Source organism: Pholis gunnellus (genome assembly GCF_910591455.1).
Source record: "Pholis gunnellus genome assembly, chromosome: 12".
Classification (NCBI taxonomy): domain Eukaryota; kingdom Metazoa; phylum Chordata; class Actinopteri; order Perciformes; family Pholidae; genus Pholis; species Pholis gunnellus.
The window spans coordinates 25106361-25178449 of NC_136539.1; the positions used below are offsets into that span (position 1 = coordinate 25106361).

General features: G+C 42.0%; 4 protein-coding genes across 6 annotated transcripts in view; 3 read left to right on the forward strand and 1 right to left on the reverse strand.

The window, feature by feature from the left end:
- Positions 1 to 19620: 19620 nt before the first annotated feature.
- On the forward strand, positions 19621 to 32206 carry acvr2aa (activin A receptor type 2Aa). The gene is made up of 11 exons (XM_079169944.1): positions 19621 to 20398; positions 22312 to 22546; positions 22784 to 22896; positions 23262 to 23413; positions 25052 to 25195; positions 25375 to 25518; positions 26530 to 26675; positions 26752 to 26866; positions 28326 to 28464; positions 28556 to 28686; positions 30824 to 32206. The coding sequence occupies exons 1-11, from the start codon at positions 20344 to 20346 to the stop codon at positions 31028 to 31030; spliced, it is 1581 nt and encodes a 526-aa protein (XP_079026070.1). The 5' UTR covers positions 19621 to 20343; the 3' UTR covers positions 31031 to 32206.
- Positions 32207 to 33856: 1650 nt separating this feature from the next.
- On the forward strand, positions 33857 to 43477 carry epc2 (enhancer of polycomb homolog 2; the record flags this gene model as incomplete). 2 transcript variants are annotated; one of them, XM_079170782.1, is made up of 14 exons in its annotated part: positions 33857 to 34006; positions 34316 to 34475; positions 34976 to 35121; positions 36198 to 36404; positions 36655 to 36803; positions 37203 to 37326; positions 37420 to 37608; positions 37724 to 37807; positions 38876 to 39009; positions 39095 to 39393; positions 39634 to 39764; positions 40629 to 40785; positions 41007 to 41226; positions 42792 to 43477. In XM_079170782.1, the coding sequence occupies 14 exons, from the start codon at positions 33857 to 33859 to the stop codon at positions 42859 to 42861; spliced, it is 2220 nt and encodes a 739-aa protein (XP_079026908.1). In that variant the 3' UTR covers positions 42862 to 43477. The 2 variants fall into 2 exon arrangements, with proteins under 2 accessions (XP_079026908.1, XP_079026909.1); XM_079170783.1 differs by having other exon boundaries at positions 39637 to 39764.
- Positions 43478 to 44426: 949 nt separating this feature from the next.
- On the forward strand, positions 44427 to 57750 carry LOC306704323 (kinesin heavy chain-like; the record flags this gene model as incomplete). The annotated part of the gene is made up of 25 exons (XM_079170617.1): positions 44427 to 44561; positions 47005 to 47092; positions 47224 to 47297; positions 47584 to 47688; positions 48353 to 48401; positions 48498 to 48553; positions 48690 to 48777; positions 49210 to 49334; positions 49531 to 49635; positions 49735 to 49883; positions 50561 to 50709; positions 50805 to 50974; positions 51092 to 51160; positions 51236 to 51442; positions 51838 to 51984; positions 52314 to 52502; positions 53314 to 53431; positions 53605 to 53681; positions 53893 to 54002; positions 54378 to 54479; positions 54773 to 54833; positions 54930 to 55001; positions 56586 to 56690; positions 57092 to 57308; positions 57581 to 57750. 25 exons carry the CDS (start codon positions 44427 to 44429, stop codon positions 57748 to 57750), a joined length of 2937 nt encoding a protein of 978 aa, XP_079026743.1.
- A 7883-nt stretch (positions 57751 to 65633) lies between these two features.
- Positions 65634 to 72089, reverse strand: part of arhgap15 (Rho GTPase activating protein 15) — a 20234-nt gene continuing 13778 nt past the window's right edge. For both annotated transcript variants that reach the window (XM_079170775.1, XM_079170776.1), the window contains exons 8-13: positions 69972 to 70106; positions 68750 to 68848; positions 67764 to 67841; positions 66936 to 67070; positions 66541 to 66646; positions 65634 to 66107 (exon numbers count right to left, since the gene is read on the reverse strand). In XM_079170775.1, coding sequence (XP_079026901.1) covers positions 65924 to 66107; positions 66541 to 66646; positions 66936 to 67070; positions 67764 to 67841; positions 68750 to 68848; positions 69972 to 70106 — 737 coding nt within the window. In that variant the 3' untranslated portion in view covers positions 65634 to 65923. The remainder of the gene's footprint in view (positions 66108 to 66540; positions 66647 to 66935; positions 67071 to 67763; positions 67842 to 68749; positions 68849 to 69971; positions 70107 to 72089) is intronic.

The following is a 72089-nucleotide window of genomic DNA, read 5'->3' on the forward strand; positions in this document are numbered from 1 at the left end:
ATATAACCACATTTGATCACATATACAACATGTTTAATGGGATATAACCACATTTGATCACATATACAACATGTTTAATGAGATATAACCACATTTTATCACATATACAACATGTTTAATGGGATATAACCACATTTTATCACATATACAACATGTTTAATGGGATATAACCACATTTTATCACATATACAACATGTTTAATGGGATATAACCACATTTTATCACATATACAACATGTTTAATGGGATATAACCACATTTTATCACATATACAACAGGTACAACAATCAGACGATGTGTTTTCTGCTGATACCTGCGTGTTCAAGTGATTTAATGGAAACGTATCTTCTGTCATCAAATCCATAAAAACAGGCAGAAGATTGAGCTGTTTATGTTTCTATGATGCTTGGGGGGGGGGGGGGGGTATCAGACACTAAGAATCAGTGTCGTGCTGCATCAGAAGTGAGAGAGGAGGCCGACAATCTGTGTTAATCTGATAAAAGGGTCAGATTACTGAAAACATGGATTAGGACATTGTCAGCACTGAGAAACTGCAGATGATGGGGGGGGGGGCAAGTCTGGTGACAAAAACAGGCAACCAATCAGAGCTCTGTAGGCGGGATTACACTCCTTCATCTACCATCTGAAGGGGACCTATAGAAACCCAGGTAGAGATCATAGTCCGGGGGGGGGGGGGGGGCAAGTCTGGTGACAAAAACAGGCAACCAATCACAGCTCTGTAGGCGGGATTGCACTCCTTCATTTTTGGATCTGATCACAACGTTTGTAACATAATGAAGAGCATCTTTTTCCTTCATGTGTTTTCATAATAAAATATAAAACAGATGAACATTAAAACCTGTTTGTGAACAACAAGATGACTAAAGGACAGAGATCAGTATAGTTATTATTATTATAAATAGCATCATTATTAATAATAAAGGACAGATTATTATGATTATTATTGTTAAAGACATGAGGATCAGGGTCTCTTTACAGTCTGAGTGTGTCTCCATGTAGTCAAAGTGTCTCCTGACTGTGACCCATGTGGTCACGAGACCCATGTGGTCACGTGACTGAATCTCTACTTTAGTCTTAAATGTAAATGTTTGTTTGTCTCGTCTTCCTTTAAGAGATCGTCTGTAAACAAACAAAGGCTTTCTTCTTTCAGAGGAACATTTTGTTAAAGATATGATTAAGTAATCAAAGACAATCTGAACTGGTTCTAAAGAAAACCACTAAGACATAGACCAGTTCCAAAAGGGATCTGAGGACAAAACCAGTTCAGAATGGACTCAGAGTCTCACGTAGACCAGGAACTGAGCAGACCGTGAAGATCATTTATCAATACGATCTGTTGAAGACTGACAGCCAATCAGAGAGCGGCATCGTGTCACAAAGTGTTCTAGTTTCCCAGTAAACAGAAAGAAGAACGTCAGCGGGTCCATTAAAGCCAGAATCCCTTTCAGTGGTCTGAAGGTGTAATGAGCGTCTGTCAGCGCATCCTGCAGGCATCCCGCTGGGTAAAATCACCCACATCACGCTCTCAGTGGCAGTCTGTAATCATTCTACTTCAGCTTCTACAGAGACCACAACAGTCCACTACAGACCTGGTTCAAAACCACAACACTGATATCAGCTGACTGTTAGTGAGAATGTAGAGATCATAGTCCACCATCTGAAGGGGACCTATAGAAACCCAGGTAGAGATCATAGTCCACCATCTGAAGGGGACCTACAGAAACCCAGGTAGAGATCATAGTCCACCATCTGAAGGGGACCTACAGAAACCCAGGTAGAGATCATAGTCCACCATCTGAAGGGGACCTACAGAAACCCAGGTAGAGATCATAGTCCACCATCTGAAGGGGACCTACAGAAACCCAGGTAGAGATCATAGTCCACCATCTGAAGGGGACCTACAGAAACCCAGGTAGAGATCATAGTCCACCATCTGAAGGGGACCGACAGAAACCCAGGTAGAGATCATAGTCCACCATCTGAAGGGGACCTACAGAAACCCAGGTAGAGATCATAGTCCATCATCTGAAGGGGACCGACAGAAACCCAGGTAGAGATCATAGTCCACCATCTGAAGGGGACCGACAGAAACCCAGGTAGAGATCATAGTCCACCATCTGAAGGGGACCGACAGAAACCCAGGTAGAGATCATAGTCCATCATCTGAAGGGGACAGACAGAAACCCAGGTAGAGATCATAGTCCACCATCTGAAGGGGACCGACAGAAACCCAGGTAGAGATCATAGTCCACCATCTGAAGGGGACCGACAGAAACCCAGGTAGAGATCATAGTCCATCATCTGAAGGGGACAGACACAAACCCAGGTAGAGATCATAGTCCACCATCTGAAGGGGACCTACAGAAACCCAGGTAGAGATCATAGTCCACCATCTGAAGGGGACCTACAGAAACCCAGGTAGAGATCATAGTCCACCATCTGAAGGGGACCGACAGAAACCCAGGTAGAGATCATAGTCCACCATCTGAAGGGGACCGACAGAAACCCAGGTAGAGATCATAGTCCACCATCTGAAGGGGACCGACAGAAACCCAGGTAGAGATCATAGTCCACCATCTGAAGGGGACCGACAGAAACCCAGGTAGAGATCATAGTCCACCATCTGAAGGGGACCGACAGAAACCCAGGTAGAGATCATAGTCCACCATCTGAAGGGGACCTATAGAAACCCAGATAGAGATCATAGTCCACCATCTGAAGGGGACCTATAGAAACCCAGGTAGAGATCATAGTCCACCATCTGAAGGGGACCTACAGAAACCCAGGTAGAGATCATAGTCCACCATCTGAAGGGGACCTATAGAAACCCAGATAGAGATCATAGTCCACCATCTGAAGGGGACCGACAGCTCTCTATCACCGCCCTGTGGAGCTCTTTGTCTTAAATGTCCACGTTGGCTACAGACCATAATATCCCGTCTCTTCATTGGTTAGAATAGTGAAATGAAAGAAGATCTCACTGAAGGTTTGATTCTCGTCCTTGATTTCAATCTCATCTGAATCGTTCAAATCAAACGTAATGAGATTTTTAGACTCTTTTCCTCAAACACAGTTTGATTGAAGAAAACATTATTTGAGCTTTGAAAGTTGTTTGTGGTTTGTTTTGTTCGACTGAGAACAATAGGGAGTCAAGATGTTTGATCACTGAGAACAATAGAGAGTCAAGATGTTTGATCACTGAGAACAATAGAGAGTCAAGATGTTTGATCACTGAGAACAATAGAGAGTCAAGATGTTTGATCACTGAGAACAATAGAGAGTCAAGATGTTTGATCACTGAGAACAATAGAGAGTCAAGATGTTTGATCACTTTAGTCACAAAGTAGAAACAGAAATAGAAGAGTAGAGTCTGAAGGTGCAGATCACGTGATCCCTCACATCACTGGACTCGGCTCAGCTCTGGATCAATAAACTAGATCAGAGACACTTTTCATGTTTAGTGTCTGAGTAAACGTTCAGGATCCAGGATCAGGATTAAGTACCGAACCAGGATCCAGGTACAGATCCAGGATCAGGATGTGTCTTTGCTGCACATTTGTAAATAATTAGAGAAAGTTGAAAGTGTCTTCATTGCTGTTATTCTGCTGCTCTCTCGTCCACAGAGACTCTCTCACCTCTGAAGTTAATGATATGTGAGGAGGAGAGAGATAATCCTCCTTTCATGGGAGCAAATGGAAGAAAACTTTCTAATCATAGAGTCCATAGAGGAGGGTTCATACGGCATCTCCTCCGCTTTGATTTTCCTCAGCAAAGCCTCATAACCTGATCTGCCTTTATGTGAGAACACATTATGTCATTACATTGAAATTAAAAGAAATAAACTTACACTAATGATCGTGGATCTGTGAGTTAAATGTGAGCTGAAGAAGAAGAAGAATAACTTAAAGAATCACATCATACTGTAGTCCATATAAAATCTGTTAATCATTCCTTCATTCATACAGTGTAGTTTAATAAAGTTAACTTGTGTAGTTTAATAAAGTTAACTTGTGTAGTTTAATAAAGTTAACTTGTGTAGTTTAATAAAGTTAACTTGTGTAGTTTAATAAAGTTAACCTCTATAATTTAATAAAGTTAACCTCTATAATTTAATAAAGTTAATTTGTATAATTTAATAAAGTTAATTTGTATAATTTAATAAAGTTAATTTGTATAATTTAATAAAGTTAATTTGTATAATTTAATAAAGTTAACTTGTATAATTTAATAAAGTTAATTTGTATAATTTAATAAAGTTAATTTGTATAATTTAATAAAGTTAACTTGTATAATTTAATAAAGTTAATTTGTATAATTTAATGAAGTTAATTTGTATAGTTTAATAAAGTTAATTTGTATAATTTAATAAAGTTAATTTGTATAATTTAATAAAGTTAATTTGTATAATTTAATAAAGTTAACTTGTATAATTTAATAAAGTTAATTTGTATAATTTAATAAAGTTAATTTGTATAATTTAATAAAGTTAATTTGTATAATTTAATAAAGTTAACTTGTATAATTTAATAAAGTTAATTTGTATAATTTAATAAAGTTAATTTGTATAATTTAATAAAGTTAATTTGTATAATTTAATGAAGTTAATTTGTATAGTTTAATAAAGTTAATTTGTATAGTTTAATAAAGTGAACTTGTATAGTTTAATAAAGTGAACTTGTATAATTTATTAAAGTTAACCTGTATAGTTATTACAGTTTAATAAAGTTGTCTTGGTTTTAGTCCGGACACAACGTAATCTGGGTCCAGACTTTTTTCACACATTGAACACTGTTCTATATACCACATGAATAAAGAATTAGAAACATTTAAATTATATCTTATTTGTTTTATGTATACCTTATTTGAAGGCATAACTAAAGGATATCTTTCATATGATCTAAAAATAAATCGTAATATATTAGTAAAGCTAAAACCACATTATGACTGTTTCATGATGTAGAGACCAGATTCAGCCTGACCTTGTTACCATGGTAACATAACCTTGTATCAAGTGACTCGTTTTATAAAGATTAGATTCTCTGATGTGAGTCCACAGTGACCTTTCTGAGGTTATGATGAGGTTCAGGTACGGAGGCCCCCTGAGGACAAAAGACTCAATTTAACTGTTTAACAAATATAAAAATATATATTCATATTAAGAGAAAAGCAGTCAGAATCTTATGAAATGTAACAAATATTTAAATGTATAAAGTGTAAACATTAACAAGAGAAATGCCTGAACATTAAATGAGAGAATAAAAGACATTAAAACAAAAAGACGCGACAAATGATCACCAAACGTTAGCAAAGTGAATCAAATAAATTCAACAAATACTGAGATATAAGATAAAACACGTACAACTAAAATAATATCACAAAATATTAGATTATATTAGATCTGATGAATGTTATGATTACAACAGAGTGGAAAACAACACGATGTTATCATCACGAAATAAATCAAAATCATGATTCAATTACAATCTTCAGACTTTCTTAATGTTTAATGTAAACTCAACAATGTTCAACAGTAACGACTAATAATGTGATCAACACTCACACAAACACACAGTCTCATCAAGGTTTCAGAGGTCCTGGTCTTCAGAGGTCCTGGTCTTCAGAGGTCCTGGTCTTTCAGAGATCCTGGTCCTTCTGTTCCTTGTGGTCTTCGTTGCGTCCTGTAGACTGGGGATGGTTTCCTGCTGATGAATCGCTGCTATGATGAGTCTTATTTTGAAGGATCGACTCCACTTCAGCTGTTTGTGTGATTTAAATGTCAAACAAAAGGCGTGTTTCTGTGTTTCTGAGTGTTTGTGTGTTTCTGAGTGTTTCTGTGTTTCTGTGTTTCTGTGTGTTTGTGTGTTTGTGTGTTTCTGAGTGTTTGTGTGTTTCTGTGTTTCTGAGTGTTTCAGTGTTTGAGTGTTTCTGTGTTTCTGAGTGTTTCAGTGTTTCTGTGTTTCTGAGTGTTTCTGTGTTTCTGAGTGTTTGTGTGTTTCTGTGTTTCTGAGTGTTTCTGTGTTTCTGAGTGTTTGTGTGTTTCTGTGTTTCTGAGTGTGTCTGTGTTTCTGAGGCTGTGGGCAGGATTTAATATGATTCCAGCTCGTCTTTGATGCGTTCCAGGCCTACAGGGAGATCACATACTGGCCTTTATCACTGAAGCTCAGATGTCGGACGCCTCGCAGCTCTGCAGCTCTGCAGCTCTGCAGCTCTGCAGCTCAGAGACAACAGACGAGTCAGAGCTGCATGTAGAGGCCCATCAGGTGGAAACAGAGAAAAAGGATTCAGAAGACCTTTCACTTTAATGACGTGTTAATCAAGCTCTGGTCTGTGTTATCTACCACATGTCATCAGCTACATGAGAGAATCATTAGCGGCTCGTTGTTACACATTTACACTTCTCTCACGTCTTTGATGTTGAGAGAAACTCAAACCGTCTGTTGTTTCACATTTAAAAAAAGAAACTGAAATCATCTTTTTCAGCTGTAATCTTTAGTCATTATCCACCAAACACTGACTGGATGAACCCACAATGACAACATAATGAGTGTGGAGAGCAGAAGAAAAGGCTCTAATCTGAAGGAGGCGACACAGAGGTCAGAGGTCAACGATAAGGTCTGACTGTGATTAGCCCGAGAGGTTATCAACACGTCTGACCGCAGACAAAAGATCGACCTCTCCGACCGCTGAGGCTGAAACTTCTTCCTCTTCTTTATTCTACATGAACGTTCTACAGAGTACACTACATCATGGGACAGTGTAGTAGTATAGTACACAGTACATTAAAGTACAGTATATTACAGTATAGTATAGCATAGTATGGTACAGTATAGTATACAGTACAATATAGTATAGTATACAGTACATTAAAGTACAGTATTGTACAGTATAGTATAAACTATACTGTATATTACAGTACAGTATAGTATTGCACAGTATAGTATAGTATTGTACAGTATAGTATAGTATAGTATATAACAGTATAGTATACAGTACAGTACAGTATAATAAAGTAGAGCATACCATAGTATTGTACAGTAGAGTACAGTATTGTACAGTATTGTACAGTAGAGTACAGTATTGTACAGTAGATTACAGTAGAGTACAGTATTGTACAGTAGAGTAAAGTAGAGTACAGTATTGTGCAGTAGAGTACAGTAGCGTAAAGCAGAGTACAGTATTGTACAGTAGAGTACAGTAGATTACAGTAGATTACAGTAGAGTGCAGTATTGTACAGTATTGTACAGTAGAGTACAGTAGAGTACAGTATTGTACAGTAGAGTACAGTATATTACAGTAGAGTACAGTAGAGTACAGTATTGTACAGTAGAGTACAGTAGCGTAAAGTAGAGTACAGTAGAGTACAGTAGATTACAGTAGAGTACAGTAGAGTACCGTATTGTACAGTAGAGTACAGTAGAGTACAGTATTGTACAGTAAAGTACAGTATTGTACAGTATTGTACAGTAGAGTACAGTATTGTACAGTAGAGTACAGTATTGTACAGTATAGTATTGCACAGTATAGTATAGTATATAACAGTATAGTATACAGTACAGTACAGTATAATAAAGTAGAGCATACCATAGTATTGTACAGTAGAGTACAGTAGAGTACAGTATAGTACAGTATTGTACAGTAGAGTACAGTATTGTACAGTAGAGTACAGTAGAGTACAGTAGAGTAAAGTAGAGTACAGTATTGTACAGTAGAGTACAGTAGAGTACAGTACTGTACAGTAGAGTAAAGTAGAGTACAGTAGAGTACAGTATTGTCCAGTAGAGTACAGTAGCGTAAAGTAGAGTACAGTATTGTACAGTAGAGTACAGTAGAGTACAGTAGAGTGCAGTATTGTACAGTATTGTACAGTAGATTACAGTAGAGTACAGTATTGTACAGTAGAGTACAGTATTGTACAGTAGAGTACAGTAGAGTACAGTATTGTACAGTAGAGTACAGTAGCGTAAAGTAGAGTACAGTAGAGTACAGTAGATTACAGTAGAGTACAGTAGAGTACAGTAGATTACAGTATTGTACAGTAGATTACAGTAGAGTACAGTAGATTACAGTAGAGTACAGTATTGTACAGTAGAGTACAGTATTGTACAGTCGAGTACAGTAGAGTACAGTAGAGTACAGTAGAGTACAGTATGGTTTTTATTTTCGAAATGAGTTGTGCTTTTCAACAAATGTAAAGAAACGATGAGTTGCTGCTACTTTTTTGCCGGTGTTGGACTGTGGCGATCTTCTTTATATGCATGCCTCCACAAACTGCCTTGGTGTGCTGGACATAGCTCACCATGCTTCACTGCGGTTCATTACTAACTGTAAAGCTCTGACTCAGCACTGTGAGTTATACTCTCGGGTAGGATGGCCTGCTTTGGCCACCTGGAGGCTCAGTCATTGGCACACCTTCATCTATACGTCTATCCTTGTTCTGCTCCCGAACTACCTGGGTGTCCTCATCATGCAGAGAAGTGTCGGACAACACTCTTTGCGTTCCCAGGACTTCCTCATGCTCACCGTCCCAAAAGCCAGAACGGAATTGGGAAAAAGGGCTTTTGTGTACTCCGCACCCTCATCATGGAATATGTTGCAAAATGACTTAAAACTTAAAGAACTGAGACCATTTACTGCTTTTATATCTAAATTGAAAGCAATAGAGGCAGGTTCCCAAAAATGTAAATGTTTTTTAAATGAACTCGGTTTCGTTACTCTCTTAACTTTTAGTTTCTTTTAACTTGTCTTGTTCTGTGTTTTCTGTAACTATGTGTCTCTGATGCTGCTGCCTGTCTTGGCCAGCTCTCCCTTGAAAAAGAGATTTTTAATCTCAATGGGACTCTCCTGGTTAAATAAAGGTTAAATAAAAAAATAAAATTGTACAGTAGAGTACAGTAGAGTACAGATGGAAGACTTTAGGGCCGAGGATGGTAATCCTCATTATCATTATATTATTATTTTAAACCATGTGTTGGGCCTCAGAGTCTCATGTTTTATTCATGTGGTGATGTTCTACGACCAGAATGCTTCGTGGACTTTCAGACGATTCTTTGCTCCTAAATACTGCATCAGAATCCTGCAGACATCGTACAAAGATCACCATCTGTTCAGAGGAAGAAAACAGCATCACAAAGATTGATCATTTCTCCTGCAGGCTCTGGTTCCATCAGTAGTTCTCTCTCTGCAGGCTGCTGGTTAACAGTCCTGACTTTATATTCCAACAAAAGAAAAACCAACAGAAAGGACTATAAAAGCATAAAGTCACAGTGTGTCATGTCGAGACAAAGAGGACGTTTCAAGAGGCTGTTTGTGTCTCTCAGTGTGGACGCTTCACGCTCGTCCTCTGTGGATAAAAACCCCACATGGTGTCCTCTCATTGCCAGCAATGTAAAACAGACACCAGGTCAGATTTCTTCCTCCTGACTCAGTGAACAAAGCAGACACTCTGTCAGAGCAGGTCGACACGAGGAGGACAGTGTTCTCGGCTAAAAGCTGACTAAAGGTCCCCCTCGGTGTCTGGACACAGGAGCAGGAAGCGCCGCTCAAAGTGAAGAATCCCAGTGTTTGGAGAGCCCTCGGGTGCGTTTGGTTTTAATGTCGGCTGTGGAGAAGGAAGGCCCGGCGGGGAGGAGACACTTCCAGAGCTGCACCAGCGTCACTTAGCAACAGCACCTTTTAGCTGGATGAAAGCTCAGGAAGTCCCCGACGGCAGGACGGACGGGTCACCAGCAGAGACCAGATTCTGGTCCAACAGGACGGACATTAATATTATTAACTCATTCATGAGGCAAGGGCATGAAGCTCTATGTGGGGTTACCTTCTACTCCTGATGAGACCACCACTAAAGGGCCAGTAGTGATGTTTGTCTGAGGTTCTGATCAGAGATGAATCAAATCAATATTCTGTTGTGGATCAATAAAGAATCAATATCAGTTATAGTTACAATATGTTCACCTCTTTACCTTGATGACAGAACTGAAGCTGTTATCTCTGGCTCATGGGGTAGAGAGGGTTGGTGGTTTGATCCTTGATCACAACGTGTGCTGTGCCCAAGTGTCCCTGAGCAAGACACTAAACCCCGACCTGCTCCCCCGGTGCTTCTCAGGGGCGTCACTGCTCCCTGGACGAGTCAAATGCAGAGAACACATTTCCCCACTGCGGGACTAATAAGGGATTGTCTTTAATCGTTAACCCTTTAGGGGCTATAAGTGCTAATAAAATAGCTTCATGGCTAATAAACGGTTCACTACCGGTTGGTGTTTATTCGGATTTGAGGAGCAGAAAGTAGAAACACGTCACTTTATTTCTAAAATGATGAACCTTCTTTGTTTCTTTCTGCTCTATGAAAACGTATCGCTGGTCTTTAGTTTGATTATAAAGTCAACGAGTGTCTTCGTGATATTTCGTGAAACGTGTGTGACGTGTGAACAGGAAGTGTGTTTCTTGCTCCGGCTGTGAGCTTCACACTGATCTGAGGTCAGATGAATAAAACCGTCTGAATGAGTCGGCTCATGCTGCCAATATTAAGACAAAGTGCATTATGGGACCCAATGGGAGGCTGTTTTCTCTCTTTGACATCATGTTGAGGCTTTTATTTTGATATCCATTCATTTGATTTATTACATATATATTTATTTAATGCACCAACATGTATTCTAATTTTTACAAAATAGAACTGTGAATTATCAGCATTTTAGAAAACAATATTCAATTATTCAATAATTTAATAATCTAATTCGAAACAGCAAAATGTACATACAGAAACAATCTGACACAAAAAATACATATACAATCTGAATGTTGTTGTGCGAAATATGCTAACATGCTAACAGCAAAATGTCTGTTTGTGATGATAAAAAAACATTAAATAAAGCTGATCAGATAATCTGTTGCAATGTTAACTACAAGGAGGTGCTGCTGTTAGGGGCTGGTCCAAGGCAAACCTGGACCAGTCCTAACTATAAACCTGAACCAGTCCTAACTATAAACCTGAACCAGCCCTAACTATAAACCTGATCCAGTCCTAACTATAAACCTGAACCAGTCCTAACTATAAACCTGATCCAGTCCTAACTATAAACCTGAACCAGTCCTAACTATAAACCTGAACCAGCCCTAACTATAAACCTGATCCAGTCCTAACTATAAACCTGAACCAGTCCTAACTATAAACCTGAACCAGTCCTAACTATAAACCTGAACCAGTCCTAACTATAAACCTGAACCAGTCCTAACTATAAACCTGAACCAGCCCTAACTATAAACCTGATCCAGTCCTAACTATAAACCTGGACCAGTCCTAACTATAAACCTGAACCAGCCCTAACTATAAACCTGATCCAGTCCTAACTATAAACCTGAACCAGTCCTAACTATAAACCTGAACCAGTCCTAACTATAAACCTGAACCAGTCCTAACTATAAACCTGAACTAGCCCTAACTATAAACCTGAACCAGTCCTAACTATAAACCTGAACCAGCCCTAACTATAAACCTGATCCAGTCCTAACTATAAACCTGAACCAGTCCTAACTATAAACCTGAACCAGTCCTAACTATAAACCTGGACCAGTCCTAACTACAAACCTGAACTAGCCCTAACTATAAACCTGAACCAGTCCTAACTATAAACCTGAACCAGCCCTAACTATAAACCTGATCCAGCCCTAACTATAAACCTGAACCAGCCCTAACTATAAACCTGAACCAGTCCTAACTATAAACCTGAACCAGTCCTAACTATAAACCTGATCCAGTCCTAACTATAAACCTGAACCAGTCCTAACTATAAACCTGAACCAGTCCTAACTATAAACCTGAACCAGCCCTAACTATAAACCTGATCCAGTCCTAACTATAAACCTGAGCCAGTCCTAACTATAAACCTGATCCAGTCCTAACTATAAACCTGATCCAGTCCTAACTATAAACCTGAACCAGTCCTAACTATAAACCTGATCCAGTCCTAACTATAAACCTGATCCAGTCCTAACTATAAACCTGAACCAGTCCTAACTATAAACCTGATCCAGTCCTAACTATAAACCTGATCCAGTCCTAACTATAAACCTGATCCAGTCCTAACTATAAACCTGATCCAGTCCTAACTATAAACCTGAACTAGCCCTAACTATAAACCTGAGCCAGCCCTAACTATAAACCTGAACCAGCCCTAACTATAAACCTGATCCAGTCCTAACTATAAACCTGAACCAGCCCTAACTATAAACCTGAACCAGCCCTAACTATAAACCTGAACCAGCACTAACTATAAACCTGAACCAGCACTAACTATAAACCTGAACCAGTCCTAACTATAAACCTGATCCAGTCCTAACTATAAACCTGAACCAGCCCTAACTATAAACCTGAACCAGCCCTAACTATAAACCTGAACCAGCCCTAACTATAAACCTGATCCAGCCCTAACTATAAACCTGATCCAGTCCTAACTATAAACCTGAACCAGTCCTAACTATAAACCTGAACCAGTCCTAACTATAAACCTGAACCAGCCCTAACTATAAACCTGAACCAGTCCTAACTATAAACCTGATCCAGCCCTAACTATAAACCTGATCCAGCCCTAACTATAAACCTGATCCAGATTTATGGATCTGCGTTGGAAAGCCAGCAGAGCTACGTAGTTACTGACGTCTACGTTGTTACCACAGCAACCCATGTAGATACGTCTGGACACACAAATGCAATTTCATCGCTTGCAAATAAGAAAGGACCGGAAGTCAAATTGCTTTTCAACCACGGGTTTGCATAGACAAACAGTCCTGAAATGATTTGTTCATATTGTGGGCTGTGTCCTATGTTTTACTCCTCCACTACAGGAAAAGATCTCAGACCTATAGAACTTCTGGATTTGCATGATGTAAACAATAAACATGGCCACTAGTGGTGTAACGGATCACGGCTCACGGCTCGATCCGTGATCCGTTCGGAATTGAGTATTATTTCTTCTTTTTTTACAGTTTAATCATCATAGTGTGTAATAAAGTTGTACTGCTGCTGTTCCTTTCCAAGTAACAAGTCCCCGCATATCAAAGCAGAGCGTCAGTGAGCAGACATGAAGCAGGAGTGAGCTCAGTGAACGGAGCAGGTTAGAAGCATTTAACGGTGACGTCATGGCGAGTGGAGGAGCTGCAGAAATGCGTCATTTAAGTCGCAAGTTTGGGAGCATCTTGTGTTCCCTGTAACTTATAATGATGAGGGTGGTGGACAAAACCGTTACGGTCTGTCGCCGTTGTTTATAGAGAAAGACATACGACGACGGCAGAACATCGGACATGTCCACACATATGAAGAGATGTGTATTCATCCTCTACACAGAGATGTGTCAGAGCAGGTATGAAAACAGGACCGTCTGAAAGTGTGCAGATGAGTCTGTTATTGTTAGTCGGGTCCAGGACAATGAGACCACGACCCGGTCAGACCACTTGGTGAAGTGTGTGAGGAGTCCCATCTTCAATTAAACATCTCTAGAACCAAAGACATGGTAATCGATTGTAGAAGACGAGCCCACACACATGAACTCATATCCATTAAGGGCAGACAGTGGAATGTGTGCAGTCTTACTAATATCTCGGGACAATTATGGACTCAAAACTGAACTTTGAAGCAAACTGTGTAGCCGAGTGCAAACAGGCTCCAGCGTTTGTTTTGCTTGAGGAAACTCCTCTTTCACATTGACCAACCATGATGGCCTTATTCTATGCTTTTGAATCGATTTGATCTTTTTCTTTGGTGTCATGGTTTGGAAACCTCTCTTTAGAGCAGAAACTCTCTGTGTGAGATAGTGAACTGGTCCAGCAGGCTGATTGGTGAGTCACAGCTTAACTTGGAGTCCTTGAACACCAGACGGTTCCAACGGATCACCGGCTCCGTGTTAAAGGACGAGTCCCACCCTTTGCACAGGGAGGGTCAGCTTCTGTGGGTACAAATAAAAGGAACCTGAACCTGAACCTGAATTCACGAGCACAACACTTCAAACTGTTACCAGTCTGTCATAATCCAAAATAAATCATAATTTCTGCTAATTTGACTCAGAAATGAGTAGTTTCATATAAATGTGTTTTATTGAAGCTCAGAGTCAAACCTCTCAGATGTGTGATGTCATGGTGATGTCATGGTGACCTCTAGTGGACATTTAACATCATCATATCTCTGTTCACAGGGATTTCGGTTATTTTCATTTCCTCGTCGTTGAAAACTGCTGTAAATGAATAATAGTAATTAATAAACGAGGACTGTTTGATAATGAATATTAATTTGATGTGAACAGTTAGATTATGATGAAGTAAACAGTATTTACCAAGACTTCAGGATCAGGACCAGAACCGTTTATTGACGAGGACGTTTGCACCAACAAGGGTTTAATATTTAACAATAAACAGAAACATTAAACAACAACAGTCAACGCAGTGCAATTTTTGGAAATTTACAATAAAATATAAAATAAAGTTGCGCAACAAACCAGATCCAGGACTGAAGGACCAGTGACAGTAAGTGAAGTGTTCAACGTGTCGAGTGTTTAAATAGAGAAACAGGGACGTGAGCGGAGTGACTGATGTTTTCTCTGGTCAAATTATTATTATTATTATTTATTATTATTAATATTACGGTTGTGAAGGAGTCAGATATGAAACACAAACTTAACATCATTAGAAACAAAAGAAACAAAAAACACTTGTTAAAGTCATTCTCAACATTTTTTATGAATTACAAATACAAAAGTTCAAAAGAATCATTATATCTTTGTATGTCTGTGTGAGACTGTGCTGTGTGTACCCAATGCATCACAATAAATAAATAAAATGAATGTACTGTATATATCAAAAATAGCTGCTTTACTCTGACTCACATCATGTGTCTCAGTTATTCTCCGTGCATCACTGCAGACTGAAGGCTTCGGTGCTTCAGCTGCTGCTGAACCTGCAGAACCTCCTGTGATATTAAAACGATGTAAATACATCACGATTCACAAAGCGCTGATAGACACACAGTGACAGTGAAACGATCAGCGTCTTCAGAGAAATGTGTTCAAACACATGATAGATAAAAACATAATAGACACAACAAAATGTGCCGACAGTGACCAGGTTGGTAGTTAGTGGACCGTGTGAGTCGACAGTGACCAGGTTGGTAGTTAGTGGACCGTGTGAGCCGACAGTGACCAGGTTGGTAGTTAGTGGACCGTGTGAGTCGACAGTGACCAGGCTGGTAGTTAGTGGACCGTGTGAGTCGACAGTGACCAGGTTGGTAGTTAGTGGACCGTGTGAGTCGACAGTGACCAGGCTGGTAGTTAGTGGACCGTGTGAGTCGACAGTGACCAGGTTGGTAGTTAGTGGACCGTGTGAGTCGACAGTGACCAGGTTGGTAGTTAGTGGACCGTGTGAGTCGACAGTGACCAGGCTGGTAGTTAGTGGACCGTGTGAGTCGACAGTGACCAGGTTGGTAGTTAGTGGACCGTGTGAGCCGACAGTGACCAGGCTGGTAGTTAGTGGACCGTGTGAGTCGACAGTGACCAGGTTGGTAGTTAGTGGACCGTGTGAGCCGACAGTGACCAGGTTGGTAGTTAGTGGACCGTGTGAGTCGACAGTGACCAGGTTGGTAGTTAGTGGACCGTGTGAGCCGACAGTGACCAGGCTGGTAGTTAGTGGACCGTGTGAGTCGACAGTGACCAGGTTGGTAGTTAGTGGACCGTGTGAGCCGACAGTGACCAGGTTGGTAGTTAGTGGACCGTGTGAGTCGACAGTGACCAGGTTGGTAGTTAGTGGACCGTGTGAGCCGACAGTGACCAGGCTGGTAGTTAGTGGACCGTGTGAGTCGACAGTGACCAGGCTGGTAGTTAGTGGACCGTGTGAGTCGACAGTGACCAGGCTGGTAGTTAGTGGACCGTGTGAGTCGACAGTGACCAGGCTGGTAGTTAGTGGACCGTGTGAGTCGACAGTGACCAGGCTGGTAGTTAGTGGACCGTGTGAGTCGACAGTGACCAGGCTGGTAGTTAGTGGACCGTGTGAGTCGACAGTGACCAGGTTGGTAGTTAGTGGACCGTGTGAGTCGACAGTGACCAGGCTGGTAGGAGGCGACTGTGGCTAAGTGGAGAGCAGGGCCGTCCTACAATCAGAGGACCGGCGGTTTGATCTCCGGCTCCACTAGTCGCATGTCGATGTGTCCTTGAGCAAGACACTTAACCCGAACATTGCTCCCGTAGGTGTGCCTACGGTTTAGAAATGTGATGTAATCTGAAATGTAAGTCGCTTTGGTTAAAAGCATCTGCTAAACTGTAATGTAATGATAGTTAGTAGACAGTCTGAGCCATCAATGACCAGGCTGGTAGTTAAAGGACTTCCAGGTTCTGCTGGTACTTTAGATGATTGTAGTGACCTGGACATATTTCTAGGGGTCCCCTAGTGGTCTAGTGGTCATTGCGGAGCTAGTGGTTTTAGTGAAACCTTAAGAGGCTCTAATTGTACTCTTAAGGTTTCTTGTGTTCATCAAGTTCCTGGGGTACTGAATGGACGAATGAGTTCTTTAGGTGGTCTAGTGGTCCTTGGGGAGGTCTGTTTGTTTTAATTCAGATGAACTGACCCCATCAGGGTCTCAAGACGTTAAAGTGTTGGGGTAGGGTTGTATCTGTCCTGCAGTTCATTGATATTTCCAGCAGGTATTGTGAGTTCATCACATTCAGTCAGCAGCTTTGAAATCATGAATGATGCAATTTTCTGCAACTCGTCACTGTTTCTACTGAGAGAAGTAACTGTGATGTGTCGCCACTACTCATGAGAGTTCACTTCATAACAGAACAGTTTGTTTTTCATCACAGTGACAGAAATGTGGAATATCTGCAATAAAACACAGGGAAGTGTAAAAGTGCTTTCTAATTGACACAAAGATGAAGGAGAAGCAGAGAACCAGCTCGGCTTCTTATTGTCTCACAAAATAAATACTAATTCTTATGAGTTTTTATTGGTCAAAGTCGACGCTGAAGTCCTTGAAGATTCTTCCAATGAACACAATCTGTGATTAAAGTTATTTGCTGAAATGATGAGATAAAAAGTCAATAATGAGGTAGATTCAGTAAAAAGGATTTATTTCCTGTATTAAAGGGCTCATATGTTGTCATGCTGCGGCTGATCTCAGGTCAGAAGATTAATCCTGAGACTGGAGCTCCTGTGTTGAAGTCATTTATAAAGTCAGGGGACAGTTGTGGCCCCTGGAGGTCTCAGGGTCCTCTGGACAGAGATGAACCATCTGTCAATCACACGCAACTGCTGACTCTGCAAACATACATGTTTAATCTGGCATGCATGTGGACACGAGACACGAAACCGCCATCATGTACACAAAATATACAGAAATATCTCAATGTACTCCATCTACTGTGTACAATAAGATGTAAAACATTTGAGTGCTTCTTCCACAACTCTGTGTGTGTGTGTGTGTGTGTGTGTGTGTGTGTGTGTGTGTGTGTGTGTGTGTGTGGAGGAGGGGGGGATGGGGGTTGGTCTCATCGGAGTAGCGTGACAGGGTGATGGAGGCTGATGGAGGGGGGAGGAGATGTGTCCTCTCTGATCCAATCAGCTGAAGTCTGCCCCCCCCCCCCCCCTGCAGGCCTGTAGACACGCAGAGGGTTTAATGCATCAGATCAGCAGCAGATCCTCCTGAACGTTAGAAACAAGTTGTGTTCACAGTGAAACCTCTGATCTGTGTCAGTGTCCGTCACGTGAAAACTACATATTGTGGTTCTGGATCAGGACCCCTGAACAGGTTCTCTGTTCTCCAAAGAACGGTTCTTTAGTCCAAGAACAACAGTCGAGTACAAACGATCAATAATACATTGATAATAATAATAACGTTTAATAATAATCTAATGTTTAAACGGTCAATTTAGCTTTTCACAGCAGGAACACGGATCAGAGACTTGGACCTGGACCTGCTCTGTCTCTCTGATGTGGATCAGAGGACTGGACCTGGTCTGGAGAAGACTGTGGTGGTTTTGGGTTCTGGTTTTGGGGAGACAGTAGAGTTCAAAGGGCCACAGGCTGGACTCAGACCTGGGTCAATGCAGCTACCTAATAAACAGGGTTCTGGTTGTGTTCGGGTTCAGGACTCCTTTATGGTTCAATGAAAAGTCAACAGTGATCTGAGCATCATTTCTAAACCCAAATGTTTTAGTGTCTGTGGAGCGTTTCATGTCCTCTAAACATCTAAATGTATTAATGATAAAAACAAAAAAGGAGGTGTGAAAAAAGAGGCTGGAAGTGTCCTCCAGGAGGAGACCGAGTGGTTCTAAGAGGTCGTTCTCGTCCTCCAGGAGGAGACCGAGTGGTTCTAAGAGGTCGTTCTCGTCCTCCAGGAGGAGACCGAGTGGTTCTAAGAGGTCGTTCTCGTCCTCCAGGAGGAGACCGAGTGGTTCTAAGAGGTCGTTCTCGTCCTCCAGGAGGAGACCGAGTGGTTCTAAGAGGTCGTTCTCGTCCTCCAGGAGGTTGTAGTGGTCCATAAAGACCAGCAGGATGTTCTGAGTGTCTGTAGGCTGAAGATCGGCGCTGTGACAGATGCAGCTCATGTAATGATCTCCACCTGACTGTCACATTCACATCTTTGATTAAAAGTTAATGAGTTTATCCAGCCTGCAGAAACACAAAGGCAGTAAGTTCAGAAGTAGAACCTTTAATCCTCCAACAACACACACACCTCACACAGATAATGTTTCATCATCTCAACTACATCTTACAACCAGTCAACTGTGTCCAGTTCTCTGTCACACATTAGGACTAAACATCACACAAGAAGATGATTCCATCAGGAAGAATCCGTCCAACATCCTGTGTTTCTGAGGTCAGAGCAGAACATTTGGTCAACTTCTACCTGAAGCTTCACCTGTAGCTGATTACAGTTCAATAATGTACTTTACATGTATCTAAATACAGTTAAATACTGTACTTATATATATATATATATATATATATATATATATATATACAGTATATATAAGTGAGGTCTTAACTGCACCTTAACGTCACTCCTGTGGTGTGATTTATAACTCATGATTGGTCAATGTGTTACCTGAACCGCTGAACGATTACCATAAAGGCTGGAAAAGCTGCGGCGGTTAAAATAGAAGCCCTGCGTCAAAATGTAGTACTTCTAAATTATCTATTGTTTTTAGGTCCATGGTACGGATACAACGGGGTCTGGATCCAGACCCGGACCGGTCCATTAGTAACGTTAGTGACAGTGTGGGCTCCATGGGAGCAGGGAAAGGGCTTGTCAGGGCGTGTCATAAACATGTTAAATGTAGTCACACGTGTCATAAACATGTTAAATGTAGTCACACGTGTCATAAACATGCTAAATGTAGTCACACCTGTCATAAACTTCATATTCATATTCATATTCAGTCATTCTTGTCCATGTTTGATTGACAGCCCGCCAGTCTCTCAGGAGGCGGGCCTTCTCTGAATTCCAGACGTCCTGCGTCATGACGTCAGATACAAGGAGCTCCTTCTACGAACCCTATTGGTCACTGCTGGTGTCAGTCCCATTATCCTCAACTCTGTGACAGACCGCTATTGAAGAAGGTGGAGGAAAAAAAACATAATAATCTGAGCTGGACGGCCATTTTTGCTCTGCTTGTTGAGGACGGACCGGAACAAACCTCCGTGGTTCTTTTTATTCAGACCCGGACCCAGAACACCGACACACCGAGGAGGATCCGGTCTGATCCATAAAGAGAACCGGAGCTAAGCTAACGGCTAGCCGAGCAGCTAGCTATGCGATGACCGAGCTGTGGTCGTCAGAGGCGGACTGAGGACTACAGCTTGGCTCGGTTACATTGAGCTTTATCCCGGACCAGAACACTACCGGACCGGGTCTACCGAACACTCCGGGTTCAGGTCTCCGTGGATGTGACTGTTGTTATTGACATTAAACTGACTGTTTAAACCTGACGAGTCCACGTTAATCCCGAACCTTAAATCAGTGCTCCTCAACAGATGAAGAAGAAGTCTGTTGATGTGCTCTTGTTGTTGTTTGTTCGGTTCCGTTGGACTCTACCGATAACGTTACCGTGCATCTCGTTGGACTCATAACTACCGATGAAGAGAACTGAAGTTTTGAACGGTTTGGTTTTAAACGGTCTGGTGTCCTCACAGAGACGGTTAAACACGCTCCTCACGGTGGTTAAACCGTCCATACCGGGACTCGTTTAACGGGATATATATTTATATATATATATATATATATATATATATATACTTTATCACGGGTTGGTTCTACTTCAGATTAAGGCCTCGAGTCTCTGATCCACGATGGGACCAGCGACCAGACTGGCCTTCAGTGTGTTCCTCATGTCCTGCTCCTCAGGTGAGTCTACGGTACACATTGGTACACATGGTACACATTGGTACACATGGTACACATTGGTACACATTGGTACACATGGTACACATTGGTACACATTGGTACACATGGTACACATTGGTACACATAGTACACGTTGGTACACATTGGTACACATGGTACACATGATACACATGGTACACTTGGTACACATGCTACACATTGGTACACAATGGTACACATGGTACACATAGTACACATTGGTGCACATTGGTACACATGGTACACACTGGTACACATTGGTACACATGGTACACACGGTACACATAGTACACATTGGTACACATGCCACACATGGTGCACATTGTATACATAGTACACATAACACACATACTATACATAATACGCATAGTACACATGCCACACATAGTACACATAGTACACATAATACACATAGTACACATGCCACACATGGTGCACATTGTATACATTGTACACATAACACACATAGTATACATAATACGCATAGTACACATGCCACACATAGTACACATAATACACATAGTACACATGCCACACATAGTACACATAAGATAAGATAATCCTTTATTAGTCCCGCGGTGGGGAAATGTACAGCATCACAGAGCAACAAGGTACATAGTAAAAAAGAAACAAAAGCAGCAAGTATTATAAATAATGAATAGATACACATGCCACACAATGTACACATGGTACATATGGTACACATGACAACCCTAACCCTTAGCAGACGCTTTTATCCAGACTTACAGTCAGTGTGTTCAACATAGTGTTCAAGAGAACTACTCGTCACCAGAAGTCATGAGTTCATCTCCTTTAAACATCTCAGAGCAGAAACCAGAGCAGACGTACAGAAACACACTAGCATGAACACAACCAGTGCTGAGAGGAAGGCTCAGGGTAGAGCTTCATGAAGAGGTGAGTCTTCAGCCTGATGAAAGATGGGCAGCGACTCTGCTGTCCTGACGTCAGTGGGGAGTTCATTCCACCATCGTGGGGCCAGGACAGAGAACAGAGACCGGGTCCATCGGCCACAGGGACCTCTGAGCGACGGGGAACCGATCGCCCCGAGGCAGCAGAGCGAGTGGTCGGGGGGGGTGTAGGGCTTGAGAGGGAAGGAGAGGGTGGTCGGGGGGGGGTGTAGGGCTTGAGAGGGAGGGAGAGGGTGGACAGGGACAGGGGGGCTGAGAGAAGGAGGATCTGATATTGTTTACCTTCTTGTCAAAGAAGTTGGCGAAATCATCAGGGAGAAGGGAGGAAGGAGGAGGAGGAGGGGGGGGGGGGGGGGGGGGGGGGGGGGGGGGGGGGGGGTGGAGGAGTGAAGAGAAAGTTTCAAAGAGTTTTTTAGGATTTGAAGCAGAGGTTAGGTTTTTAGAGCGGAAGAACGCAGCTTTAGCAGTAGATAGAGAGGAGGAGAACGTGGAAAGAAGAGAGAGGAAGTTAAGAAGGTCCTCTGGGAGTTTACCTTTTCTCCATTTACGCTCAGCCTCTCTGAGGCTCCGTCTGTCAGCAGCACTGAGGCCCACAGACATGGGGCGGGGGGGGGCGGGGGGGTTAGCGTGCAGGCATGGAGGTGAAGGGACAGAGGATGTCCAGAGAAGAAGAAAGGGTGCTGAGGAGGAGATCTGCACTAACCTATAACACGTTTATAACACGTTTACTCCACTGTTTCAGTATATCGTACATGTTCCATGTTTAGGCGGATGGAACATGTTTGGAGTCTTATGAGTTGATCCAGCAGCTAATAGAACAACAGAGAGAAATGTGTCATGATGTGTTAAATCATTTGTTTAAATCTGTTCTTTGTCAATAAACTGTTTTAATGTTAAAGTGTTCATGTGATGCAACATGTGACCAATCAACTCTTTGTGGTATTGATCATGTTTTCTGTTCCTCAGGTGCCATCCTGGGACGCTCAGACACACAGAAGTGTATCTACTACAACTACAACCCTTCCTCCTCCTCTTCCTCCTCCTCGGTGTTGGACAGTCGGGTGAACATCAGTAAAGTTGTTTCCTGCTCTGGAGACAAAGATAAGAGACTTCACTGCTTCGCCACCTGGAAGAATATCTCTGGAGAAGTTCAGGTGGTCAAACAGGACTGTTGGCTGGACGATGTCAACTGTTACGACAAGTAAGTGACAACAGACAGACAGACAGGCAGACAGGCAGGCAGGCAGACAGACAGGCAGGCAGACAGACAGGCAGACAGACAGACAGGCAGACAGACAGACAGACAGACAGACAGACAGGCAGACAGGCAGACAGGCAGACAGGCAGACAGGCAGACAGGCAGACAGAGAGACAAAATACGCTCTGAGAGTCTTCAACCCTTTTCTATAATGAGTAAACATTCTTCTTCTGCTCTCAGGAGTGAGTGTGTGGAGAGAAAAGAAGCTCCTGAAGTCTTCTTCTGCTGCTGTGAAGGAAGTTTGTGTAACGATCAGTTTTTCTACAGACCCGACAGCAACCAGCAGATACCAGGTGTGTGTGTGTGTGTGTGTGTGTGTGTGTGTGTGTGTGTGTGTGTGTGTGTGTGTGTGTGTGTGTGTGTGTGTGTGTGTGTGTGTGTGTGTGTGTGTGTGTGTGTGTGTGTGTGTGTGTGTGTGTGTGCGTGTGTGTGTGTGTGTGTGTAAAAAGATGACAACACTGTTATTGTTAAAAGACTTCTAATAAAGTCTACTTGTCTCTGATTGTACTATTATAACTTGACTTGTTTATAATTCTCCTAAAATCTTTTGTGTGAGAGCTTTTTATTTATTATGACATTATTCTCATAATATGAATGTTTGTCATTCACAGACCAACGTTACTTGTACCGTTCATTGACTGTAGGTTTGTTTCCACAGGGACAAACAAACCGGTGTCTCCACAGACTCCTCTCTCCTCTCTGGTGTTCTCTCTGGTTCCCATCATGGTCGTCACCGCGGTCGTCCTCTTCTCCTTCTGGATGTACAGACACCACAAACTGGCTTATCCACCTGTACTGGTGCCCACACAGGTAACACACACACACACACACACACAGTAACACATACACAGGTAACACGCACACTGAGACAGGTAACACACACACACAGGTAACACACACACACAGGTAACACACACACACACACACACGTGTGTTGTGATGGTTGTGTGAGTATAATCCTCTCTAAGCATGTGTGTGTCCGTGCACACTCATGACGTGTGCTCTCTGCGTCTCAGCTGGTTGGGGGGCGTGTCCTCTGCTCCTCTGGTTGGAGGCGTGTCCTCTGCTCTCTGGTTGGGGGCGTGTCCTCTGCTCTCTGGTTGGAGGCGTGTCTGCTCTCTGGTTGGGGGCGTGTCCTCTGGTTGGGGGGGCGTGTCCTCTGCTCCTCTGGTTGGGGGCGTGTCCTCTGGTTGGGGGGGCGTGTCCTCTGGTTGGGGGCGTGTCCTCTGGTTGGGGGCGTGTCCTCTGGTTGGGGGGGCTTGGCTGCTGAGGAGGTTCAGGGTTCAGTGCAGAAGAGTTGCTGGTGTCCGCTGCCCTGATTGTTTTTTTGTGTTATTTAGAGTCTATGAAGTCACACTAACCGATTGAGGTTAACTTTGTACAAACTATTCTTGTAACTATTAAAGACTGTTGTCATGGTTACTGCGTTGGTTTAAATGAGAGGAGCTACGGTGTCTCTGTGTGACTGGATCCTCGTTTTATTTAAAGTTCTAACTCGTGTCCTTCTGAAGCTGAAGGTCATCTCATCTCTGTGTGTTTGAAGTTTGATGCAGGTTTTAGTTTCCACTGACAAATATACCGTCGATCAAAATCACCATTTTACCACCGAAGAAATACCAGAAGCAGACCTGCAGAGATATTAAAATGTTTAAGCGTCTGAATGAAGTGACTCTGCGTGTTGTTTGTGTTTCTTCTTCTTGTCTCTGACTCTGAACTCTCTTTCTCTCAGCACGCCTTTCATATAATGATCGAGGTAAGAAGATGAAACGTTGAATTATTTCATTTCTTCATTATTTCATTTTTCTCCTGTTGTGGGTTTGATTTTGCATCTTCATGGTCCTACGCCACCAGCCTGACTTTCTTTACTTTGTTTTCTGTCTCTTTGTTGACGTTGTCTCCGTGTGTTGATCAGTGTGATGATGCATGACTGATGTGAATCTGACAGAAAGCAGGTTGAGTTCTGTGTTCCTGCAGCGGCTAAATGTTTACTTACCGAGGTTCCATCATAGGTTACGTGTTTGAATCCCTTTGAAGATTCACCTCTTGGTTACCTTGTAAAGCCTCTGAATGAATGAATGAATGAATGAATGAACGTTGAGTTATATTCTGATGTAACTCCAGTTCTGTGAGTCTTTGTGTAGCTCAGCTTCACTCTGTATTTACAGTCAGTGTGAATATAAAGTAGCAGACTGTGGAGGGTAAACTATGGATCCAGGACTGCAGGAGTGCTGGTCCACACAGAACCGGTTCAGACTGGACAATTCCCATCACCTGCTCCCCTGGTTCATGTTGTCATGGAATCACTGACTGTTATTAAGAGTCTAGTCACATGTCAACAGAACACAAACCAAACATGATGATTAGATCACACAATGAGACGTGAACATGTCTTCATGTCCTGGATCAACTGGATCAGACTCGTGTATTTTCTCCTTGTTTTCGTCTCAGGACCCCGGCCCGCTGCCCCCCTCCCCCATCCTGGGTCAGAAGCCGCTGCAGTTACTGGAGGTGAAAGCTAGAGGGCGCTTTGGCTGCGTGTGGAAAGCTCAGCTCCTCAGTGAACACGTCGCCGTCAAGATCTTCTCCGTCCAGGTCTGTCCCAGCGGCCTCGAACGCACCGTCATCCACCACACGTCCTCTAGTGTACTATATTATTTTAGTACTATACTAATATACACGATGACTGAACTTCTGCTTTGCACATTATTCTGTTTATTGTCTACTATTGTTGACTGTGTGGTGGGTCAGCTCTGTCTCTTTGTGACCTGCAGGAGAAACAGTCGTGGCAGAACGAGTTTGAGATCTTCAGTCTGGACGGGATGAGACATGAGAACCTGCTGGAGTTCATCGGAGGAGAGAAGAGAGGAAGTCACATGGACCTGGAGCTGTGGCTCATTACAGCCTATCATGAGAAGGTAGCTCCGCCTCTTGATGGACAACAACAATTCTAATAATAATAATTAAAGCTGTGAGCATCCTCCCGCACGTCGGGGGTGCCGGCGGTACTCCGGCTCGCGCGTCCGAGAACGTCCGATGTTTTTTTTTCCTGCGTAGACGGCCTGACGCAGGAAATTACACACACACTGCAAATAGTGCTCGGCTTCCTGTATCCGCTGTGTGGCGCTACAGAACACTCGCAAACATGCATTATGTTGCTCTACATCAAGTGTAAACCACATCGTGTAAAAGTCATGTAAATCGGATGCTGTTCGTCACAATACGCAGATTTCCTTTGGCCAGTAGGTGGCGCTTTGAGTATTAGTTGAAAATGAGCTTGTAGACATCCTCAGGCCATGAGTGTTATCAAGAACGGAAGTTTGGGACGTTTGAAACGAGTCCAGCTGAGTTACAGCAGCTTTTTTGATGGGGAATCATGTAAAGTAGCTGCTCGCTACGGCTACGCCATTCAACCAAACGTAAAGCTTTTGATAACTTTTAATGACAACAGTGTAAAGATTGTACTGACAAAATATGAAGTGGATTCCATAAAGTACCTAGGAGGAGTTCGTTAAAGTATAGCGCCTATGAAATATGGGAAAATTCACACATAAATCAAAATGGCGGATTGCCGGTACAGTTTAGAGCAGCGGTGGGCAAACCTTCTGGCTCAGAGGCCACAGGGAGTTATGAAATGAGACAGACGGGCCAGTAGCAGATGGATGGACTTTAACAGCTGGAGAGACTTTAGAGAAGTTTGTGTGTGTTCACATGATCACTGGACTAATAACACTAATAACTCATAAAGACAGTGATCACTGTGGAGGAGTTCTCTCTGTAGTCTGTTAAACTGTGTTCTGTGTATAAACTCAGGATCATTTGTACGGTGAGGGAAACGAGGATGCAATGAAGCGACTTGGGCTGTAGCCCTGGTGACACCATGACGTCACATGAGGACGTGTGATGACGTGTGACCGTTGTGTCCTCAGGGTTCCCTCACAGACTACCTGAAGGCCAACGTCCTCTCCTGGTCTGAACTGTGTCTCATCGCTCAGTCCATGTCTCGAGGTCTCGCCTACCTTCATGAAGACATACCAGGACACAAGGACGGACACAAGCCAGCCATCGCACACAGGTACACACAGGTACACACAGGTACACACACACACACACACACACGTCTATAAAAGTCACTCTGTGTGTTGTTTCAGGGACTTTAAGAGTAAGAACGTTCTGCTGAAGTCTAACCTCACCGCCTGTATCGCTGACTTCGGCCTCGCTCTCAGGTTTGAGGCGGGAAAATCACCCGGAGACACACACGGACAGGTGAGCTCACCTGAACGGTGAAACCTGTTACTCTGGGTACATCTCAAGTCTCTTGTCATTTCCTCGCTCCTCGCTTGAACCGGAAGTTGTTCTTCGCCGCCATATTGACGGCCGTCCCAAAGCTCTTATTAGCTCTGAGGAGCAAGGAGAGAGGAGGGAGGAGGGATCTCCGAGGAGCCATGAGCGAGGACCCACGAGAACAGCCTTCCAGGAAGTGTTGTAACGGTGGACACGCCCCCTCAGTGCTCATCATGTGATCGGACTGATGACTGAGTTTAACAGCAGAGTGAAGACGATCAGATTAAACTCTAGTTTATATTTGATCTGTTCTCTGGTTTAAATAGATGTTCATTGTAGTCTGAACAACAAAAGAACCACAAACAACTTCCTTCATTTATTAAAGATTAGTGTTTTCATGATGTTTCCTCAATAACTTCATGATGAAAGGATGAAAGTGAATCTTTACATCATTGATCATCATTTCATTCAGTCACTGAGGATCATTCAGAGTTTCATGAGTTTCATCATTTCAGAGAAACAATCATCATGTTCTGCTGATTTCATGATGACGTCACAGTTTAAAACGTTCAGACGCAGATAATCATAAATATATAAAAACATTCCACCGTAGAGATGATCCTGATCTCATGAACACAGTTTAACAGACTCCAGAGACGATCACTGTGTTTATGAGTTATTAGTGTTATTAGTTACTATTATTAGTCCAGAGATCATGTGAACAGACTCACACTCCTCTAAAGTCTCTCCAGCTGTTAAAGCGACTGACAGCTGATCCAGATGTGATCAGCTGATCCAGATGTGATCAGCTGATCAGATGTGATCAGCTGATCCTCGTCATCAGAAACAGACTTCACGTGACGCAACTGAGGAAAGGAAGTCTCATGTCTCCTAAAACATGTTTCCTCGTTTCCTCTCTCCTCGCATGGTCTCTCCATGCGTCCCTGGTGGGAGGGACTAGGACGCAAGGAAAGGACCCAAGTGAGGGAAACGAGGATGCAATGAAGAGACTTGGGCTGTAGCTTCTGTCTGCTCTCAGTGTGAAACAATCACTACGATCAGAGTCAGTAATCCATAACCTGACAGCAGAGCTCGCTCTAATGTAGTCCGGCTCACCAAACACACGTAACCTAATGTTAGCAGCACTTTGACTCTGTGAGCCCACAGACAAAGGTCTTCCATCCTGAGAGCCAGGCGCCCACTGAGGAGGATGTTTTGGGCTCAATCAGCTGCAACACATCAGCACCACACATCACACTCTGTATGCGGAGGAGTGTCGTCACTGATGTGTGAAGCGTTTATTTGTCAGCGTAGTTCTGATATGATCTGTTATAATATCTACTTTTTGACTCTGTTGTCCAGTAAACAAAGCTTCATGTTAATGAACCTCGTGGCAGACGGGCTGTGAACCAGACCGTGAAGCACATGTGTTGTGTTCCAGGTGGGCACCAGGAGGTACATGGCTCCAGAGGTCTTGGAGGGGGCCATCAACTTCCAGAGAGACTCCTTCTTGAGGATAGACCTGTACGCTGTGGGTCTGGTTCTGTGGGAGCTCGCCTCACGCTGCAAAGCTGCTGACGGTAAGAACCACCATCAGTCTGGATCCAAGTCCACCACACTGCCACTGGTCTCTGTTGTGGTCTCTGATGGTCCCCCTTCTCTCTGATCTAGGTCCGTTGGACGAGTACCTGCTGCCCTTTGAGGAGGAGGTGGGTCAGCATCCATCTCTGGAGGACATGCAGGAGGTGGTGGTCCACAACAAGCTGAGACCGGCTCTCAGAGAGTGCTGGCAGAAACATACTGTAAGCCAGACTACATTACCCATCATGCACCTCTGTGTGTCTCACTGACCGGTGTTGTGTGTCTCTTGGTGTCTGTGTGTGTCCTAATGACCGGTGTTGTGTGTCTCTGTGTGTCTCTGTGTGTCCTAATGACGGATGTTGTGTGTCCCTTGGTGTCTCTGTGTGTCTCTGTGTGTCCTAATGACCGGTGTCTCTGTGTGTCTCACTGACCGGTGTTGTGTGTCTCTTGGTGTCTCTGTGTGTCCTAATGACCGGTGTTGTGTGTCTCTGTGTGTCTCTGTGTGTCCTAATGACGGATGTTGTGTGTCCCTTGGTGTCTCTGTGTGTCCTAATGACCGGTGTTGTGTGTCTCTGTGTGTCCTAATGACTGGTGTTGTGTGTCTCTGTGTGTCCTAATGACTGGTGTTGTGTGTCTCTGTGTGTCCTAATGACTGGTGTTGTGTGTCTCTGTGTGTCCTAATGACTGGTGTTGTGTGTCTCTGTGTGTCCTAATGACTGGTGTTGTGTGTCTCTGTGTGTCCTAATGACCGGTGTTGTGTGTCTCTGTGTGTCTCTGTGTGTCCTAATGACGGATGTTGTGTGTCCCTTGGTGTCTCTGTGTGTCCTAATGACCGGTGTTGTGTGTCTCTGTGTGTCCTAATGACTGGTGTTGTGTGTCTCTGTGTGTCCTAATGACCGGTGTTGTGTGTCTCTGTGTGTCTCTGTGTGTCCTAATGACCGGTGTTGTGTGTCTCTGTGTGTCCTAATGACCGGTGTTGTGTGTCTCTTGGTGTCTCTGTGTGTCCTAATGACCAGTGTTGTGTGTCTCTGTGTGTCTCTGTGTGTCCTAATGACCGGTGTTGTGTGTCTCTGTGTGTCCTAATGACCGGTGTTGTGTGTCTCTGTGTGTCCTAATGACCGGTGTTGTGTGTCTCTGTGTGTCCTAATGACCGTGTTGTGTGTCTCTGTGTGTCCTAATGGCCGGTGTTGTGTGTCTCTGTGTGTCCTAATGACCGGTGTTGTGTGTCTCTGTGTGTCCTAATGACCAGTGTTGTGTGTCTCTGTGTGTCCTAATGGCCGGTGTTGTGTGTCTCTGTGTGTCCTAATGGCCGGTGTTGTGTGTCTCTGCGTGTCCTAATGACCGTGTTGTGTGTCTCTGTGTGTCCTAATGACCGGTGTTGTGTGTCTCTGTGTGTCCTAATGACCGGTGTTGTGTGTCTCTGTGTGTCCTAATGACCGGTGTTGTGTGTCTCTGTGTGTCCTAATGGCCGGTGTTGTGTGTCTCTGTGTGTCCTAATGGCCGGTGTTGTGTGTCTCTGCGTGTCCTAATGACCGTGTTGTGTGTCTCTGTGTGTCCTAATGACCGGTGTTGTGTGTCTCTGTGTGTCCTAATGACCGGTGTTGTGTGTCTCTGTGTGTCCTAATGACCGGTGTTGTGTGTCTCTGTGTGTCCTAATGACCGGTGTTGTGTGTCTCTGTGTGTCCTAATGGCCGGTGTTGTGTGTCTCTGCGTGTCCTAATGACCGGTGTTGTGTGTCTCTGCGTGTCCTAATGACCGTGTTGTGTGTCTCTGCGTGTCCTAATGACCGGTGTTGTGTGTCTCTGTGTGTCCTAATGACCGTGTTGTGTGTCTCTGCGTGTCCTAATGACCGGTGTTGTGTGTCTCTGTGTGTCCTAATGGCCGGTGTTGTGTGTCTCTGCGTGTCCTAATGACCGTGTTGTGTGTCTCTGCGTGTCCTAATGACCGGTGTTGTGTGTCTCTGCTTGTCCTAATGACCAGTGTTGTGTGTCTCTGTGTGTCCTAATGGCCGGTGTTGTGTGTCTCTGCGTGTCCTAATGACCGTGTTGTGTGTCTCTGCGTGTCCTAATGACCGGTGTTGTGTGTCTCTGCGTGTCCTAATGACCGGTGTTGTGTGTCTCTGTGTGTCCTAATGACCGGTGTTGTGTGTCTCTGCTTGTCCTAATGACCAGTGTTGTGTGTCTCTGTGTGTCCTAATGACCGGTGTTGTGTGTCTCTGCGTGTCCTAATGACCGTGTTGTGTGTCTCTGTGTGTCCTAATGACCGGTGTTGTGTGTCTCTGTGTGTCCTAATGACCGGTGTTGTGTGTCTCTGCGTGTCCTAATGACCGTGTTGTGTGTCTCTGCGTGTCCCTCTCAGGGTCTGTCCCTCCTGTGTGAGACGATAGAGGAATGCTGGGATCATGAGGCTGAGGCGCGTCTGTCTGCCGGCTGTGTTGAAGAACGAGTCGTTCAGATGAAGAGACAGACGGAGAGACAGACCAACGTCTCGGGGCCCGAGGACATCGTCACGGTTGTCACCATGGTAACCAATGTTGACTTCCCGCCTAAGGAGTCGAGTCTATGACGAGGTCTACGGACCAATCGGGACGGAGCTGGGACTCACTTAGCCAACGGGTCTCTGATGGCTGACGCTGGTCAGCTGACCCTCAGACTGATGAGGACACCATGCAGACAGTCTCAAAGTCTTTGTTCCTCGCTGAGGACAGCTGTTAGGATCCTCGAAACGCTGAGGAAAGGTGCCTCAATGCTTCCTTTCCTATCTCCTTTAGCCTAGGAAACACTGGACCTTCTTTTACCAAAGGAAAGGAGATAATTCTGACCCACAATTCTTTGCGGCAGTAACATTTAAAGTGACGCAACATAAAAGCAAACGTTGTGTTTATCTCACAGGTTTAACTATTCTAAAGCGATGAAGTGATGAGATTCATGGTGATGAAGATGAACAGCGACAATCATCTACTTTCATTTTATATTTATTTATTTACTTTGAACATGAAATAAATATCTTTAAAAAAATAAACAGTAAATAAAGCAAACTGTTAAAAGCTTGATGAATAAAATAAACTGATTATTAAACTGTTAAAAGAGATCAATATATATATATATATATATAATATATATATATTTATAATGAATGTGACATCATCAGGAGGAGCTTCTGTTTCTCTCTTTTTAGAACTTCATGACATCATCAGACAGATGTTTTAGTTCCTTCCTCCGTCAGTGACATCATCATGATGTCATCACGTAGATTAGTTGGGTTCTCTAAACACCATGGCTGTCGTCTCCTAACTCCTCATGAACTCTCCTTCACATCTTTCCTTGACCCCATGACGTTTTCCATAGAGGTCAAGGAGAAGTGGTTAGGAAAGGATGTTGGGTCATTTTTGGACTTTTCGATTGCAGCAGGGTGACACTGATCTCTGATGTCACTTCCTGTTTGTTTTACAAAATAAAAGACTTCCTGGACAGATGTTTGATTTGAGTGTTAAAAGTCAACTTTTTGTTTCTCTGAATGAAGAAGAAACAACTTCTGAATGTCTCACTGCTGTTTGTTTGTGTATATTATTATATGTATTTATATATGTGTGTATATATATACATATATATATATATATATATATATATATATACATGTATATGTGTGTATATATATTTACATTGTCAGTTTCATCATCAGCTTATTGATCGTTTCTTTTCTTTTATAAAACTTGTTGAGAAGAAACAAGTGGATATTTGAAGGGTTGAAATGTTTAATGGAAATAAAATATACAAGTTGAAAACAGTTAAATTGATTTATTGTATTTAATAGTGAATGTTTTTATTGGTGTTAATGATTCTTTCAGATTCTTGACACACTTCATAGAACCTGTGAGACGTCTTTGATCTTCAACCACAGATCTCTGAATGTGCATCGTCAGCTTCATGAACCTTCTGTTTGTTTATTGGTTTTATCTGCTGCAGCATGGATCAAAAACTGATTATGATTAAAATATCACCTCCAACAAAAAGAAAGAAAACACTAAAGTTTATTAATCTGTCATTAATTCTAAAGAAAGTCACAATACACCAGTGGAAACTGTTCTGATATTTAATATATTGATTAGGAATTGCCAGTCGGCGGTGCCGGAAGCTGAGTTCATCTCGGCTACGCTTCCTTGCTCTCCCTCAACCTTCTTGCTCTGACTGAGACCTGGATCACACCAGCAGCTCTGTGAGACGTGAACTCTTTCTCACACAGAGCTGTGAGGTGAGGCGGTGGAACTGGCTGCTCATCTCCCTAAATGGAAACACTCTCTTGTGTCTGCTCCACAGTTCTCCTCGTCCTCGTTTGAATGTCATGCTGTTACTGTCATCATCCGGTCCAGCTCTCCGGTGCTGTTGTGTGTCGCCCACCAGGCCTCTTGGTGAGTTCCTGGAGGAGCTCCACACATTAGTCTCTCACTTCCATGACGACAGCTCCGCACTCATCCTGCTCAGTGACTTCAACATCCAGACTGATAAGTGAACCTCTCCTCTCCTTCCTCTCCTCCTTTGACCTTTACCACTCCTCTTCTCCTCCTACCCACAAGGCAACCAGCTGGATCTCATCTTCACTAGACACTGTTCTACTGCCAACCTCTCCGTCACTCCCCTCCAGCTCTCTGAGCACTACTTCATGTCCTACTCCCTTTCCTCTCCTCCTCCCTTACTTCCTCCACCTACCCACATGGTCTCTACCCGTAGTCATCTTCACTCCCTCTCCCGCTGATCTTTCCTCTTCTGTTACCTCTGCTCTCCTTGAATCCTTCTCTCCTATCCCCTGATGCTGCTACTGATCTCCTCCTCAGCATCCTTTCCTCCTCGTTGGACGTCCTCTGTCCCTTCACCTCCAGGCCTGCACGGCCAACCCCCCCCCCCAACCCCCGCCCCATCCTGGTGACGAGTCGTTCTCTTGAGGACTATGTTGAACACACTGACTGTAAGTCTCTTTGGATAAAAGCGTCTGCTCAATGACTGTGATGTGATGTAGAGTTCTATATAAGTTCTATCAGAGTTCTATTCATGTTATATAAGGGTTCTATATAAGTTCTATCAGAGTTATATATAAGTTATATTAGAGTTCTATATTAGTCTTATACAAGTTCTATTAGAGTTCTACATAAGTTATAACAGAGTTTTGATACATGTAATAGATTCTTAATACACTGTTGGCCAGAAGAGCTGCGCGCGCACTTTAACGTATCGCGTGTGTTTATCAGAGCGGTGCCGCGGTGGCTGATGGGATATGTCCGCCATGTTTTCAGAGCAGTCCCGAGCAACGGTTCTCAAGTCCCGTTAAACGTTCCTCCGGTGACCGGAGCAGCTGGTACCGATGAACGTCTGTATCGGTGGTTCACGGATTTAAACAATGAGTAAACTCTCGTTCCGGGCTCGAGCGCTAGACGCCTCCAAACCTCTCCCGGTGTACCGGAACAGAGACGTACCGGAGCTCACGGACTTGTCCATCAACCGGGCCGTGTTACAGATGCCCACCGGGATGGAGAAGGAAGAGGAGCTGGTACGTTTAAAGAGTGTTAGTCTGGAGCTGTGGCGGGAGTCATGTTTACGTTCACTACGTTACTTACGTACAGTCTGCGCTATCAGCGGAGCGTCAACGAGGCGTGAACGCGCTCTGTGGCTGTGACCTTTACGTTCTAACGTAGTAGTCATGGTAACGCATGGACGCAGTGGCCGACTGCTAGCTTACCAGTGCTACTGTTAGCTTTAGTCCATGAGACACATGTACAGTTATCATATATATATATATTTATACTTGCACTATATATATATATGTGTGTGTTTAGTATGTCTCACCTGTGTGTTTCAGGAGCACCACCTGCAGAGGGCGATCTCAGCCCAGCAGGTGTTCAGGGAGAAGAAGGAGAACATGGTGATCCCTGTTCCTGAAGCAGAGAGTAACACCACATACTACGACCGCCTGTACAAAGGAGAAGTCAAGGTCCCCAAACAGCTGCTCCACATACAGCGTGAGTAATGCACAACAATATACTACCTGTGATGGTACCTGTGATAGTACCTGTGATAGTACCTGTGATAGTACCTGTGATGGTACCTGTGATGGTACCTGTGATGGTACCTGTGATACTACCTGTGATGGTACCTGTGATGGTACCTGTGATGGTACCTGTGATAGTACCTGTGATAGTACCTGTGATAGTACCTGTGATGGTACCTGTGATAGTACCTGTGATAGTACCTGTATAGTACCTGTGATAGTACCTGTATAGTACCTGTGATAGTACCTGTATAGTACCTGTGTGTAGTACTCGTACTGCACCCCCATAATCGTTGAAACACTTTTTAATTAAATTTCCTCCGGTTTGGTCTCAGGTGGATGGTTTATGTTTTAGAGCCGATCCACTAGTAGACAGTGAGACTGGTCTTGTTGAGACTGCATCTGAATCAGGTCTAGATGAGTCTACATGTTGTGTTCAGGTCCATCAGTCTCATGTTTGTGGTCCTGCAGCTTTGTGTCTGGATCTGGAGCAGCCAGACTACGACATGGACTCAGAGGACGAGACGCTCATCAACAGGCTCAACAGAAAGATGGAGATCAAACCTCTGCAGTTTGAGACCATGGTGGACCGACTGGAGAAAGCCACAACACACCAGGTAAACCTGAACACACACACACCAGGTAAACCTGAACACACACACACACACCAGGTAACACTGCACTGGGTCTCTCTCTCTCACACACACACTCTCACACATCAAACACTCGTAGCTCTGCTGGAGAGCATTTATGCTTTTGTTCCTTTACAGTTTATGTGTGGACTTCACAATAGTTGTGCAGAACAAAATAAGCATCAATAAGAAAAGGAAAGTCCTCAAACCGTGACTTCAGACGTCTCCGTAGGTTTGATACCTCCGCTGGACACGCTGCTCACTAATCGTTACAATAACAGCTGCTAGTAAAGACAACAAGGTCAACAACACCTGTGATCAGTTATGTTGAGTTAACCTGGTAGTCGATCGGGTAATCAAGACTGTTTGTGAGCTTACAGTGAAGGGTCACGTGATCGGTGACGAATCAGAGACACGGGAACCAATCAAGTAGTGAACACCAGCGTCTCCGTCCTCGTTTATAAACGTGTGTGTTTACGAGCGTCCACACTAGTCGGAGGCTCAACTTCTCTATCCTGAGCTCTGAAACTCCGGCGTAGTGAAACGCTCGGTGAGAACGAAGCAAAACACACGAGCTTCAAATGGAAACGTAGTCGTGTGGACGTGGCCTCTGTCATAGACAGATACTTTATTCATCAGGGGGACGTTTGTATGTTACAGCAGCACAGTAACACAGTCAAAATATTAAGTATGAAAAATGCACAATATATACACTACAATAACATATTAAGAACGTATTAAATATAAGAATATAATGAAAAGAACAATAGAAATGCACAGTGTGTACAATGAAATAGAATAGTGCTAAATGAACTAGGTAAACTAAACAGTCGTACAAAAACCAACCACCAGCAGCAACAACAGTGTAGCGGTGTGTCTTCATGTGAAGGTGCTTCAGCAGAATGTTCTGCTGCATCGTGTGACAGCAGAGCTTCAGGCTGCAGTAGGTGGTGGAGAGGGTGGTCCAGGTGATCCAATATGAATAATAGTCAAACTCCATGTTGGAGTGGTTCCAGTTCTGTCCTCAGCCGGTCTCTCTGTGGTTCTGGTTCTGTCCTCAGCCGGTCTCTCTGTCGGAGGCGAAGCTGCTGCTGAAGGAGGACGACTACCTGCTGAAGTCTGTGTACGATTACTGGGTGAGGAAGAGGAAGAGCTGTGGAGCTCCGTCACTGATTCCTCACATCAGACTGGAGAGAAGAGACGGATCGACGAACAACGACGCCTACGTGGCCTTCAGACGCAGGACGGAGAAGATGCAGACCAGGAAGGTGAGTCCTTCTCTCGGTTCTCCATGTGGACTCTATTTAAACCTGCTGGATTCACAAACGCATCCTGTTTATTTATTAGGCCCGTCATCGATTTTTCTACTTTAGGTTTTTGAATAAAATCATAAAAATTTCCGAGACATTTATATCTCCAAGAATGTTACAGATCTTCTAACGGTACAGTCAAGTTCTACTGCAGCTGTCTTTAATAACGACGACTCCGAGTTCATGAACATGATGTGATGTCTTTCAGAACCGCAAGAACGATGAAGCGTCCTACGAGAAGATGCTGAGGCTGAGGAGAGAGTTCAGTCGGACCGTCACCATCCTAGAGATGATCAAGAGGAGAGAGAAGTCCAAGAGAGAGCTGCTGCACCTCACCCTGGAGGTGGTGGAAAGGAGGTGAGGAGGAGGAGGAGACACCTCACCCTGGAGATGTTGGAGAGTAGGCGAGGAGGAAGGGAAGGGGGAGGAGGTGAGGAGGTGAGGAGGAGAGAGTTCAGTCGGACCGTCACCATCCTGGAGATGATCAAGAGGAGAGAGAAGTCCAAGAGAGAGCTGCTGCACCTCACCCTGGAGGTGGGGGAGGGGGGGAGGGAGAGGACACCTCACCCTGGAGGTGGGGGAGGGGGGGAGGGAGAGGACACCTCACCCTGGAGGTGGGGGAGGGGGGGAGGGAGGGGACACCTCACCCTGGAGGAGGGGGGAGGGAGGGAGGGAGGGGACACCTCACCCTGGAGGAGGGGGGAGGAGGGAGGTGAGGAGACAGCTGTGGAGTTTGAAGATGTTTTGTGTGTTCAGGTGTCAGATGGAAGATTTCAGTGGAGAAACTCTCAGAGAGGTTTCACTCCCTCTGGTGGAGAAACCAGTTTACAGCATCCCAGTGACTCTAAACAACAGACACAGAACGGACATCAAGATCAAGGTACGGAGTCTCCTTCATACAACAGGTTCCATATGACTGTACATGTGAATCCAGTGGCTCCCTCAGATCTCATGTTCAGAGTCTATGTTTCAGAAGAAGCTGGCGTCTGACGAGCTTCCCTTTGATCTGATCCAACCGAAAAAGAACATGAGACGGGACAGATTGTGTCCTCCACAGAGACGACCCTGTCGACCCCCCGGTCCCTTCACCGTCAACAAGGCCAACATCAAACAGTACGACTTCCACAGCTCTGGAGAGGAAGACAGCCCTCCACCTCCACTGGTCAGCACCACCATCACCATCTCCATCTTTTACTGTGAAATCATGTGTAGAGAGACATACTCTGTATAATATAGTAAAAACAATATTCTAATGTCTTCTGTTCATGTCTCTTCAGTCTCCTCCGTCTTCACCTGATGAAGAAAATAATCCTGATGGAGTTTATGTCTTCAGGAGAAAAGCTGGATGTCAATATCTCTCTGTGAGTTCAACCTTTTTGATTTCATTGTTTTAATTTATTACACTTTATTCATAAAGTGTCTGTATTTTGAGCCATCAGTGGCTCCTGAGCAGCGCCCGGGGAGCGCTGAGGGTTCAGTGTGTTGCTCAGGGACACTTCAGAACATCATTACTTCATTACTGATGAACATGATGAAGAACAGAGACAATCACACAACATTTATTTACTGCTGGTTATGAATAACACACACACACACACTGATCCACCCATACACAGGTTCACACACATTCAAACTCCTAGTTCTATATGTAATCTACACATACATGTACACACACACACACACATATATACATGATACATGAGCGCATACAGCACATCTATCCTCATCAGCATCTCTTCATTGGTATCAGTTAGATGCTCTTTGTTTTGATCTTCTTGGTAAAGAGTTGAGATCCTTCTTGTCTCTAGATCTCATTGGATGATGGTTCCATGAAGCTGCTGCCAGCAGCACATTTAAAGACGTGTCCTGTGATTGGTCGGGCTGATGAGGCTCTTAAAATGAGCCGATACATGTTCCCACACTGACGCATTTAACTTCCTCACATGAGTTCATGATCATCTCCTGCTCGTCAGCGGAGCAGAAAGAGGCTCTTTCTGTCACTTCATCTGCATCGTCCTGTTAGAACATCATGGTTTCTGTGATCGACGCTTCCTCCTTCTGAAGCAGGACGGGCACGCCACCGATCCTGATGACTGAAGTCTGGTTCTAGTGAACGAGACCGTTTGAGCGGATCAGCCTTTGAGGAACCGAGATAGCCTGACTTCAACCATCGGGTTCCTTTAAGCTGCTAACAGGACATCTGATCCACTTAGTGGACCACGAGGAACGAGGCCCTGGTCTGCTGACCGAGTCCCGTAAAGGCTAGAAAAGCTGTGCAGGTTAAAATAGAAGCGCTCTGCCAAAATGTATAATTCTCAATTATCCGTCAGCTGTAGGTCCAGATAGGACAGGGTCTGGAGCCTGTTAGAGAGCCCTGCTTTAGAGGATAATAAACACTAACTACTGTTTGTGTTGGTTTGTTTCTGCAGCCTGAGACTGAGCAGACGGGTGGAGACCATCATCCGGGGCTCCTCCCTCTGTGTCTCCGTCACTCTCTGGCTGAACTGATGCTGCCTCCTCATTGGACGGGACTGAGCCGCCGCAGGATAGGACGGGGGGGCAGGTAGCTCCATCTACTGACCGCTCGCTCTCATCACAGTCTTCATCAGTAAAGCTGAAGCCTTTTCTCCGTCTCTGTCTCTGATCAGGGTCATCCTGGACCGAGCCTCCTCGGGTCTGGATCCAGTACTGAAGCAGCTGGACTCTTCAACACATCAAGTCTGCAGGACCAGAACCAGGACCAGTAATGACCCTGTAACACCCCCCCTGACCTCAGGAACCACTGGCCCCTGTCTGACTGAAGTCCTGAGCAACATCCAGACCCTGAGGAGGTTCTGCTTCAGACCCAGACCGGTTCAGGGCCAGAGGGAGGGCAGCAGAAGGACCACAGAGTCTTCTATGGAGGACCACAGAGTCGCCTGTTGTCATTTACCCGGCAACAACTCCGGTGAGCTTCTGATCATTAGTTTCATCTCTCAGTCAGCAGCAGATCCTGGAGCTGAGAGGACAGCAGACCTTTACTGATCCACAACAGTTTGAACCGTTCGGGTCTCAAAGTCAAGTCCACGTCTCCAGTTTAGATGAAATATTTGACTTTTTAATTTGTCACATCATGGTTCAGCTCTGCATATATATATATATATATATATATATATATATATATATATATGTCTTGTCTCTGTACCAGCAGGGGGCATCACAGAGGAGCAGTACCACAGTCATCAGCAGCAGCTGATCCAGATGCAGAAACAACAGCTGGAACAGCTGCAGCTGCAGAACACTGCTTTATATCGACACACATCGCTGTGTGGAGCGCAGGTAACATATAATATATTAATATCAGTGCTGAGCAAGTCAACATGTTAACGCATTCATTAATTAACGCCGACAATTATTTTATCGTGCGGTGAATCTCTCTCTCTCTCGCGCGCTCTCGCTCTCGCTCTCGCTCTCGCTCTCGCTCTCGCTCTCGCTCTCACTCTCACCCACCCACCCTTTTCCTTCCCCTACAGTCCCCTGGGTCCTAAGTACCTCCATGTACAGCTTCTTATCACCCTCTATGTACCAACGTACATTTATAACAAACACCACACATGTTACACTAATCAGCGTAGCATAGTGTCTGACCAACATACCAACAAATAAATGATTCATTTAAATGATCTTTTAGAGTTTTTAAAGTGTTTAGTTTGTAATATGTATAATAATCATATCATTTAGTTATCACTACTGAGAGTTTAACAAACATAAAACATGACGTAGATAGGTTTGCAGGTTTAAGATGTATATTTAAATTCATCTCTGACACACATGAAGATAAAGTTGTGAACACCGGCTGAATATCTATGATCAGAATCATTATAACTGTGTTATAACTGCTGCTGTGTGAAGAGAATCCTGCTGTTAACAAGAACCTGATGAGTTTAAAGTGTTTAAACCAAATGTTGTTGACCTTTAGTTCATAGAGCAGCACTTTAACATAAAAGAGCTCAACACACTACTTTAGATTCATTATGAACTTTAACATAACAATGAGATTAATCGCGTTTACGCATTTTAATCGTTAATTAATATATAACACTGCTTTATATAGACACATATCACTGTGTTGAACACAGGTAATATACTGTATATTTGGTGGTCTGGTTCTCTGAGTAACACCCGGTCCTGGTCTTGTTCTAGTCCACCAGGTCCAGTGAGTCCCGTTCAAAGACTGTGGACTCGGCCAGCGCTCAGTTTGCAGCCTCGGCTGTGATCAGCACTCCTCTTCCTCCTCGTGGTCACAACAGTGAGAACAAACCCTACAAGTCCAGCATCAACGGAGTCCTTCATTCTTCAGGTGAGCCACCTCACCTGTCTGAGTCTCGCTGGGTGAACCGATGCTCATGAGAACTTTATTTATAAGAGTTAGTATCATTGAGGACAAAAGGTAACGATGTATCCAATCAAAGAGGTCCATAAGAGATGAACTGGACATTTTGTAAAATAAGTATCTATTTTAAATGTGTACGCTGATATTAATATATATATATCGTATCATTTATGTAAACTCCTCCTCAGGTCCCTCCAGGCCTCCGTACTCGTCCTCCTCGTCTGTCAGCAGGTTGGGGCTTTCAGCTCGGGGGTCTCTCTCCTCTTCCTCTCAGTCTCTTCCTAACCAGAGGAACCAGGTGAGAGCCCCCCCCCACACTGCTCGACCCTCCGCCCCCCCAACGTCTGCCTTAAAGCTCGCCACCATCGCTGCCAGCCTCGACCGAGTGCCCAAAGTCTCCACCGCCAGGTAAACTCCTCCTACACCTGTCCATGTAAACTCCTCCTACACCTGTCCATGTAAACTCCTCCTACACCTGTCCATGTAAACTCCTCCTACACCTGTCCATGTAAACCTCCTACACCTGTCCATGTAAACTCCTCCTACACCTGTCCATGTGAACTCCTCCTACACCTGTCCATGTAAACTCCTCCTACACCTGTCCATGTGAACTCCTCCTACACCTGTCCATGTGAACTCCTCCTACACCTGTCCATGTAAACTCCTCCTACACCTGTCCATGTAAACTCCTCCTACACCTGTCCATGTAAACTCCTCCTACACCTGTCCATGTAAACTCCTCCTACACCTGTCCATGTAAACTCCTCCTACACCTGTCCATGTAAACTCCTCCTACACCTGTCCATGTGAACTCCTCCTACACCTGTCCATGTGAACTCCTCCTACACCTGTCCATGTAAACTCCTCCTACACCTGTCCATGTAAACTCCTCCTACACCTGTCCATGTAAACTCCTCCTACACCTGTCCATGTAAACTCCTCCTACACCTGTCCATGTAAACTCCTCCTACACCTGTCCATGTGAACTCCTCCTACACCTGTCCATGTAAACTCCTCCTACACCTGTCCATGTAAACTCCTCCTACACCTGTCCATGTGAACTCCTCCTACACCTGTCCATGTGAACTCCTCCTACACCTGTCCATGTAAACTCCTCCTACACCTGTCCATGTAAACTCCTCCTACACCTGTCCATGTAAACTCCTCCTACACCTGTCCATGTAAACTCCTACGCACACCTGTCCATGTAAACTCCTCCTACACCTGTTCATGTAAACTCCTACGCACACCTGTGAACGACGTGCACTTGTCTGGGTAAACTCGTCCTACATGCTGTAGTAGTTCATCAGGTTACATAATGTTTCTGACCTGAACAGTGAAGCAGATATAATGTAAATACGAGGACTAATGATAATAGTAATAATAATAGTAGTAGTAGTAATAGTAATAATAATAGTAGTAGTAGTAATAGTAATAATAATAGTAGTAGTAGTAATAGTAATAATAATAGTAATATTAATAACAGCAGCAGTGGGTGTCGGGCAGAACCACGGTCCAGGTACAAATAGCTAGCTAGCTGATGTTAGCTAGCTAGCTGATGTTAGCTAGCTAGCTGATGTTAGCTAGCTAGCTGATGTTAGCTTCAGTGCTATAAACTGATGTGTCTCCTCTAAGCATGACCGAGGTTTAATTAGCGCTCGTTAAGTAGCTGAATAAAGAGACATTTTGGTTCAATAGTCTTTCTGAATAATATTACAAATACTATGGATTAGATTTACATTAGGACCCAAAAGCTGCTCCAACAAGCTGCTTTGAAATCAGATCAGGACCAGAACCAAGACCAGGACATCTAACCAGACTGGAAATCTGGTTCTATCAGGATCACCGTTATAGAATCTGCAATGTTTTAAAATACGGGGCAGCCGTCCCAGCTGGTAAAGATCTTTTCAGAGGAAGTGATGTTATGAGCGATGTCATCACTGACGGTTGACTGTTGACTGTTTTTATCTCAGAGATCCTCACGAGTCGGAGAGACCTGTGAACGGACTGTCAGAGACCAACCTGCTCATGGAGGTCACATAACATCCCATCACCTCCTCCTCCTATCAGCTCCTCCTCCTCAGTGTCCGGTGAATGTGACCTCCAGAAGAAGAATGTCAGAATCAGAACATTTTATCAAGTGTGGATAATATTATAATTATTATTGTTGTTATTGTACAGTTTGTAAATGTCTTTGATGTGAAATAGTTTTTGTTAATTTCATCAGTTTAGTTTCTAAATTATCATGTGACTACAGGATCATCTGATTGGTTCACAGTAAGCCTTGTTTGTGTATCTTGGCTCTGATTGGTCCATGATGAGTCTGTATCTTGGCTCTGATTGGTCCATGATGAGTCTGTATCTTGGCTCTGATTGGTCCATGATGACTTATATTATTTATTTCTCATGTTTACATTTTGTATTTCTTTAAAATCCAAACGTGAGTCTTGATTTATTTAATTTGTTCCTGATTTAAAGATTTAAAGATGTTTGTGTGACGTCCGGATCGACTTGATATTTTTAAATGTTTGTTAAAGAATCTCTTCATGGCCTTCTGATCATTTGAGCCACATTAAAATAAACAATATGCACAAAGTTTTTTATATTTTTAAACTTGTTTCTATGACGTCATCCGTCTGAATCATGTTAAGAAGTTCGTTTCTCCTTAAAATGCTGAGAAATAAAAATGCATCGACAGACTTTACTTTCTGTTGGTTTTATTTTTCTTTGTAAATAACTTCAGATGTGTTTTTACTGAACACATTGAGCCTCATTCAATAATCGGGTTAGTTAGTTAGTTAGGGTTAGTCCTCAGAATCCTTCTAAAGTGACTCTTTATCATCAACACCAAGATGTTTGATCATGAAGTCCATGAGAACAAGAATAGCAGAAGGAAGGAACCAGAATCAGGTCCACAACCAGGACTAAGACCAAGACCAGGGCCAACTGACCCGATGAGACTCACCATCATGAGACACATGATAACCCTAACCCCATGAGTCCAATGAATGAGGGTGAAGACTGCAGATAAGACTTTGACTCAGAGTCATTTATTTAATCACTGTGTTCATTCATAATGTTGATAATTCTGTCAGATGATCAGGCTCCACTAACAGGAGTATTTTCTATATATACATTATATACATAGATAATATATAATGTATACATATATTATCTATATACACTGTATATAATATATATATATATATTATCTATATATACTGTATATAATATATATATTATCTATATATACTGTATATAATATATAAAGATTATATATATATTTATCAGTTAATCTCTGTAGAAACAGGTAGGACACCATGTCCCAGAATGCCCTGCGGCTCGGTGGTCCAGGGTTGGACCTGTTTGATGTTCATCAGCATCCTGAAGGAGAGACGGTGATCACCGGGAATCTGATTCTTGAACTGCGGGACTCTGTTGGTTTTCTGTCCGGTAGATGACGAGTTGTTCCGGTCCGATGTTTTAAACCGTGTGAAGCTGAAGTGAAGCTTCCGTTTCTCCCGGTTTGTCTCTGATTTCAACCGTGAGCGTCTCGTGTCTCCTGTCTACTGGCAGCTCGTGAGTCTCCGTCTGTTTGCCGGCTCGTGATGGAGGACGCGGTGGAGTGCGGTGTGTGCGGTGTGAAGGTGATGTGTCGCTTCAGACCTCTGAACGATGCGGAGCGGACCAGAGGAGACAAATACATCCCGAAATTTAACGGAGAGGACACGGTGGTGGTGACGGTGAGTCTACTGTAACACGCCCTCCGTGAGTCCGTGAGCAGCAACAATAGAAACACAATAGACTCGTTTCATCACAATGTTTTTATTTAATCAGCAACAATAGAAACACAATAGACTCGTTTCATCACAATGTTTTTATTTAATCAGCAACAATAGAAACACAATAGACTCGTTTCATCACAATGTTTTTATTTAATCAGCAACAATAGAAACACAATAGACTCGTTTCATCACAATGTTTTTATTCCAGCAGCAACAATAGAAACACAATAGACTCGTTTCATCACAATGTTTTTATTCCAGCAGCAACAATATAAACACAATAGACTCGTTTCATCACAATGTTTTTATTTAATCAGCAACAATAGAAACACAATAGACTCGCTTCATCACAATGTTTTTATTTAATCAGCAACAATAGAAACACAATAGACTCGTTTCATCACAATGTTTTTATTCCAGCAGCAACAATATAAACACAATAGACTCGTTTCATCACAATGTTTTTAACCCTAACCCTATATATATAGAATTGTGTGTGTGTATATATATATATATATATATATATATATATAACTAACTCAGATAGTAAGTTGACCTCCGTCGTGGTTCCAGAAGTGTTCCTCAGGGTTAGATGGATCCTCAGTGATCAAGTCTGGTTTTAAATCATGAGCTCAGGAATAAATAACTGGACTAACTGGACTAATTTGATTAACTGGACAAACTGGACTGACTGGATTAACTGGACTAAATAGGTTAACTGGACTAGCTGGACTAACTGGGTAAACTGGACTAACTGGGTTAACTGGACTAACTCCCCTTGTGCCCGTGCCCCCCGTGACCTCCACCAGGAGGCCACGTCCCCACCCAAACCTAACCCTGGACTAACTGGACTAACCTAACCCTGGACTAACTGGACTAACCTAACCCTGGACTAACTGGACTAACCTAACCCTGGACTAACTGGACTAACCTAACCCTGGATTAACTGGACTAACCTAACCCTGGATTAACTGGACTAACCTAACCCTGGACTAACTGGACTAACCCTGGACTAACCTAACCCTGGACTAATTGGACTAACCTAACCCTGGACTAACTGGACTAACCTAACCCTGGATTAACTGGACTAACCTAACCCTGGATTAACTGGACTAACCTAACCCTGGACTAACTGGACTAACCCTGGACTAACCTAACCCTGGACTAACTGGACTAACCTAACCCTGGACTAACCTAACCCTGGACTAACTGGACTACCCTAACCCTGGATTAACTGGACTAACCTAACCCTGGACTAACTGGACTAACCTAACCCTGGATTAACTGGACTAACCTAACCCTGGACTAACTGGACTAACCTAACCCTGGATTAACTGGACTAACCTAACCCTGGACTAACTGGACTAACCCTAACCCCGGACTAACCTAACCCTGGACTAACTGGACTAACCTAACCCTGGACTAACTGGACTAACCTAACCCTGGACTAACTGGACTAACCTAACCCTGGACTAACTGGACTAACCTAACCCTGGACTAACTGGACTAACCTAACCCTGGATTAACTGGACTAACCTAACCCTGGACTAACTGGACTAACCTAACCCTGGATTGGAGAGTATCTCTGAAATATAATCTGGAGCTTTAAACATAATCAATCAAATGTAAAATAATCAGCTGTATTGTTTGTTTATGGATCTTTTCTTTTCCGTTTCTGAGAATAAACAGAAAGTCTTTGGTTTGACTGCTTTAATATATTCATACTTTAATGCAGATATTATTCCTCTGACATATAGATATGAAAGCTGTTCTGACAGAAGCGAAATAAACAGATAAATATAAATAGTTCAATATTAATATTAAGACCAGCAGGAATTTGCTGACTCATCGGTTTAACAAAGATTAAAACTGTTTAAATACCAGAATAAAGGTACAAATGTACAGTGATGAGCACTGATCATATTCTTAGTAATTATAAAATAAATAACTTTATTTACAGATTATTAAACATTATGCAGTAAAAGACGAGCTCAGCTCTCTTTATATCAGTTTATCTGCTTCCTGCTCCTCAGAGGATAAACCCTTTGTGTTTTAATGATGTTCAAATGTTATTAAATCATGAAATTAAAAAGCAGATGATTAGTTATTAACCCTTTAAACTTGGTGCCCAACTTCATTCAAACCCTCATAACTTTTGGTAAAATCTTGTTTATACCTTCAGCTGCAACAATCTGTTAAAAAAACTAAATATCAACTTTCCAATGAAAGATGTTCTGTTGAATAGTAAACTCTCCTGTTTAACAAACATTGAACTGCAAACTATCCTTGAGGCTTCTTTACAGTACAAAATATATCCTGTAATAATATGTTGCATCAGTATTTTAAGCGTCACGTTCTCTGTAAACTCTTTTATTTTGGCGGTGTGCTTCCTGTGTTTCAGGGGAAGCCGTACGTGTTCGATAAAGTTCTGTCTCCGAACACCGAACAGGTTCAGGTCTACGACACCTGCGCCAGACAGATCGTTAAAGGTCAGTTCACCTGGTTATCAAGCCTTTATATATCTATACCATAATATATGTGTACATGTGTGTATATATATATATATACATATATACATGCTGTGTGTGTGTGTGTGTGTGTGTGTGTGTGTGTGTTTCAGATGTGCTGGGAGGTTACAACGGGACCATCTTTGCTTACGGTCAGACGGCCTCAGGAAAGACTCACACCATGGAGGTCAGTCTGATATCCATATATCAATATATATATATATATATCGTATATTCTATTTAGTCCATTTTATTTTCAGTATTTTCTCAGTAGCAGCATTAACTATATTTCTACTGATCTCATCAAACATCTGTTTAAATTGATTTAACGCCCTAAAAATACTTCAACACTCTCAGGTGTGTGTATTGTATATTATTTTATATATTATTTTTAAAACACTCAGGTGTGTGTTTTGTATATTATTTTTTAAATATTCTCAGGTGTGTGTTTTGTATCTTCTATTGTTTTTCAGGGGAGTCTGCACGACCCTCGTTTGATGGGAATCATCCCTCGTATCTCCAGAGACATCTTTGATCACATTTACTCGATGGACGAAAACCTGGAGTTTCACATCAAGGTGATGATGTCATCTGTACACTGATGACATCATCAGTCACATCAAACCAAAACCACAAAACATGATTTATTCAAACACGTTATTGTTTAAATTCATACGGTCTATTATATAGATTTGTCCCACAGTAAACTGCAATCACAATAAATATAATAAATAAGTAAATATCAGAAACAGAAACACATGATGTTTCTGGAGCTTCTTCTTCTCTTGTGTTGCTCTGATTGAGGTTCTTTAAGTTCTGATCTGTGATCAGATCCTCAGCATTAGACCAGTGATGCGTTCACTGACCTGCTGCTCTCCATATGTTCACTGTTCACTAGCTGCTCTGCACTTCTCCAAGCAGGTATAAATACCATGTAACATACAATAGTCTGAGTACTATTCGTATTCATATTATGAGTATTATTATTATCATTTCACAAGCTTTGGATTAATAGAAAAACTAAAGTTCTGTTTGACATCTTTTGTGAAAAGGAAGTTAGTCTTTTTCCCTGTAAATTATAATATTTAATGTATCGAATAAAATGAAGACTAGAAATATACACGGGTTCATTTTCATCAATAAAGCTGATATATTTACAGATATAACATGTAAAGAATAACTAATCACATATAATGTAACATTTTATTTTGACATAATGAAACATTTCTCTTTTCTCTGCAGGTCTCTTATTTTGAAATCTATCTGGATAAGATCAGAGACTTACTGGACGGTGATGATAATATTTAAAATCTATATTTTTATTTTTATATTTATATAATATTGATGAATGACATTCAGGTGCTGACTGGTGTGATTCATGTTTCAGTGTCAAAGACAAACCTGTCGGTCCACGAGGACAAGAACAGGGTTCCTTTTGTGAAGGTATCTTTACTTCCTGTTGTCCCAGTACTACAGTATCAGTACTACAGTATCAGTACTACAGTATCAGTACTACAGTATAAGCACTGCAGCATCAGTACTACAAGAACACATTTTGCTGATGTGTATTTTCTTTCAGGGCTGCACGGAGCGTTTTGTTTCTAGTCCTGATGAAGTGATGGACGTAATCGACGAGGGGAAAGCCAACCGACACGTCGCCGTCACCAGTGAGTCTGTACTTCTACTACTAGTAGTACTACTACTACTATTACAACTACAACCACGACTACTACTACTACTAGAACTACTACTACTACTATAACGTATTTACTACAAATACATATAGATTTATACTGTATTTACTATGAATATATATAGATTCATAATCTACTTCATATGAATATATAGAGATTTATAATGTATTTCCTGCGGTGGTTGTGTATTAGCACTATGATGTACTTCCTGCGGTGGTTGTGTATTAGCACTATGATGTACTTCCTGCGGTGGTTGTGTATTAGCACTATGCTGTACTTCCTGCGGTGGTTGTGTATTAGCACTATGATGTACTTCCTGCGGTGGTTGTGTATTAGTACTATGATGTACTTCCTGCGGTGGTTGTGTATTAGTACTATGATGTACTTCCTCTGTTCCTCCTGCAGACATGAACGAGCACAGCTCTCGCAGTCACAGTATTTTTCAGATCAACATCAAGCAGGAGAACATGGAGACGGAGCTCAAGCTGTCGGGGAAACTCTACCTGGTCGACCTGGCAGGCAGCGAGAAGGTCACAATGCTTCACCACACTCACTTTATTGATTTATTGATTATTATTGAGTTATTGATCCGAGCTAAATATATCCACTAATAAGATATGTAACTGAAAACGGAGCAGTAATCAATAACAAACACAAAAGTTTCCTATGTATATATATATATCTGATGATGACACTGGTGATGAAGACCATGGTGATTTTGTTCAGGTGAGTAAAACGGGAGCAGAAGGTTCCGTGTTGGACGAAGCCAAGAACATCAACAAGTCTCTTTCTGCTCTGGGGAACGTCATCGCTGCTCTGAGTGAAGGAACAGTGAGTCTGAACTTGTTCTGATGGAACCTGAAACACTTTGTCTTTAGTAAAAGTAACTTCAGACCTCAGTCATGTGACCCTCATGTCGTGTGCTGATAGAAAACTCACGTCCCGTACCGAGACAGTAAGATGACCCGGATCCTGCAGGACTCTCTGGGAGGAAACTGTCGAACCACCATCATCATCTGCTGCTCTCCTTCTGTTTACAACGAGGCTGAAACCAAGTCCACCCTCATGTTCGGACAGAGGTACAGGACCACATCACTCACATGTTCAGATGGAGTCTCACTGTAAAGCTGGTATCAGTCCGTTTATTAGGAACTATGGGCATTCGTTGTCCCTGCAGGATGAACCCTAATGATGCTGGTCTCTGATCTTTACTCTGTATATCTTAAAGACAGATTCAAGTTTACTTTGTCATTTTAAAGCACACTTTTTTCCAGACTTCCATCTTGGTTGTAAACAAGTTGGCATTACTGCAATAAGTTTACTTCTTTTTGACGCAAATCTGCAGAATGTGTTACATGTTAAAGATATAATCAGTCAGTTCATGGTCCTCTCCTGAAGTCATCATTGTAACGTACAGCAACAGGATAGTAGTACCAGTATGCTGAATGGTACTTTTGTGTACACTTTTCTTTTGCTTCTAGTATTCTTTCTAACATAGTACACACAGCACAGGAAACACATTAAGTACACTGCAGTGTGGAGGGACATGTAATGGACAAGTTAATATGTGGATGGTTGACAGAGTCTATTTTGGAAGCATCGTGCATAGCTAAAGGATCTCTCAGGTTTGACGCTTGATGACTCAGTTATCACCCTTCATCTCCATCATCTCTCACAACACCTGTCAACATCCATCCACCACCTGTTATCTATCAGACAAGTGAAGACACCTTCCTGTGTTGTTTTTGTGTTTCAGAGCAAAAACCATAAAGAACACAGTGTCTGTGAACCTGGAGCTGACAGCTGAAGAGTGGAAGAAGAAGTACGAGAAAGAGACGGAAAAGAACAGGAGTCTGAACATCATGTTACAAAAACAGGAGAACGAGCTGAAACGCTGGAGGAAAGGTAAACAGTAGAAGTGTTGAGTTACAAAGCCTGGAGATGGGAGGTGTGTTTAGCTCTGATTGGACATTACTTTTCTGAACTCCTAACTTCTCCAGGTGAGTCTGTACCTGTGGAGGAGCAGCTGAGCAGCAGAAACAAGAAAAGCAGCAGTGAAGCGACAGCAGTGATGGACAGCTTAGCCCCGCCCCCTGTCCCTCTGTCAGACGATCAAAAGACTCAGTACGAGACGCTCATCACCGACCTGTACCACCAGCTGGACGACAAGGTGAGTCCTACCTGTCCTATCATATAGATTATAAAGGGAGTCTTACCTGTACTACCATCTTGGGCCCTTTTGTTCTGTTTAAGTCTGTGATTAAAAATCAGCTGACTCATGTTTTAGGATGATGAGATCAACCATCACAGTCAGACGGCCGAGGAACTCAAACAGCAGTTGATTGATCAGGACGAGGTGAGTCTCTATAAATCTCCATAGTGCTGTATCTATCAATGGAAACATCTACCTCCTCATAATCCCATCATTCAGCTGTTGGTGTCGAGCCGTCAGGACTATGAGCGTGTGCAGGAGGAGCTGTCGCGGCTGCACAGGGATAGTGACTCGGCCAAAAAGGAGGTGAAGGAGGTGCTGCAGGCGCTGGAGGAGCTCGCTGTCAACTACGACCACAAGAGCCAAGAAGTGGAGACCAAGAACCGCTGCAACGATCAGCTGAACGAGGAGCTTGCACGCAAAACTGTGAGTCCACATGAAGAAGCAAGGGTGCTAGGGTCTTTTACGGTAGAACGTTAGGACGATAGGATGTTAGGGTAGGATGGTAGGGCAGCAGAATGTTAGAATGGTTGATTGGTAGGACGGTAGGATGGGTTAGGGTGGTAGGGTCTTACGGTAGGATGTTCAGATGTTAGGGTGGGATGGTAGGGAGTTAGAGTGGTAGGATGGTAGGACAGCAGGATGTTAGAATAGTTGATTTTATTTTAAGAAAAAAGAGGCCTTTTTTTTAAAGAACAGAGGTAGACAATGGGAACAATGGGCCACTCCTTTGTGCACCATCTCCACCAGTGAGCTATCTGGGCACCCTGAGCTATGTATGTTTGGTAGAGATCAGCTCTTCTTCTGGTCCTGTGTTTCAGGTGAGTCAGGAGGCGGTTCAGAGGGAGCTGGACACCCTGAACGAGGTCAGTTCTCATCATAAGAAGCGGTCAGCAGACATCCTCAGTCTGCTGCTTAGAGACCTTAGTGACATCGGCAGCGTCCTCGGTACCACTGACCTCAAAGCTGTAAGACTACAACTCTTCCTCTACTGTTTCACATATCATACTAATGTTACATGTCAGCCTGTGTGGCGTTGACTCCTGAATACTAACAGTGTGCAGGACTAAATCATCTATATATGCATGTATAGCAATGTTACTTACGCTAAAGTTGTCTGTTTTTCACAAGTTTTACCTGATTTCTAAATGTCCAAGCCTTAACTAAACTTATCTTGTCCTTTTAATGGATTGGTCATCTCTTCCCCCGAAATGGACGCAGTGAGGTTTACTAAGGACATCACGATTACACAGCTTTGAATGAAGTGTGTCACATCAGTATCTCTCTGTCTCTTCAGATGACAGAGACAAGTGGAGTGATGGAGGACGAGTTTACCACAGCTCGTCTCTACATTAGTAAAATGAAGTCTGAGGTCAAATCGCTGGTGAACCGCAGCAAACAGCTGGAGGTCAACCTGACGGAGAACATCTGTAGGATGGAGGCTGATGAGAAGGAGCTCAACAGCTGTCAGCTGCTTGTCTCACAGGTAATAGATTACGTTCAAAGTTCCAACCAGAGTTTGGATCAAAACACTCTGGAACCGTAGAAATTCAGAGGTTCACGATCAGAATCAGAATCGTTTATTGCCAAGGAAGTTTGCACCTCCAAGGAATTTGTCGTGGCGGGTGGTGCGTAACATTTAACAATAAACAATAACATTAAACAATCAACAACAATCAACACAGTGCAAGAAATAGAAACATATTTACAATTTACAATAGAATATAAAATAAAGTGCACAACAAACAGATAACAGGACTGTAGACAAGTGAAATGTTAAAAGTGTCGAGTGTGTTTAAATAAAGAAACAGGGATATGCGGGGGAGTGACCAGTAGGAAATTGTCCTGGGGAAGACAGAGTCAGTGGGGGACCCGGGCTCTGTTAATAAGCCCGACTGACGATGGGAAGAAACTGTTGATGTGGCGTGAGGTCTTGGTCCTGATGGAGGTCTTGGTCCTGATGGAGGTCTTGGTCCTGATGGACCTCAGCCTCCTGCCAGATGGAAGGGTCACGAACAGTTTATGTCCAGGGTGAGAGGGGTCGGCTACAATCCTTCTCGCTTCAGGGTCCTTGAAGCGAACAAGTCCTGGAGGGACGGCAGATTGAGGCCAATCACCCTCTCAGCAGAGCGGATGATGCGCTGCAGCCTGAACTTGTCCTTGGCAGTGGCTGCAGCGTACCAGACTGTGATGGAGGAGCAGAGGATGGACTCAATGATGGCAGTGTATAAATGAATGGATTATAATATATTAAGATTACGATTATTCTGAGTACATAATGTTTATGCTTGTTGCAGCTCCAGGCGAAGATTGTGTCTCTGACAGACGACCTGCAGAGGGTCGAGCAGAAGAAGAGGAAACTGGAAGAGAGTCAGGACGGTCTGATGGAGGAGGTCGCCAAACTCAACGCTCAAGGTCAGAAGTCTCAATCATGACAGGAAACACTGCTCTCTTATTGGCTCAAACACAGTTCAACAGATGAGACACTATTACAAATCAACACTGAGTTAACATCTGTAAAAACAGCTTCCTGTGTGTGTGTGTGTGTGTGTGTGTGTGTGTGTGTGACTCTGTCTGTCTGTCTCCAGATCAAATGCATGAGGTGACGGTGATGGACAAAGAGAAAGAACACATGAGCAGACTGAAGGATGCTGTTGAGATGAAGGTAGAAATCATCAATGCATTTCTGATCAAAGCAAAAGTACTACGAACGTCTACTAATTTACAATAATGATACAAATGTTACACCACAGGGAACATTTGTATTATTCAGGACCTTCATATTCTGTAGGGAAATGAAGTGAGTTAAGTGTTCCTTCTTTATGTAAATTAAGTGAGTTAGAGAACCATAACTTAACTGTTGTTTTGTTCTGTAGAGAACTCTGGAGGAACAGATGGAGAACCACAGAGAAGTTCATCACAAACAGCTGAGTCGGCTACGTGACGAGATTGAGCAGAAGCATAGAGATGTCGACCAACTCAAAGAGTACATTGATTATAATAACCGATCATTGACTGATTATCACTATTGATCATGTCGAACATAACTGATCAGTGAGATGTGGTTGTAATCAAAAGTAATAGTTATATTATTGTAATTGTTTCTATCTTTTTTAAACACAGGTGTGTATGACAGCATTTGTTTTTGCACTTCATTATGATGTCATAACATAAGTGACTCTTCTTTTTAGTCACATTTAAGTCATTTGTTTTAGTCGACAAGAAGATTTTCTCCGGGAATTTTCATCCTAATTTTTGCTGTGCTTTTTCATTTTGATGACTATTAAGCATTTGAGGCCACACCTGTAGAAATGCGGTGGCAGTAACGGAGTATTAATAAATGCTGTATGTGTTAATTTAGTGGGAATCAAGCTCTGCAGCTGGAGAACCGGAAGCTTAAGTCTGATTTTGACAAACTTAAAGCTGAGGATCAGAACAAAGGCCAGAAACTTCAGAAACTGCTGTAAGTTTGTCCCATTGTGCTCAACTTAGACTCATCAAGAACTCTGCTGCTTTTGGACAAACATTCGTCTGTTAGTTTGCTTCCATACACCAGTTTTTATGCCTCTCTAAATCAATAAATATATATATATATTCAGTGGAAACACAGGATTAATTACAGTTGAAATATCAGTAATTCGTGTTTCATATTGCCGGAGGTGTACAATTTGGCGTATGGATAAAACTAAAATATTTGGATAAAATATTAATACCATCAGTCAGGTTGTTTTATTGAACTTTGTTTGTGTGATTAAGGTTCCTGAATGAGAAGAGAGAACAAGCCAAAGAGGACCTGAAGGGTCTGGAGGAGACTGTGGTAGGTGGATTATTATTTTTTTTAAACATTTATTATATCTTGTCTGCAGAAGTGACACATCTGAGATCAGTTGAGTTATTGTTTTTCATCCAATAGGCCAAAGAGCTGCAGACGCTGACCACCCTCCGTAAAGTCTTCATCCAAGACCTCGGCACTCGAGTCAAGAACGTGAGAAAACCAGACAGTTCCTCTGAGCATTAAATCCACCAACAACAAAATCTACAAAACTTCACAGAGAACATTATCTTAGAAAATGAGTTATTAATGAAAGTATTTAGCTTCAGAACAACCATCCAAAGTACAACCTGCAGGTTTTACCTCCTCTGCCAAAGTGTGGGTACAGCGTTGGGGGTGATTGTGAATTACTATTAAGGCAGGAGGCAGGACCATGGTCCAGGTAAAACCACGATCCATGGAAACCTGTGAGGAGAGATAGCACAAAGACTGAGGAAGAAGCAAAGTTATTAATGTGCATTAATGGGACATGAATATATACAGAAGCAGAGTAAGAGGAGAGAGGAGCTCAGTGTATCATTGGAAGTCCTCCAGCAGTCTGGGTCTATAAACCTGAACCAGCCCTAACTATAAACCTGATCCAGTCCTAACTATAAACCTGAGCCAGCCCTAACTATAAACCTGAGCCAGCCCCAACTATAAACCTGAGCCAGTCCTAACTATAAACCTGAACCAGCCCTAACTATAAACCTGAGCCAGCCCTAACTATAAACCTGAACCAGTTCTAACTATAAACCTGAGCCAGCCCTAACTATAAACCTGAGCCAGTCCTAACTATAAACCTGAACCAGCCCTAACTATAAACCTGAGCCAGCCCTCACTATAAACCTGAGCCAGCCCTAACTATAAACCTGAACCAGCCCTATCTATAAACCTGAGCCAGCCCTCACTATAAACCTGAACCAGCCCTAACTATAAACCTGAACCAGCCCTAACTATAAACCTGAACCAGTCCTAACTATGAACCTGAACCAGCCCTTGTTGTATGAATGTTAGTTAGAGACCCGATGGGCAGGTGGCACCTTGATGGTAGCCCCTGGCATCAGTGTATGAATGGGTGAATGATGACATGTGCTGTTAAAGCGCTTTGCATAGTCGGAAGATTAGAAACCGCTATTTACCATTTACCAATAACTACTTGAAACACAATTGCCAAAACCTGTAACTCGTGGACCAAACCCCTGAACCAATTCTGCAAAAATACACGTTTCCTGTTTCACACTCGGATTGCAGTTCTAATCCACACTTTTTTTCAAAACACTACACACTTCTCTAATATTTGGCACAATCTTCATAAATAAAGCTAGTTTTCACATGGAACACCAAATTTGAATGTATTCCTCAAATTGGAAAACACATGTTGTACAATTGTTCAATTAGCAATCAGAGCTTTAGCAGTTTAGGAGCCATGGATGCCGACATAGAAGAGAGCGGCATAGCAAGACTGAGGGAAGAAGATGGGGAGGCCACATTCCAACTAGGTCGGACATAGACCACACAGATGATCATGTTCCACAATTCAAGAAATAAAACAGTCTCATGGTTAGACTAAGAAGTTCAACGTCAGCACACAGTTACTCTCATAGTGCACTGTTACAGTTGTCTGTTTTGTGAGGAGTTTAAAGAAACATAAAGGGTCATTATGTTTCTTTGTGAGAGTAAGATGTTAGATGGATGGGGTTAGGTGTGTGAACCTGAACATGAGCTTTGAGGTTTTCCTGTTTCTTGTTCAAACAGAGTTCAGAGAATGACTGCGACGAGGCCGGCGGCAGTCTGGCTCAGAGACAGAGGATCATCTTCTTAGAAAATAACCTGGAGCAGCTCAGCAAGGTCCACAAACAGGTAAGTGATCACACCTGTTCACCTTGATTACTGTTGTTAAACTCACAATCTTTACGATCACTTCACTTAATACGATGACAAAGGTTGGATCACTAAACAATGCATCCTCAATTTAGTTTGATGACAGAAATAAGATTCTCATTTCTAGTTGAAAACTATTGATTTTCCCAACTGAAATAACAACTGTGGGATTCTTTATCATCGTGTGTAAAGTTAGAGGAAGTTTATATATATACATATATATACTGTATACAAACACATCTACATAGAAGTCTGTTCAATTCACCTTTAAATGCATACCTCTCAAAAACGCAATGAAACAACACCAACTGTGAGTCCAGCCTGCTGTTTGACACATCTGTCTAATTGAGTTTGTAAATTTAACCCTTTGTATTCGTCAGCTTGTGCGGGACAATGGAGACCTTCGTTGCGAGCTACCTAAGCTAGAGAAGCGTCTGCGGGCCACAGCAGAGCGAGTGAAAGCTCTGGAAGTTGCCCTGAGAGATGCCAAGGAGTCGGCCGTAAGGGATCGCAAACGCTATCAACAGGAAGTGGACCGCATCAAAGAGGGTGTTCGCTCCAAGAACGTCTCCAGGAGAGGAAACTCTGCTCAGATAGGTGAGGACATGTTTGTTACACAACTAACTCAACATCCTAATGAGTCAGATCTTCAGGACTAACCTGAGGGCGGTGCCTGAGCAAAGGTTATTACACAAGGGTTCATCCTCTGAGGACTTTCCAGGATTTTAGTGTAAGTGTGTCTTGAAGATGGCTTTGGTCACCAGATGAGTTGTTCGGGTTAGAGTTAACACTTTGATGTGTTGAGGCTGAATCTGGTCCATGTTTGAAGAAGTCAACAGCTGATTCACTTTTCGCATGTCTCTATGTAGCCAAGCCAATCAGAGCCGGACATCAACATCAGCAGCCGTCCTCCTCTGCATCCATCAGACTGACCATCCGAGGAGGGGGGGTGAGGTCCAGTCCACGTCATCACTCCCCTCGACAGCAACCACCTCAACAACCTGAAAAACAACAACCCCATCAGAGCCACATCAAGTAAGCTACAGGTGAGTTACAACCACAGCAACCACAGCAACCACAGCAACCACAGCAACCACATCAACCACAGCAACCACATCAACCACATCAACCACATCAACCACATCAACCACAGCAACCACATCAACCACAGCAACCACATCAACCACAGCAACCACATCAACCACAGCAACCACATCAACCACATCAACCACATCAACCACAGCAACCACATCAGCCACATCAACCACATCAGCCACATCAGCCACATCAACCACAGCAACCACAGCAACCACAGCAACCACATCAACCACATCAGCCACAGCAACCACATCAGCCACATCAACCACATCAGCCACATCAACAACAGCAACCACATCAACCACATCAACCACATCAACCACATCAACCACAGCAACCACATCAACCACAGCAACCACAGCAACCACATCAACCACAGCAACCACATCAGCCACATCAACCACAGCAACCACATCAACCACACCAACAACCATGGATCTGTGAGAGACTGTGGGATTAGAGAGGGTCTCCATAATTATAATTCAAATATAATCTGTCCTTAAGGTTTGGGAGTCATGCTTCTTGATGTCAATGTTCAGTATGTTGTGTTGAATAAACGGTGTGTTGATCAGCTTTGTTAACATCAAGCTACATAAATAAAGGTGAATCACTTCCTGTCTTCACAGGTGGCAGACAACATGAGTTTCCTTTTCTGTGGGTCTTTGAATTTCTGAACTCTCCTGCTCTCACCACTCTGCCTTTACTGGAACCAGACTCCTTGTTTACACAACTTCCCACCTTAACAGCCATTCCACCTTAACAGCCATTCACCTTAACAGCCATTCCCCCTTAACAGCCAGCAAGTGCATTTTCTCTGTTCTTTTGTTTTTGTCTGTTTGTTCTGACCAAGTTAGTTCAGTTCAATGAGTTAAATAATGCATTTGATAAGTTAAATAATGAGTAAGTAATAATGTTAAATTAGTCAAATAATGGCTTTAATGACATATAAAATTAAGTTTAACTGTTAAATTAGTTAAATAATGGGTTTAATAACATAACAATTATAATCATAATTATGTTAAATTAGTTAAATAACGGGTTTAATAAGTTAAATAATGAGTTAATAATATGCTAAGTTAAATTAGTTAAATAATACTTTTAAAGTGGCAACAGACAACTTGCATGTATGTGTATAGTACCACCTGGTACCAAAACCACATGTGTGTATTCATCAAACTGTCATTGTGTTGAGCCACTTAGCATTGTTAAATGACACATTTCCCACAAATACTAAATCATTCGGGTTACCTGACCAAATGTATTTGACTCAAATCAGAAAGATTTCTTTGAATTGTTCTTATTTATTACAGAAACCATACTGACCGGATGATAATGATAATAATCTTCCAATCTGAAGTAAGATTGTCATTGAAATCTTTTCTCATGGGTATAGAAGGCTTTCATTCATTGAATGGAGGTGAAATCGCTGTATCGAACAGTAGAGTAGATATTTATGAAAATGTCAGTTTGTATTTGAGCGGTGACGTCATTATTGTGCCTAATCTGAGTCATCATACTCCATCTGGACTGAGCTTGCTTAAAGGTTTGTAACATGCTAGTTAAGGTTACGTCTAGTTAGAAACCCAGAGACAGCGAGCTGGTGGCTCTGCAGCTCGCAGTGTAACCTGTGAAACAGCTGTTTCCTCCAGGAGATCGAACCTGAAGACAGAAACGCATCGTGAAAGTGAAGCTTATAGGAAATCATTAACACAGCCATTGTGTGCATTGTGCAATCAACATTTACTTCATAATGATAAATACAAAAAAAAGAGTTAAATGATGAGTTAAATGAGTTCAATAAAAAGTTGAATAAGTCAATATAGAGTTTCTATCTGCAGTTGGATGATAATTACTTTACATGCAGTTAACAGATGTTGATCCATGAGTTATTATGGAAAATCTACATTTTTAGAATAATAAATCACAAGTTTGGAGTAATAAAAATAAAAGTAATGCGGGGAAATAATTAGATGCTGAGTAAACATTTCCACCTTTTCTTTACAGCAAAATTCCCTGTCACTCAATTTTTAGTTACAAAGTTACAATTAAGATTTTGGCGAATATCTCAGAATTTTGACAGAACAATTTTGAAATAACAATGTGGTCTTAAAGGTGATAGTGGTGACCTATAGATCTGACATTTCTTTATGAATTATCTTTGTACAGCCGTGTGCTCAGCTCAGTAACGTCAGTATAATAACAGCTGTACAGAATAATTCATGGAGCTGTTTACGTCATGAACTCCTGTGCTTTGATGATGATTGTATACATCGGCTTTTTAGTGATATCTTTAACACTTTACACTGTAAACTGTGCACCGTTCATCATCTGGAAAATGTTTCCGATCAGGAAAATTAATACGTGAACAGTTAGGAATGATAAAATAAAACCAAATATCATGAAGAACCCATTGTAATGTACTCCTTCCACTGTTAGAAAATATAAATCTGTGATTTTAGGAGATAAAGAAATAATTGAACATTATTCAATCATGAATTTTTATTAAGTTTATGGGAGGTGGAGGGTCGTTACATTATATATACCCTGATCTTACAATGAACCCTTTATATGGATATATTGAGACTTTCATTGGAGATTCTCACACACACACACACACACACACACACACACACATAGATATTATTATGAATATAATACTAGATTTCTTTTCTTCTCTTAACATTTTGACTTTCCTATCACAGTGACCCGATATAGCATGTCAAATATCATATTTTGATTTTATAAGCCAAGTGTATGACAATATCTTTAAGTAAGTGAAAAACAATAAATACAAATAAAACAGAAGTTGTGGTTCGCCAAATAATTCTTAACTTTGAAATTCCTTGCCATAATGCCCTATCAATTGAATTTTAGTCCTATAATGATGCAAATTACGTTTTCTTATTCCTAACATTTTATGATGTTTTTATTTTGCTGGACTGAATGTTTTATCACGCTGATATTGTGTTTTTTAAATAATTCATATGTATTGCAGAGTTGTTTTTATAGACTTATTGAATGGATTTCTTTTTTACTTTGTTCATCAGCTCAGATTGTTTCTATCTGTGTAAACTTTCTACAGTGTTGATCTGCTGCTGTGGTTTATTATAAGTGTTGTAAGTGAAATTATCTGAAAACACCATGAACATTATTCTAAGAAGCACAGTCTTTAAGAACAGGTTTTTGTTGAACCAGTGTTTGCCTGTCTGTGAGCTTTATGTATTATTAAACTGTAGTTCCGTTACTGTGTTCGTGCAGTTATTGTGTTATGTTGACAGAAACCTAAAATGATGGTTGCGAACAGTAAGGTGATATAAACCTGCTCACTTCACCACTATGGTTCGAAAAAGCTGAATAGAACTTAAGATTTTTAAGACACAACTGAAATCTGTGTGTCACAACAACTATCTGACAAATGTTAAAATGAGCGACAGGAAGTTAATGGTTCTGATCAGTACATTCATATACACAGGCAGAGATTAAGATCAAACCAATCAATAGCCTAATGCAAAATGAATAGACAAACATTAACTAGTCACAGACGATGAACATCAAAAGCCAAAGTAAAAAGCTGGAACTTGAGCTTTGCTTTGAACAACTCAGTAAAGTAGTAACAGGTTCAAGTCTCCACATGGACCAAGTATGGAGCATGGATTGGTAGCTTGAGAGGTAACAGTTTTCCTCCTGTGCACTGCTGAGGTGCCAATGAGCAAGGCACCGGACCGGACCCCCAAAGAAATGTTGACACTAGTGAACAAATCTCATGACGTGCAACATAATATTTAAATGTTGACACTAGTGAACAAATCTCATGACGTGCAACATAATATTTAAATATTGACACTAGTGAACAAATCTCATGACGTGCAACATAATATTTAAATATTGACACTAGTGAACACATCTCATGACGTGCAACATAATATTTAAATATTGACACTAGTGAACAAATCTCATGACGTGCAACATAATATTTAAATATTGACACTAGTGAACAAATCTCATGACGTGCAACATAATATTTAACTGTTGACACTAGTGAACAAATCTCATGACGTGCAACATAATATTTAACTGTTGACACTAGTGAACAAATCTCATGACGTGCAACATAATATTTAACTGTTGACACTAGTGAACAAATCTCATGACGTGTAACATCATATTTAACTGTTGACACTAGTGAACAAATCTCATGACGTGCAACATATTTAACTGTTGACACTAGTGAACAAATCTCATGACGTGTAACATAATTAAATGTTGACACTAGTGAACAAATCTCATGACGTGCAACATAATATGTAAATGTTGACACTAGTGAACAAATCTCATGACGTGCAACATAATATTTAAATGTTGACACTAGTGAACAAATGTCATGACGTGTAACATAATATTTAACTGTTGACACTAGTGAACAAATCTCATGACGTGTAACATAATATTTAACTGTTGACACAAGTGAACAAATCTCATGACGTGTAACATAATATTTAACTGTTGACACTAGTGAACAAATCTCATGACGTGCAACATATTTAAATATTGACACTAGTGAACAAATCTCATGACGTGCAACATAATATTTAACTGTTGACACTAGTGAACAAATCTCATGACGTGCAACATAATATTTAACTGTTGACACTAGTGAACAAATCTCATGACGTGCAACATAATATTTAACTGTTGACACTAGTGAACAAATCTCATGACGTGTAACATCATATTTAACTGTTGACACTAGTGAACAAATCTCATGACGTGCAACATATTTAACTGTTGACACTAGTGAACAAATCTCATGACGTGTAACATAATTAAATGTTGACACTAGTGAACAAATCTCATGACGTGCAACATAATATTTAAATGTTGACACTAGTGAACAAATCTCATGACGTGCAACATAATATGTAAATGTTGACACTAGTGAACAAATGTCATGACGTGTAACATAATATTTAACTGTTGACACTAGTGAACAAATCTCATGACGTGTAACATAATATTTAACTGTTGACACTAGTGAACAAATCTCATGACGGGTAACATAATATTTAACTGTTGACACTAGTGAACAAATCTCATGACGTGTAACATAATATTTAACTGTTGACACTAGTGAACAAATCTCATGACGTGTAACATAATATTTAACTGTTGACACTAGTGAACAAATCTCATGACGTGTAACATAATATTTAACTGTTGACACTAGTGAACAAATCTCATGACGTGCAACATAATATTTAAATATTGACACTAGTGAACACATCTCATGACGTGCAACATAATATTTAAATATTGACACTAGTGAACAAATCTCATGACGTGCAACATAATATTTAAATATTGACACTAGTGAACAAATCTCATGACGTGCAACATATTTAAATATTGACACTAGTGAACAAATCTCATGACGTGCAACATATTTAAATATTGACACTAGTGAACAAATCTCATGACGTGCAACATAATATTTAACTGTTGACACAAGTGAACAAATCTCATGACGTGTAACATAATATTTAACTGTTGACACTAGTGAACAAATCTCATGACGTGCAACATATTTAACTGTTGACACTAGTGAACAAATCTCATGACGTGTAACATAATATTTAACTGTTGACACTAGTGAACAAATCTCATGACGTGCAACATATTTAACTGTTGACACTAGTGAACAAATCTCATGACGTGCAACATAATATTTAAATGTTGACACTAGTGAACAAATCTCATGACGTGCAACATAATATTTAAATGTTGACACTAGTGAACAAATGTCATGACGTGTAACATAATATTTAACTGTTGACACTAGTGAACAAATCTCATGACGTGTAACATAATATTTAACTGTTGACACTAGTGAACAAATCTCATGACGTGTAACATAATATTTAACTGTTGACACTAGTGAACAAATCTCATGACGTGTAACATAATATTTAACTGTTGACACTAGTGAACAAATCTCATGACGTGTAACATAATATTTAACTGTTGACACTAGTGAACAAATCTCATGACGTGTAACATAATATTTAACTGTTGACACTAGTGAACAAATCTCATGACGTGTAACATAATATTTAACTGTTGACACTAGTGAACAAATCTCATGACGTGTAACATAATATTTAAATGTTGACACTAGTGAACAAATCTCATGACGTGCAACATAATATTTAAATGTTGACACTAGTGAACAAATCTCATGACGTGTAACATAATTAAATGTTGACACTAGTGAACAAATCTCATGACGTGCAACATATTTAAATGTTGACACTAGTGAACAAATCTCATGACGTGTAACATAATTAAATGTTGACACTAGTGAACAAATCTCATGACGTGCAACATAATATTTAAATGTTGACACTAGTGAACAAATCTCATGACTTGCAACATAATATTTAAATGTTGACACTAGTGAACAAATCTCATGACGTGCAACATAATATTTAAATGTTGACACTAGTGAACAAATCTCATGATGTGTAACATAATATTTAACTGTTGACACTAGTGAACAAATCTCATGATGTGTAACATAATATTTAACTGTTGACACTAGTGAACAAATCACAAGACTTGTAACATAATATTTAACTGTTGACACTAGTGAACAAATCTCATGAAGTTGTCGCGACCCTCCTCCTCCCATACACTAGGTGCTGCGGTTGTGTTTGATTATCTGTTGCAGGTGCTGATTGGAGGGTCGTCAGCTGAATGAGCCACACCTGAGCCAGAGTGGTCTGCCTTTAAAGACCATCTTCATTTGGCAGTCTCGCTCTTTGGGGAGAGGAGATCCTGTCAGCCACAAGCATTTACACTGTTCTTTCAGTTGTTATATTTTATTCACTGCTACACACATCCATACATGCACCTCCGGACTGATAACTGATCCCAACCTTTTGTATTGTCTAAATTATGTTTGTAAGAAAATAAACGTGCTTTTCTTATCAGCCAGCTTGTTTGCCTCAGTCTCTGAGCCGGACTGTGACACAAAATATATTTATATATTATTTATTTTTTTACACGTCAGATTTGTTAACTAGCGTTGAACGTAAAATACTCTGTTACACGTCATGAGATTTGTTCAGTGGTGTCAACATTTCAATCTTTTGTGTCGCAGCCCGGCTCAGAGACTGAGGCAAACAAGAGCAGGAACCCAGCAAAATTGCACATTTATTCCCAGTCTTTGAAGTCTCAACTTTATGTTATATTATAGATATTTCCATCACTAAATCCTCTTATTGTTTGTTTGGACTTTAAAGTTGCAGCAGAATCTGAACAGATGACCACTCTCTCAGGCCTGACCACTTCTACTCATTGCAGTCCCAAGATTATTGCAATAACTTCAGCTGTAAAAACAGTCTGTCATTAATTCGTTTGCTTATTGTCACACTAAATTTTGGTATGAATACCCCTGATCCTACACGTTCATTCCCGTTGTCTTTAGATCCATCTGTATAAATTTACAGATAGTTATAATAATTATTGTTGATGTATACTTTAGTCTGATGTCCAATGTCATACAAGTTTCTTTTCATCCATTTTTTCCTCTGTTCTATGAGTGTTAAATCCACATTGTGAGCTGGTAGTATCCAGGGAGGAACACTTCCCCACATAACATTGGGACCATACTCTAACCCATATAAACCGTATTCTTTGGCTATTGTACTGATTGTCCAACCAAACCCTTTGCCTTTACTTTGTGTGTATTCCCAGCATTCATACAGCACATTTGTTGCAGGAAGTTTCTCTCCAGATCCCTTTAGCTTCACCGAAAGAGAGACTAACTGAGAATCACAAAGGTTTTTAATACAGGGTGCACTGGCACACAGGGCCAGAATATATTTTCATCAATTTTCAAACAAAAAAAATATTATTGATGTTTGTGTTCATTAAAGTATGTCCTTCAAACTTTGTTCTCATCACAAATCATCCATTTATTGTTTACAGTCAAGTCAAAACCAGGCGCTGCCTCTGTTTTCTGTTAAAACAATAATATTTCAGAAGAAATGTGGTTATTTCCAGCTTTGATGTTTGAATGTGAGTCCATTAGATGATCAGGTCCACTTCAGGACACTTTACTTCCTGTCCAGGTTGAAGATTTCTTGGCTCTCAATGAGGATGAACTCCACAATTTGGTTCTGATAGACCATGTTGACTGCCATGTTTCCTGCGTCCAGCTCAGGCCACATCAGTGTTGGGCCAAACACGATGCCGATGCCCTGAGTTGACATCAGGTTCTTCCTGGAAAAGTCTAGAACTCTGAAAAACAACAGATGTAACAGTAACTAAAGGGAAACATGGGTTTACATTTTAAATGACACTAGGCCTGCCAAGATAGTTTGGGTTTTCATATGGCAAAATACTTCTGTTTAGACAAAAAAAAAAATCCTTCCTGTTTATTATGTCAGCGCTCTTTGAATAAGTAGAAGTAAAGTTAAAGATATGAATGCCTCATAACATAAGAGGAGATGTGTTTCACTGACTCTCCAGTGGATGGGTCATCGGTTCCGCTAACTGAAAATACAAAGAACTACACAGAAGCAACATATAGCTATGCCTTAAAAATAGTCCTTGGATAAAAGATTGACTCATACATGTAAGTTTATTCATTTTTTAATTTCTACTGAATGTGACTGTTTTCAAATGGTTCTTAATAAGTCTTCAGGTGTGGTTCAGGTGGACGTAGGCTTACTTGTGCAGGTGGCTGAAGAGCAACGTCATGGTGTCCTTGTTGGGTTTGGGCAGTTCCTGGATCAGTTTCTTCACAGCCTGAACTTTGAGTTTGGATTCTTTAATCTCTGTAAGAGAAAAAAACAGGAGCAATAGTTTAATAAATGTATTTTACTGTAGTTTGATATATTTAACATGCATACAGTATTTTGGAGTTATTATTATTTCTTAAGGAAAATAACTTTTGGGTAACAGAAGGCTACAAATTGATGTTTTTTTCTTGAAATTTCAGGAGGATCGATAACAGACAAATCCAATAGATCTGGCTATAAATAATCCCAAATAGGATGGGATGTCTAATAAAGACAGACATGAAGTTTAGATTTTTTATTTTGATCTTTTGTTAGTTTGACTTACTGACAGCCTCCACAAACAGCTGGAAGAACCTGAAGGGGAAAAGTGGCTCGGGCAGCTCCCGGAAAAACATCTTGAGGGCCCCGGTGACGACATGGATGTCCTCCCACTGACTTTGGTCCAGGTCTAGGTCCTCCTCTAGGGAGAGACCAGAATAATAATAAGGGTCAGTTAATCATTTCATGTTTGATCGACAGTATTCTACATTTACTTTGGCTCTTTTTTCACATCATGTGACTTTCCAAAACTCTGACCACTAAATATTGTCGTATTAATTTAACTAACAACAGTCAGTTCATCAGAACTTCACGTATGTTTATCACAGAATTTTCATCATTGTTGTTTTCAAGATTAAATAAATTCAATAAATTATTCATTTTGTATATTTTGTTGGAAGATATCTGAAGCAGTAAAAACATGTTCAATGCAGAAAAATGAAGCTGATCGTGTAAAGGTTGAAAATCAAACATTTGTGTCATAAACAGGTAGTAGCTGTGCTTCACGCCACGAGGAAAAGGCTTTTGTTTTTGGCTAAATGTTGAAAAGGTAAACACATGCTTGACTTCTATAATAATTCCCCATCTTTACTGAAGCACATTCATGAACTGTGAGAGACAAACAAGACAATCCTTCATCAGGATGTATTTTATGTGTCCAATGTGGGACAAACGTTTGACGGACATATTCATGAGGAAATCATCATTATGTTGAATATGCATAATCCTGGTGCAATTGTTTTTCTGTTACATATTTCTTGTTGTAAATAAGTCAAATGTAATATAGGTTGTAGATGACAGTCAAAGAGAAACGATATGTTTTTATTGAACTGACCCTGATCGACAATAAAGCGAAGTTTCTGGATTGTTGCCAGATTTCCACTAACTCTGTAGATCCCGTCAGCATCTAGACCTGAAAGCACAAATAAATAATATACATATTATTAACAAGAAACAAACCGACTTCAATCAGTAATCAGTAAATGTAAAAAGAAAGCTCTGTCATTTGGACATAAAATATCTTAATACGTGGTGTTTCTGATTGTTAATCACTGGATTCCTTTTGTCTTTGTCTCCATAAGTTATTGTTATGGTTTTAAATTATTCAATGTGAGAAAGTTAAAGCTCAGGTTGGTAATCTTCCAAAAAAGGTTTTGTTATAGAAATCAATAAACTTCATTTCTGTTGCAGGACTGTGATACAATTAATTTATAGCTCTCAGCTAATAATTATTAGACATTGTGAAGACAGGTTTTTATTGTAACATCAAAAACATTTAATTCAACATGGGAACAAGCTGGGGATGAAAAAACAGAGACAGTGCCTTGATAGCCGAGTGGTTTAGGGTTACAGCACATTCAAATTCGACTTTAGGACCTTTGTTGTATGTCATATCCCTCTACTGTGTCTCCACTGCCTCTACTGTCTCTACTGCGTCTCTACTGTGTCTCTACTGTGTCTCCACTGCCTCTACTGTCTCTACTGTGTCTCTACTGTCTCTACTGTGTCTCTACTGTCTCTACTGTGTCTCCACTGCCTCTACTGTCTCTACTGTGTCTCTACTGTGTCTCCACTGCCTCTACTGTCTCTACTGTGTCTCTACTGTGTCTCCACTGCCTCTACTGTCTCTACTGTGTCTCTACTGTGTCTCTACTGTGTCTCCACTGCCTCTACTGTCTCTACTGTGTCTCTACTGTCTCTACTGTGTCTCTACTGTCTCTACTGTGTCTCCACTGCCTCTACTGTCTCTACTGTGTCTCTACTGTCTCTACTGTGTCTCTACTGTCCCTCCCCTCCCCCTCTCTCTGTTAGTGAACCTACCTCGCTTGTCAACAGCATCCAGACAGATCTGAACAAACCTTGGCACCGTGGTTCCTTCACGTTCACAGAGAGTCAACAGATGGCAGCCGAAAACTCGATCTGAGACAAACATTAGAACATTAACATTGATCAGTGTAGGTGACTATCGGCAACTTAAAATGAGTCACCGAGAGGCTAAGTAGGGGGGAACAACCTGCGGACACGCTGGTTGTAAATGATTTGCGGATCCAGTGGCTGAGTTTGTCTTTTTATTTGTAAACAACAAACAAACTTTGTGTTCAAACCCGCCTTCTCCTTGTTGTACAATGGTGATCAACAGCGTCAAGTAGTGATAATAGTAGTGAAAAAAATAGTGTATAGCGTGTAAATAGCAGTCAACAAAAAATAAGGCTCCCTCTCTCACCCCGTCGCCTTCCATTCATCCAACTAAACTACGGAGCAGCATATATTCCCATTGTTATCCCCAACACCACGTGACTCAACTACCGGAAGTGACAAAAAATGGTGTACAAATGACTCAGGCCATACCTGGCTCCTCCAATCAGTGTGTGTGTGTGTGTGTGTGTGTGTGTGTGTGTGTGTGTGGTCATGAAACTTTGCAGGTGTCTAGTTGAGATTGAAATGAAGGCCGAGTTTAAAGATGGATGAGGTCTTAGTTAGGGGGTTGCCGTTGGCCCCTTCCTCACTTTACGCCCCTGGCCTGATTTGGCATCGTGGCTGGTGTAATCCCATTGTGAGGTAATCTCTAGTTATTACTGCAACATGTCTAATGACTAGTTGTTGATGTTATAGAGGTTTTAATGACTAATCGACCAAACTCTTAGCTTTATAGGTGCTGTCTAAACCATACTTCACGATGTTTTGCGCCTTCAATAACCCATAGTGAATTCTTCTCCCACGCTACCTCATTTGATTATTAGAGGTTACAGAAGGTTAATGACTAATTGTTAATGTAAAATATAGTTAAATGACTAATGATAAAAAAGCTTTTATGATTAATTTAATGTTACATCTTAAATGATTAATCGGTCATGTTGCATAATAATCTTTAAGGTTACAGAAGTTGTAATGACTAATTGGTAATGTTAAACAATAATTATAAACAGTTTAGTTGTTTCCCTAACTCCTACAGGGTTGTAACAGGAGGATTGTAACACCCTAAAAGCTATATGTAAGGGCACTCATATGTTTGAGGTTTAATGTGTAAAGAAAAAGCAGAAACCTTTGATGAGGCCTTTTTCCTTCAGAGTCTTCATGGACGGACGTCTGGTGATGAACTTCTTCAGTCTGTTCTTCACTCCGTTCTTGTCGGCGCTGTCGGAGGTGCTGTGTTTCAGCTTGGAGCTGCTGAACATATCTGCAAAAAAGAACATACACACTAAACCTGAAATACCTGAGATTCTTTGTCATTTGTTTTCAATAGTCAACATCCAGCAGTTACAGAGCAACATGATCATTCATTAGAAGTTTGTGTCCATCTGATGAATGTAAGACAAATATTCTCTCTTTTAGCTCGGTTTTTGGTCTCTACCAACTACCAAGGAAATTGTCTCAATTTAAGTGTATTTGCACAATTTAAAAAATATATAAACACCACTGGAATAACAAATAATTGTAATAAATTAGTTCTCTGCATTTGACCCATCCCTATGTAGGGAGCAGTGGGCTGCTCCTGAGAAATGCCCAGGGAGTGGTTGGGGGTTTAGTGTCTTGCTCAGGGACACTTTGGCACAGGACACGTAGTAGCCAAGGATCAAACCGCCAAACTTGCGGATACCGGATGACCCTTTCTACCCCATGAGCCACGGCTGTATTAGTCTCGTCTGCCTGTTACCTTTGTTTCTCCCATCAATCAGCTTTCAGTCTGCCCTTATTCCTGACCTGTCTTGTTGTCTGATTAGTTTCTTGTGTATTTGTAGAATTGTCTTTTGTCTGTTTGTCTTTATTAATGTTTGAAGTTCTGTACCAGTTTGCCTGTGTCCTTGCGTTCTGTTTCCTGCCATTCTGTTGGACTCTAGCTTGTAAGCATTTTTCAAATTAAATCATTGCATTTTTTGGTATTTGGGTCCATCCCCTGCTACTCCAGACTGTGACAGTACAAACCCACCAATTATGGACCCAGCAGAGCAACACCATTTTCCCAAGAAGGCTTGTGAGTTTGATCTGATTGTGACAAGACTCACAGCCTCCAAAACACGTCAGCAGACTCAGCTCCTCGCTCAGCAGCAGTGGTTTAAGGAGAGGCCTTGGGTGAGTGACTTTGTTCCCCACTTGGGTGGTGTTTGTGAGTCTAAATCAGTTCTTGCAAGCCACCCAATCCTCCATGTTTACTAGCCTCCAGCCTACTAGGCTCCAGCCCACTAGACTAGCCTGCAATTCTCCAGCCCCTAACCCATTTCTTGGCAACCCGTCTGGACCTGGGGGGGTCTCTTAGCTTCCTGTCAGCTAGCCACCAGCCTATATACCTCCTGTCCTTCCCAAGAAGGAGGTGTGGTCAGGGTGACGTCGATCCCCCAAACTGACCATCAACCCAGAGTCTCCGCTGCCCGATGACCATGGCCTGCTCCTTGTGTCCTGTCATCAGTACAGCCGACATCTGCCCCCAGTGTCCTATTGGCGGTCCAGTCGGGACCAACAGCACCGGTTCCCCTCAAGGCTGTGTTCTTTGCTTTCTTTCCCCTCTGCTCTTCTCCCTGTACACCAACAGCTGCACCTCCGGTCACATAGTCTGTCAAGCTCCTGAAGTGACACCACCCTCATCGGACTCATCTCTGGTGGGGATGAGTCCGCCTACAGGTGGGAGACTGACCATCTGGTGACCTAGTGCGGTCTGAACAACTTAAGACCTCAACGCTCTAAAGACAGTGGAGATGGTTGTGGATTTCGTCCCCCTATCACCCTGTGTGACTCCCCCGTTGACGCTGTGGAGTCCTTCTGCTTACATAAACTTACATAAACTGTTCGAGCCTCTTCCATCTGGCATGAGGCACCGGCCCATCAGGACCAAGACCTTAAGCCACAAATACAGTTTCTTCCCATCTGCTGTTGGGTTAATCAAAGTCCGGGACCCCCACTGACTCAGATAGTATCATGAAAAACATATTGATGCAACTTTTCCAATAGAAATATAATAGTTAATTGTATCAAAGGCTTTTGAAAGGTCTATGAGAATAGTAATTAGAGTAAAGCATATTTAGAAAAGTATATAAGAAGAGTATATAATCTATTTATTCAAATGTTTGTATTGAAATCTCCTCAAATGAAACAGTTTATCACCATTGTTTGTCAGGTCAAAAGAACTGAACAGACTTTCATTTCCATCTTTTATGGCAGAGTCAGG

What these genes read in the sequence shown, in the direction of transcription:
- acvr2aa (XM_079169944.1), top strand. Translation starts at nt 20,344, where the DNA reads ATGGGACCAGCGACCAGACTGGCCTTCAGTGTGTTCCTCATGTCCTGC. An exon ending in CAGCAACCAGCAGATACCAG is followed by an intron (nt 22,897 to 23,261) that starts GTGTGTGTGTGT and finishes TTGTTTCCACAG; the next exon opens with GGACAAACAAACCGGTGTCT. An exon ending in AGTGCTGGCAGAAACATACT is followed by an intron (nt 28,687 to 30,823) that starts GTAAGCCAGACT and finishes TGTCCCTCTCAG; the next exon opens with GGTCTGTCCCTCCTGTGTGA.